Below are 72,089 nucleotides of genomic sequence, written 5' to 3'. Positions count from 1 at the left end.
AAGCTTTTTCTATATGATTTCTGCGAAAAGATAAAATTTTTCTAGATTATTCCAAATTACTAAAAATCATCAATATTCGTCTAAAGCCCTACATCTCAAATTTCGGTATTTTGGTGAGTTTGTGCACGAGTTTCAACGTAATTGGCTGTAATTATACCACACTGTGGTACAGGGTATTATGTCTTTGTGCATATGTTTGTAACAGCAAAATGAAACGAATATGCATAGAATCACTTTCTGAGTCGATTTATGCATGTCCGTCCGTCTGCTTGTCTCTCCATGTTAAATTGTAAACAAAGTACAGGTCGCAATTATGATCCGATTTGGATGAAATTTGGTACAAGTCACTTATTAGGCCCTAGGACGAACCCTATTGAAAATGAAGAAAATCGGGTCAGATTTAGATATAGCTCCCATATATATTTTCGTCCGATTTAATGAAAATGGTGTACCAAAGTCCCCATATATCTTTCGATTTGCACGAAATTAGGTCTAAAATGATGTGTGTTAAGTTTCCTGAAAATCGGTCCAGATTTAGATATAGCTCCCATATATATTTTCGTCCGATTTAATGTAAATGTGGCACCAAAGTCCCTATATATCTTTCTATTTGCACGAAAATTTGCATATCGTACTGAATTGAGTTTCGAGAAAATCGGCTCAGATTTAAATATAGCTCCCATATATATCTTCGTCCGATTTAAGGTAAATGGGGCACCAAAGCCCATATATATATCTTTTCATTGGTATGGTGCACTGAATTAAGTCGAAATTGATGTGTGCTAAGATTCCTGAAAATGGGTTCAGATTCACATATAGCTCCCATATATAGTTTCGTACGATTTTATGTAAATGGTGAGCCAAACTCCCAATATTTGTCCGATTGAGACCAAATTTTGCATTGAATACTGAATTAGGTCTACATTGGTACATGCCAAGTTTTGTTAAAATCGGTTCGGATTTAGATATAGCACACATATATACTTTCGTCCGACTTTATGTAAATGGAACACTATACTGTCAATATTTGTCCGATTGAGACATAATTTTGCATAGAGTATTTAATTAGACCCTAATTGATGTATGCGAAGTTTTTGGAATCGGTTCAGATTTAGATATAGCTTCCACATATAGTTTCGTTCGATTTGATGTAAATGGAGCACCAAAGAGTAAAATCTAGGCCAATTGGTAAAAAAATTTTGCACAGCGTACTGAATTACGACTAAATTTATATATACGAAGTTTTGTTGAAATCTGTTCATATTTATATATTGTTTCCTACGATTTTATGCAAATGGTGCGCCAAACTCCCAATATTTGTCCGATTGAGGCAAAATTTTGCACAGAGAACTGAATTAGGTCTAGATTGATGCATGTCAAGTTATGTATTGAATTTTTTGTCCAGGTAAATTTTGAATTACGCACTGTGTTACAGCATAGTAAATGATGTATGCCATGGTTTCTCAAATACGTCCATTTATATATAGATCTCCTACATATTTTGCTCGAATGGTATGTGTATGGATTGTTTTAATTTATTTTATATGTGTATGCACTTCACGCAGTTAATTTCGTCCGATTCCATTTCAATGGCCCTCCAAAGACGCTATGTCTATTTTATCTAAATGATATTGTACACATGATATTGTACACATAGTCGCCCCCTCCGACATTTGAAATTTTCTTACTGGTTTTCTATTTTGAATTTTCATTGAATATAAAATATCCCTACAAAAGTTATGAATATTGACCATTATGTGTGATAGCCCCCATATAATGGTATCTCCGTTATTCGGTATTTGGGGCGTTTTTCAACCAAATACGCTTTAATTTAATGTTTCAGGTTCTCATGGGTTCTCGTATTCCTACTAAACATCAATTTTTTTTCTTTTTTGTATATTTCCCATATAACGGTACAAACCCATTCGACAAGCATTAGCAACAGTTTCTCACCGGCGCTAATTTGGTGCAAAGCATTATTGTAGGCTGACATGTATAAAGAAAATTATCAGGATAGGTCCATGTTTTGACATAGACCTCATATAAAGGTAGCGCTCCATTGACAGTAGTGCTTTAGTCGGATTCCAACATTTTAGTGGAATAAGCTGGCATTTCAAGTTCAATGTTTTGATAGGGCTCCAAATAGGTGAAGTTTCTTTAATATAGGAATCCGTGTCGTTGGAGAACGAAAACAGAACATATTTTAAGACAATTTTCTATATCAGTCAATGTTAGCCCTTATAGAAAAATCCCACCCCATATTCAGTATTATTAAGGTTTCCAACTAATTTTCTCATCAAAGTGGCTATAATTTGGTTTCTCAGAATCCTGGGGAATAAAAAAACTTCATTCTAAGTGTCTGTAATTTGGAAATATATTTTTTCAGATCATGAACAAACTACTATCACGTAATGCAATAACGTAGTCCTCTTATGAAGGTGTCGACCGATTTAAATACTTTTGCATGCACACCACCTAGTGCAGGGAATAAAAGGTTCCACTCGCCCGAAATTAACGACATTTTTACATTTGTCTCTTAAGGTGTCAGTTACATAAAAAGGCTTCATTTTGATATAATCCTCAGGCCCATTTTGAACAGTCTTCCATATTTGCAATTTTCTACAAGTATAATTATAAAATTTTATTTGCAAATTCTCAAATTACTTTCTCTCTTTGAAATTTAATTTGTTATTTCTTGAATATTACCATATTCCTGTATGCTCTTAAATTCTCACATAGACAAGTTTTACTGAAATAAAAAAATCATTATTGCTTCGTTTTAAAAAGTAAAAAAAAAAACGCTACCATTTCGATATTTTCCCAGGAAACATTCGGAATTCGTTGCATTAGATGTTGATATCATTTGTCAAATATGTGTCCAAATCGGCTCGGTGGTTTTAGATATTTTGCTTGTTCCGATGTGTGAAGTGCAATCAAGTATTTGAACAATGCCCCACCAAATAAAAATCAGCACAGAATCATTGTGCCAATGATATCTAAAATTGTTCAGCATTTTTAAAATCCAACAATGAAACGAAAAAATTCTAAAAATTGGGAGCGTTTTGAAAATATGTTTGTTATTTTCGTCCATTTTTGGCAACAAAACGAAACGACAACAAAAACATACTCATGGAACTCTTTTGGATTATGAGTCATAAGTTTGGCATTGGCCATATAATAATAATGGCAACACATGTAGCAACAACAGAGGCAGTGTGGCAGCCACTTTAGATTATTGTTTGTCCGCCGTCCGCCACTCTTAATGAATGTTGTCATATCTAGGCAGCAGCAGCAGTATAAGCGGTGTGTATTGTTGCACCAACGCCACCACTGCCAATTGCTTGTCATTACAAAATAGTTATTTATTTTCCAACTTTACTTTGATTCAATTCAATTTGTTTTTGCATTCTCCAGAAATGTTTACTTAAAGTGCTTTGCATTCGTTTATTGCTCTACAAATTATGCAATTTCTGAGATTTCGTTTATGGCCTGTCTCGACCATTGAAGCAATGTTCTTTCGGTTCTGCCCTGACATGCGCTCCGCCTCGCCTATTTATTCGCATGTCAGTCTGTTGAATTGTAATTCATAAAGATATTCAGCTTGTTTCAAAGTGTCATTTGGACAATAGAAAATTTAAAGTGTTTTGACACACTATGCCACCAACGTAGCCCCCTTTGGGGGGAGGCAAATGTGATTGAGATTTTTACAAAGTGATAATATGTCGTTATGCGTTCCTTATAATGATGCCCTAATGGTTTTGTCGTCCACTTAAATGAATGTTGCGATATAGGGATTATGTGTATCTATGTGGTAAAAAGTTCTTATGTAAATTTCGTTTTAGTCAATAATTGTTATAACCTACACAACTATGTTGTCAGGGTATTATAGCTTTTTACAGCCCCAAAAGTTTGTAACGCCGCGAAATATTGATCCTATCGTCATATCTCGACTAGGTGAGTCGATCTAGACATGAGTGTCTCTCAGTCCGTCCGTGTGCCCATTATAATTTGTAAACACGATACAGGCCACAGTTATGGACCAATCTACAAGAAGGATGGGTTCTGCCCAATGAAGACTCCTATTGTTTTTGGTAAAGATCGGTTAAGGACCAAATACTTAATTTTTGTCGGTTTTTCTGGTCGCTCCAGATGCCGCAATTATGGCCCAAACATCGCGAATTTTTTCATGGAGAAGGGGATCGGGCCAAAGAATAGGCATTCTAGTTTTGATAGAGATCGGTCAATTTTTAGCGGGTCAAATGGACCCTGACTTTAGCGTGAAAAATGACAAAATTTTTATTCTATAGCGTATATACTTCAGAGTATATCCAAGAGGAGTGGCTGACCTTTAAATTAATACAAATTATATTGTCATATGTACTCGGATGTGGGAGTTACACGAGCTTACACGAGCTTACATATTTAGATATTATTTAGTAAAGCATTACCAAAATGTAGGGCGGAAATATGGCGCTGATCGCTTTGAAATGTTCCATAAGGTTCCAGTTATGGTCAAGGCCAACGCTTATAATTTTCGGTGATGATCAGCTAATTTTGGGATGAAGTGTACCAAAAACTCGAGTTGATCTATAGGGCACAATTATATGTCGAACATCACAATACAACCCATGGAGAAGGCAATCTGAACATGTTATTAGAATAACTGTACTTAATATTAGTACTGAATAATTAGTAATAGAGGTGCTGTTGATCTCTAATCGGGCAAGAGGGTGCAACTATCACGAAATATTTGCCCAGGCTCAGAATAAAAATCCGCAGAAATTTAGAATTCCGTTGTAGTTGTGTAGGGTATCTAATGGTCGGCCCCGTCCGACTATACTGCTCCGCTTACTGGTTTAAAAATCTATTCGTAATCTATTGAATCGAATCAAATAACTTATACATTAACGAGCTGTTACGATATGTATTGTAGGCTACAATTTATGCATATATTTCTTAGCATGTGACTGTATGTGTATGATTTTGAGAATAAAGTTAGGCTTCTCGGCCGATAGGATTTTGCTGTTGCGTAGTTTGCCTCACCTTTGGTATGAAAACTTTCCTAGTTCCCTGCCTGGCATTTGGAGTGTACGCAAGCTGTAAACATGCTATATAGAGTTCAGCTAAGATTTTCTTTGTCGCAGTGGACAACTTTCTCCGAAAGACTTATTATTACATCCGTTAAATTGTTGACATTCCTGTCTATATCGTCAGTTTTTAGACTGTCATAGTTGGAATGTCCTAACCTATATTTGAACAATCTCCGAATTTTACCCAGTTAGTCTTAGATTTGTTTCGGAAGAATATTGGTTTTGGCGGTGGCCGTGAGATTTTAAACCTAATATATATTTAAACCTAATCTTCTGTAAACCTTGTCATCCAGTAAACGGTCCTCTTGAGAGTCGGTTATCTTCTCCTCGGTTCCCTCACTGTTGTCGCTGGGCGTTTTTTTCCTCGCTTCACTTTATGGCATCCTCCTCTACAATCCTTGCCTTACCAATATAGAAGAAGACTGTGTTGGACACGTAGTGCGCCTTGCCCTTTGTCATACGAATATCTGCCTAGACCCACCACAAGTAGAGTACCATCTTATTCACCAGCAGTGTCCAGTTTTGAAGAGCAAAGACTTCGAGCATACGTTCTGTCGGGAACTCGCTGTCATAACCTCTGACGAAGACCGTTGTTTCTTCATAAAGTCTATTAATTTGTAAGTTTTCAAACCATAGTTTTTCGTTTAATGTGTAAAACTATTAATTCACTTCATACAAATTTTGTATTTAAGAAATATCGCATTAAGACATTTTGACCAAATTTTGTTGCAAATCCTTTAATTGATGATAAATTGTTTAAACAATTTAAATTGTAATAATTCCATTAAATAAATGACACATTTTAGTCACACATTTGCCAAAAGATAAAATTGTTGATTTGCATATGGTGTGGCATGCCAAATTAGTACACAGTTTGTTTACTTGCTGTTGTTGTTGTTATTTAGGTTCCGCAAAAACCAAAATATTTCCTCGAATTTATCAAAACCAATTACCACAGCCACCCAAAGATATCAACCAGCCCCGGACAGTCAGAAAAGCTAGAAAAATTGAACATTTTGGGTGCGCGCTTTGCAATCACGTAATTCCCACACTTTAATTGCAATTGAATAATTGTGAACAATTACATTTTAAAGCGATTTACAAAGCTCCATTTTGTTTGTGTGACCAAATAGACGAATGAACGGACGGACATCTTAAAGTACCACCACCATAGTCTCAAGTACTGGCACTCGAACTCTGAAATACGTCAGCCGAAACTAACCGACCGACCCACCAAAGACCAACCAAACAAATCTCTTTGCAATCAAATCAACAACGGTAGTGATGGGTGGCGGCGTTTATTGGCTGCCTAGCCGACCGACTGACTGACGCGGTTCGGTGCGGTTGGTATTCGACATCAAATTTGACAAATTAACACAGATATGGACAAGGTGGCTGGTTGCTGTTGGTAAATATTCCAAATTTAAGTGAGATATGCAACAGCAATTTCGTTCCACTGTCGATTGTTTGGTTGGTTGGTTTCTGTCATGGAATTGAAAGAAATTAAATATTCTATTGCAACAAATTTAAATTCGGCGTGCAGGCTTAATATTACTGATTGCCACACAGTCGACTAATAACCGTGGAGAGTATAATTTCTAAAATAAAATACCTTAAAAGAATGTGAAATGTTTTTATAGGAACATACTACTACAGGGCTGACTGATTAGTTGTAATTGCGAACTGATTTTTTTTTTTGCTGTGGAGCAGCAGAGTTGCTATGCGCCGTTGTAGGTTTTTTGGGCTACCTGCTTCGAGACAGCGTGTTTGGTTTTCACCACACACTCAACAAGGCTCCTATCTAACACATTTCCTCCGAGACTCTCCCCCTGAGCCCGCTGATTGTCCGCGACTGTTTATTTGTTACTCACAGCTACTCACAGGAAGCCCAATTATTGGGCTTCCCACTATCCGAAACCTGAGGACGCGTCCGTTAGCATTCAGCTCTGCCCCCCGAAAACGGAAATATAGTTCGTCATTGGGCTAAACAAATGTGCTACACCAAATTGCATTCGAATCATAAATGCGACATGTATAAACGGATATGTATAGATGGATATGCAGAAATCAACTCTGGAAGTTTTTCTATGTATATCCTCAAAAGTAACAATGGACCTATCTCGTTTCCTTGTGCATGATACACAAATATGGCCTGTATGGCCTATATATTGTTCTAGCTTCCTAAACAGGAAGCTAGGATAATATTTATAACCAAGCTCGGAATGCAAAACCAAATTCTTAAAGGGCAGTCAACCCTACATTAAAGACAAATGTCCCCATGGATACGTTAAAATGTAAACAACATGCGTATGTTATGGGCAGATATGTAGGGCAGACAGATGTAGGACAGACAGACATTCGATCACCACTATTAATAGTTCCGTAAAGAACTTAACCTAGAAGGAATTTGAACTAGTCTGTCTGTTAACGGCGACCAAAAGTAGAAGGAGCTATCGTTGGTGGATGTAATTTTGTACATGTGGTTATTATTGACCTAAGTAGCAAGTGACTGGATAGATCGGACCAAGATTTGGTATACCTCCCATTCAATGGTTCTTAAAGTATTACTTTTTTGGACTATAACATTATTATTGATTAACCAAATGCGATGAAAATTCGCAGTTTTCTTCTAAATAAGACTAACAAGTAAAAATGCCATTAAGTTCGGCCGGGCCAAACTATTTCCTCCACCACGGAGTACGTATGCTTTGTTATGAGATATTAGGTTGTTCATGCTCCGCAAAAATAGTGTTTCAAATTACAGACACTCTAGTTGTAAAACAGAAACTGGACTTTTTATACCCTTCACCACACTGTGGTACAGGGTATTATTTCTTTGTGCATATGTTTGTAACAGGCAAAAAGAATCGAGATAGACCCATGGTTCCTTTTGAGAATATGCATAGAATCGCTTTCTGAGTCGATTTATGCGTCTGTCCGTTTGTCCGTCTGTAGATGTAAAATTGTAAACAAAGTACAGGTCGCATTTTTGATCCGATTTGGATGAAATTTGGCACAAGTCACTTATTTGACCCAAGGACGAACCCACATATATATATATATATATATATTCGTCCGATTTAAGGTAAATGGGGCACCAAAGTCCCTCTATATCTTTCGATTTGCACGAAATTTGGCATAGAGTTTCGTGAAAATCGGTTCAGATTTAGATATAGCTGTTTTGTCCGATTCTATGTAAATGGTGCACCAAAGTTCCTATATACCTTTCGATTTTCATGAAATTTGGCACAACGTACTGAATTAAGTCTAGAATGATGTGTGCTAAGTTTCGTGAAAATCGGTCCAGATTTAGATATAGCTCTCATATATGTATATTTTCGTCCGATTTAAGGTAAATGGGGCACCAAAGTCCCTATATATCTATCGATTTGTAAGTTGAGAGACTTGAATAACGTTATTGCGTTTTGTTGAAGTTGATGTAGATGCTGTCATAGGTAATATGTCCTATTTCGAATGGGTGTCTGAATGAAATTAAAATTTTAACAGTGCGGCGACCGAATAGCGTGTATTAATTTTGCTATTAATCGCTTTTCATAAATTTGTCCCATTGTATGAAGTCGACTCTAAATCTGCCCGAATGAAATTAAATTTATCATAGGTTGTAGAAAGGAATATACGCAAGTATGTTCCTTGGAGGGGATACATATGTAGGGGAGAGGGGAGCACCTTTGAACAGCGCTCTTTAAATTTCGGTTTAACATTTTTCCGACTCGCAACCACATCTTTTATATTGCAATCCTGTTCTCTATCTGCGTAAACCACTTTGGCTAGCTTTTTCAGTTGTCGACAAATTGTGCATGGGTGACCATGTTTTTGCAGTGCAATTGTAAACTTTTAATCTTTTGGTTGTAAGGGCGAAGAAAGTATTCGGTGATCGTTTACTAATGTATTTTCTTTCATATGGGAAATTACAAAATTCTTTTAAAATTCCATAAAAAAATTTTGAAAATTTTTTTTGCGAGCAGATTCATGATTTTTGGTACATAGGTTAAGAAAAATATGGTGATTCGAAATATGTTCGCGTTCACAAATTCGGATGCTGCGCACAAAAGTTATAGCGATTTTAAATCTTGTATTTCAAATATAAATTAAATGAATTCCTATTTGTCGTAATTCGCGAATTTCTTCACAAATTGATAAACACATTAGTTTTCTTTGTACACTAGTCAAATAAATTGAAAAAGCAGCGAAAAACAAATAGAAGCATGAAGATATCTGAAAATAAAATAAATTAATTTTTTAATTAAATCGAAATGTTTTTTGAATTTTCGATTTTTTTAGTATGGTTAAGGGATTTGCCCTAATCATCTAAAATATGCAACTCTTTTTTCTTCAAATTCTTTTAGATGATTGTTAAATATCGGCATATTCATCTGATAACAGTTTCGACTGTAAAAATGACTAAATATATTGCAGTTACTATACATAAAAGTTATCAATATTTAAAGCATGCAATTCACGTATTAGTTGAAATCAATTGATGCGCATGCGGTTTTCGTATAATTATGAATTTTTCGATGTTTAATTTAGCGGTCAAAGTATGCCGCTCGATGCACTTTACAATGCAAAATCCCTAAAAAATGGATAAAAATCACGCAACATGCATACGATTTTTATGCGCATCAGATTTCCGTAATCTCCTATAAAAATACACAAAAGGACACCTATTTTAAAAGGATTGGTTAAGAACCGCGGATGTGCCTCCACAATATTTTTTTGATAAAATACGCATATTATGCGCGTATCGATATATTTTTGACCTATTTTCACACAGATTCGCTAATATCGTAACACAAGAATGAATGTATGTGAAATCAATTCGAAGAAAAACGTGATTATATACGCGGATTTGTCAAAATAAGTTTTTGCGGTTTTTCCCACATTCAAGGTACCTATATCCGTCGTTTTATTGGGCGGAATTGAACACGGATGGGCTCATTAGATCCGGCACGTAAAAAAACTAAAATCACGCGTGGTTCCACGTAATTTGAATGTACCTTCTTAAATTAGGACTTGAAAACAGGTTTTTTATAAAAATTTACGCACCAAATTTTCGTCTTTGTAATCCAATTGCAAAGATGCTACGGTGAGCACATTCAAAAGATATACACTATAATGAGTTTAGTCCATTATCTGGATGCGCATCCTAATTATAAGAAAAATTCAAAAAACACCGAAAATCCGGCTTCAAAATGTCAGCATCTATTTTGGGTGGATGCAGTGATTATATCGAAAAATCATACATTAGAATCATATTGTCCATGGGGTATTCTGCAACTTAGTCACTGATCACATGTGCGTGCGTTGTATAGTTTAGCCACAAATCGGGAACGAACACAAAAAAACTCGTTGGCTTCAACACATTTTCACCCATTTTTTTACATTACCACCATCACAGTTTCCACGCAGCTTATTATTTATTACCAATATTTTAAGATTTTGACAAGTACACTTCATTTTATAGAAATGAATTTAAATTATATGCAATATGTTCATATTTCGCGAGTTATAACCTTGCAAACCTCAGCTTCAAGGAATTTAAAAAATTTTTGTAATTTCCCGTATATATATATATATATATATATTTTTGTAATTATTATAAATTTCCGTAAAATGCCACAGGTGGGGCACTTTTGAACATGTCCAATAAACTCCAGTAAAAAAACGGAGTTTTTAACTTTTGGCTTCGATTTCTCAAAATTTCAAATGGCCTAATAAGATTACGAAATTGACTGTATTTTTCACCATATTAAGTTTTGTTTTTAAGTCATTTTATATTTTAATAAACTTTGATTTGAATTTTTTATTTTCGAAACGTTTTGTATATATTTTTTAATAAATAAATGCATTTCTGATATGTATGAATAACATTTATATTTTAACATAAACACTGTAAAAACCATGTCGTTCAAAAATGTCAACCCTTGTTCAAGGCTGATTTGATTTGGTAAGCAAATATTCTACTCAATGATGGTCCAACATATAAAATTACAGCTAATTTGGTTGAAGTTCGTGTCCAAGCTCCCCGAAAAACAGATATTTGGGGTCTAGCGTTATATTGAAGCTTCCCTAGACGGGTGGACCATAATTTTTAGTAGGACGATTTATTACCACACCAAAAGCCAATATAACAAATAACAACCAATTTCATATAAACTCGTGTCAAAAACCCCCAAAACATCAAATAATAGGCGTTACAATTATTTGACGGCTACCCGGAAACATGAGCCAATGTTGATTTTCTACTCAATGAGAAGCTAAAATTTTAAATTGCTACCGATGGTTGAAACACGTGCTCTAGCTCCCTAAAATACCGATCTTTGGGTTGTAACGTTAACGGTGATAATTTTTCGTAGGCGAATCTGATAGCCGAAATGAATCCATAATTCGAAATTACAGCTGATTCTGTTGAAAAAAGTGTCTAAAAATACCGAATAATGGGGGTACCCTTAAACGGTGCCTACCGCAAAAAGTGGACCTATATTAATAATTTTCGTTAGGAAGATTTGATACACAATGAGAAACAAACCAAGTACAGCCAATTCGATTGAAAATAGTTAAAAAATCCCTATAATACCGAATATTTGAGGGTATATGGGGGCTATATCAAAACTATTGCAATTCCAAACATCCTAAGAGTAATAGCAAAGCCAGTGCAAAATTTCAAGTTTCTATTTAAATATTACGAAATTTATCGAGATTTCAAAAGACGTACGCGCATAAATCGACAGAGAATTTTATTCCGATCAAGAATATGTATACTTTATAGGTCTCCGGTAAATATTTGTTTGAGGAAAAAGGAATTCATTATTTTTTATATGAAGTCCGGACGGGCGGATGTATTAAAACTTCCCAACCAAGCTCCCGAAGCTTCTGGCGAGTCACTGTAGATGTTTGTGGCTTAGCGTTATCCTCTCATGTTGGCCAATTCTGGCCGTTAATGGTCAATTGTAAATGGTTTAAAACAGTTTCTGGGCGATGTAAAGACTGCTAACATTTTATCGACGACCGGCCTATCGGCATTTCGACGACAGTGCGAGGTGCATCTTTAACATCAAAATCCATTTTTAACACCCAGTAACTCACAACTGAATGCACCAAAAAATAACAACAACAACAAAAATTTTTGTACTGCGAAATGTCACCCTTCCAACAAGCATAAATCTGAAATTGTTTGATATATACTTTACGAGAACTCTATCAGTACAGCCGTATGCCGAAAATATAATGGATTTATTTTTCTGACTCTTACCCAATCTTTGCTCATAGGTTTCGGAATTGTCTAAAATATTTACAATAAATAAACATTATTCCAAACACACTAATAACATGTATTCGCCGCAGACATATCTAAATCCCAACATTGCTAGGCCTGTGTATGTAGGTTTTAATTAATGAAACCTATTAAACTTGTAAATTTAAATGCATTTCATTCGAAAGCTAAAAACATTTCTAATTTCATGGTATATACCGACTGCTCAGCAGTTAGCTGGATCCACTGCATAATATTTAAACCGATTCACTATGGCCGAAGAATACATTTTTTTGGCAAAAAGTCAATTTCATGTAGAGCCGAAAAAATTGTTATATATTTGAAATGTGGAGAATTTGAGCTTTCCACCAGTTAAATTTTATAACATTGTGTATAACGATTTACAAATGACATGAGGTCAAAATCAAAATTTCATATTTTGTTAATATAATATTTATTAGCAACATGTTATATAACATTGACATGCATCAATATATTAACTTGAAATGACGGTCAATTAGACAGAAGGGGCTGGTGATTATAGTGGAAATAAAAATTGTCAGTAATTTAAAGATAATAATAAAAAAATATTGACTTAGGTTTCGGTATAGGCCCACTTAAACGAACCCCCATTTTTTGGTAGTTTGGGGATTATGAGCACATATTCCAACATTCGCTATAATTCAAATATAATTAAGATATGACATACTTTTAAGGCCAAATACGATATATTAATTTCATAAGCCCACTGCTCTAATGCGATTATTGTTAGATGTCGTAACATCGAATGATCAACAGATGGTCTTTTTTGTTTGAACGAAATAAAAAAAAAACAAATTAGTGTGACAATTTCGTGGAAACGATAACTTAAATTAATTTGACATAAAACTTTAATTATTTATTCCCACAATCGATTAACGGTAATAAAGAAAATAAATACCCAATACTGATGATATTAACTAAACATTTGAATAAAATTCAAATTCAAATACGATTTGAACAAAAGAGCTTTTTATAACCGTTCGTAATAAAGAAAAAGCTTTCGTTTTTTGTTTGTTTTGTGGTTCCCACTTCCGTTCACAACAACACAAAGCACACATTGTAGTATTTGACTCTTATAACTGTCACTTTATGCTCATGAAACATAGCTCTCAGCCCTTAGTACGACACTTCCACAATTTAATGGTGGATACATCTGACGATGATGGGTACTTTTGTACGAACAGCCAGGCATAATTATTTGTCATCTGGTTTTATGGTTAACCTTTCATGGTTTATGGTTGGTCGTCGTTGTTGTTATTATTGACTAAGGCGTTGACAATAACAATGACAGCGCCGACGCCGTCGTAAACAAATCAGCTGTTTATTGTCTAATTCCGTATTGTTGTTTAGCAGACTGTTCGTCTCATCGGAACAAATTCTTGTTTGTTGTCTTGTGCTGTTGTTGTTGGCGTTCTTGGCATTTGTGTAATACATTAGTATTCTACGGTACATGTTCACAGTGTTGCCACTTGGATTTCTATATTCAGATCAAAACACTTTCATTAAAAACGACCAAAACATGAACAAAAACAAAGTTTGAATAAAACTTCTAAAGCCTTGAACAAAGAGAGGTGTTATTATTTTCTTCAATCATGTAAAATATTCCGTACAAAAATATCGAAAATTAGGGGATCCCTTAATAAGGTTCTAATATGGTTAATTTAATTGTAGGGAAATTATTTAGTATAACTACTATTTATATTTTTGGTCTAATAATAAAAATGTGAATATTCGCCATCAAAATTGTTTTATTAACAATGTAAATTAATGGTTACAAAAAAATGCGAATATTTATCAACAAAATGTGCCAGTCGGAGTTGCCAACAGATTTATACCATTAGTCGGAGGTCTGCGGAACTGTTTAATTTATACACAAATTTTTCAAAATTTTTACATTTTGTGAGGGAGGTACCAGAGATGATGGACCTATATAACCGATAATTGCACTAATTATATATTCAATTGTACTCACCGCCATAAGGTGGAGTGTATATTAAATTTGTCATTCCGTTTGCAACACCTAGAAATATTCACCGGAGACCCCACAAAGTACATATATACTTGATCAGAATAAAATTCTATGCCGATTTACGCATGCGATAAAGAATATTTAAGATAGAGCTCTGAAATTTTGCATAGACAATTCTAGTACACCTAAGATGTTTGGTATTGCAAATCGGATATATCGGTCTATGTTTTGGTGTAGCCCCATATAACGGTACCCCCCAATATTCGGTATTTTGGTTTTTAAGGATACGTCTTCCTACCGAATTAGCTGTAATTTGGGGTACTCGTTGAATAGCTCATATCCGTACCAAAAATTATTAATATTGATCCAAGTTTCAGAGTAGCCAACATATAACGGTACCCCCCATTATTCGGTGTTTTTTTTTTGGGATTTTTGACTGGTTTTCCAAACGAAATGGTTGTAATTTGGTATTTTGGGTTCTCATTGTATAGCACATGTTCGTACCAAAAATTATTAACAATTATCCAAGTTTCAGATTACACAATTTAGTACCAACATTAATTGTACGAAATTTAGTACCATTTAGAACTCATTGGTGCGAATTTTCCAAACTTCCTGCATAACCCTATCCTACACTCCAACTGTAATCTTAATTAAAATTTTAAGATTTCAGATCTAACGGTTCACCCAAATCCAAATTTTGTAAAATTTAGTACACAGTACAAATTTCTAAAACTTACTACATATCCCAATCCTACGCCCCAACAGTGACCCTAAACCAAAATTTCAGAATTATATCTCTATTTATTCACCGAAATTTTAAATTGTACCAAGTTTCCAACATTTCCTACATAGCCTAATGGTACATCCCAATAGTGATCCTGATTCCAAATTTCAGATTCCAGCTCAATCGGTTCATCCAATTTTAGTACCATTTAGTACAAATTAGTACGAATTTCCAAAACTTCCTACATACCCCAATACTACACTCAAACATTGCTCCTATCTTCAGCTTTCATAATTTCCCGGTCTATCGGTTCACCCAAATCCAATTTGTACCAAATTTAGTACACATTAGTACGAATTTCCAAAACTTCCTACATTTTCAAACCTACATCCATATCCCAATCCTATACTGCAACAGTAATCTAATTTCCAAATTTCAGTGTTCCAGCTCTATTGGTTCACCAAAATCCTATATACCCAGCCTTATTTGATACCTTCGCACTAAGAGTGACCCCAAAACTTCACGATTCTAGCTTCAGCCGTTTCTTCTAGGCGTTGATGAATCGTTAAGTCAGTCAGCATGGGTAGTATCAGCGTCTTGTAGAGTGTTGAGTTTGGCCAGGCGAGAGGTGGCCTTGTTCCTGAATTGCTTACTCAGACCGTAGTAGCATCTGTTGGCCAACACTATTCTTCTCCGGACTTCAAAACTGAAGTCATTAGTAATTTTTTATGGCGGTACCGAGGTATATAAAATCTTTGACTACCTAGAAGTTGTAGCTTTCAAGTTTCACCATTGGTCTGGGTCTACTAGACGTCTTGCGCATTAATACCATCATTCTCACCATTTACCGCCAGACCTACTTTGGCAGCTTCCGTATAGTGTACGTTTATGCTAAAATGTGTGAAACTTTCAACTCAAAATGTCTGATGGCCCCATACAACACTTAGTATTTACTCGACCAGAAATATCTATAGCTACCCTCGTACAGAAATTCCATCAATTTTGGTCATTATCGCCAAATCCGGCAACTCTGTTTGTGCGTGAGGAAATACAATTAAGTATGACTGGCTGACTTACAGTCTGTCTGTCCGTCTCTTTGTTCTCTGTCACATAAAAGAGCAGCAAAATGCGAGGGTGGTTGCAAGTGTATGAGTGCGTGTTTGTGTAGGTTTGACAAAAAGCCGAATGTTTACAAATGAGAGTCGTCGGATTTAACTTCTGTAACAATAACACTTTGTAATAGACCTGCGCCTAACCAAAGTGAGAGTTGTTCCCAAGACGTTCAGATATGTTTACCTTGTGAGTGAGAGTTTTCGCGTCGCATGGGTGTAATGCACCCCAAGATACAGCAACAACAACAACAACACTGTGTGGCATGTGGCTATGTCTGTCCGGGCACACAAACATTTCTGATTCTCTATGAATACAAAATTGTAAATAATAACGAGAAGCAGAAGCAGCGTGATAATGGCATCGCCAAAAAGAAAAACAAAACAATAATTTTCTGCTGTTTAAATTTTGTTGTTGTTGTTGCTGCAGTTTGTTGTCTTATTTTGTTTACATGTTTGTTTTACACCGCCTTCCGTTCATCCGCCTTTTATTGTTTGTCGGATTGCCTTGTTTTGTATTTTTTCCTAGAGGAAAATGTTCTCAATTTGTATCGGATGTAGTGGCGGATGACCGAACGTAATGAGCAAATCTCTTTTTTATTTTTTTTGGTGAAAAGAATGAAACTACCAAACAAACATCTGGAGAAATTTAATTAGATAATAAGCATACAATTTTTGGTATGGAAACATCCCAAACACAAAATGATTACGGATGATTTGACATTTTCACCAAACCGTCAAGTGGTGCCATTATTTAATGGCATGCAATGAAACGAAATTACTACTTTTACTGGAAAAATTTTAAATTTGTTTTTCTTCATGGGCAGGCACTTAAGAAGGCAGACGTTACTAGCAACTGGATAAAATTATCTTTATTTGATGTAATCGAGCAAATTATTGTTGAAAATATTGTCATCAGTAGATGAGTAAAATGTCGAAGTAAATTTCATCATATTTGCCAAATTCCGTCATTTATATATCTATATAATAAATTTGAGTGATTAAGATTATAGCTGGTTAAGATATAGGATATGTGATTAAGATAAAATGACTCATGCTAGAATATTGCAATTTTGCTAAGAGTAATTAACATTCAGTAATATGAAAAGATTTATTTAAAAGTTCACAAATTAACAAAAGGAGTACTAAATATTTGGTTTTTGGAAATTAAATATAAATAAATAATTAAAATTTGTACTGCAGTTACATATAGTGTTATGTTTGTAAATCTTGAAGTTAAATAAATTTAGCTACACCGTTGGTATTTTATCCCCTAACCTAGCTATATTGACAGTTCCATGAATTTATGTTTTCAATCCCAGATAGAACTATACTACCGCGAATTATTTTGAAAAGAATGACTACAACATCCGATGTAATAAAAAACGTGGGGGAACTTATCTAGGGGATATAAAAAAGAGGACCGATTTTTACAAGGGTATTTTTTTAACCCATCGGTAACCTGTAAAAAACATTTTTAATTTCCCACTCTCAATAATATTTCGACGTATCTTCCGCAGCCATTTTTGATTTCCCACTGAAAATTATATAATATTATACTGAAGTATCTTCAAATGCAATAAATAAAGAGCGGGAGAATTATGTAGGAGATATGAATAAAATTTTCCTTTGTCGACTATTTTTTCAACGAGGATTTTCTAACATGCACGCACCAAAAATTTTAAAAGTCAGAAAGTTGTGGTTAGTATATTTTCTAAAATCTCAAAGCAAATTGGACGAAACCATATATCATATCATAGGTTAATATTGATTATTTTTATAGAACTACAGTGTAAACTTGCCGAAATCGCAGAGAAATATCTGGAAAAGAAATTTAACCTAGAAACAATTCGAAGAATGTAGAGTGGCACAGAAAAATCAATTCAAAAACCGCCCAAAAAACGGAAAATCCGATTGGATTTGGAGTTGGAGGAAAATAGATTTTACATTTTGGGAATCTGTTATTTTTGCTGATGAAAGCAAATTTAACTTGTTTTTTGTCGGATTTACCAAGCAAGGTATGGCGCTGGGCGAAAAATCCGGTAAATCGCATGCGGCTGTATTAGCGCTGCCGGAACTGGAAATCTCGGTTTATTTAAGGAATTGTGGATAAATTTTATTATTTAAACATTCGAATAGATAATTTAAAATGTAGTACTGAAAAATTTGGATTGGTGATACCATTTCAATTTTGTCAATATAATGACCCCAAACACAAGTCCCAGATCGTTGGAAAATTGATGTTTTATAATTGTCCTAAAGTTGAACCACACACCTCCTCAGTCCCCGAATTTGAATCCTATAGAGAACATATGGAGTATTTTCGAGAAAAATATTACAAGCCATAACATTTCAAAGATACCAAGTCTGAAAAATGATTTACAAGTAAAATGGGGAAAAATTCAGACATCTTACACTGAAAAACTTGGTAAAATCTATGCCGGCAAGGTTGAAAGCTGTAGAAGATAACAAGGGATATCATACTAAGTATTAACCATACAAAAAATCCGTTTGTTAAAAAATAAACTTTCATCTTGCATACTTTTCACTGTGGAATTGCTATTGTTTACAGGGTACAGGGTATTATGTATTTGTGCATGTATTTGTGTTTGTAGCAGACAAAAGGAAGCGAGATAGACCCGTGACTCCTTTTAAGAATATGCATAGAATCACTTTCTGAGTCTATCCGTCCGTCAGTTGATGTTAAATTGTAAACAAAGTCACGGTCGCATTTATGATTTGAATTGGATGAAATTTGGCACAGCTCATTTATTTGCTGATATGAATCTGGAATTATGTGCTCCCTATAGCTCCCTTATATATTATCGATCGATTTTAAGTAAATGACCGAATATATGGTTGATAGGAACAAAACGTACTGAGATTTGTATAAACTAAACTGTGTCAAGTATCGTTGAAAATGGGTCATATTTGGATATAGCTTGTCGGATTGACATGAAATTTTGCACAATGTACAAAATTGAGCATAGAAAACGTAGTTGCGTTTTGTAGAAGTACAGACATAGCCCAATACTTGCTTGAAATCGATTTATATAATTTTGTCCCATTGTAACAAACGAATGACATATTTATGGATTGATCTAAGTCGGTTCACATTTAGATAAAGATCTCATATTTTAGTTCATCCAATTTCATGTTAATTGTCTTTCAAAAATGCGACGTCTGTTAGAATGCATCTTTTTAATATACCCATAGTGGTGAAGGGTATCATATAGTCGGCCCCGTCCGATTTTACTACATTCCTTAATGATGTATATTAAAATAGTTATCTGATTTGTTCATCGTTTTGGGTTTGGTTCTAAGACTCTGTTGTAATCAGTTCACCTGCGGAGGATATCGAGATCAAAACTAGAATGTAAGGTTCGATAATAAACTATATTCATTATCGAACTATAGCCCGCATTTAGGCACAGCCCCCATACAGATTTTCGGTATTTTTAATATTTAGCGTAAAGAAATGTATTCTGATGCAAAAATGTTAGTTTCGAAATAGATAACTACAAATGTTCGGTAATTTCTGTACGATGTAATCAAAATTGGTCCAGTTTAAGGTATAGCCTCCAGGGACGTACTCACACAAATTTGTTTCTATAATACCAATTTTCATATTAAAGCAGCAACTTCCAACCAAACCTCCAAAATAAAACCTGGAGATGGATTCATATAACTTTGCCTTCTAAATTGAAATATTTTGAGTATGTCCCACGCTACCATGCGTCGCCAATATTCTCACTTTTTGGTGTTTTTAAGAAAAGTATCCATTAGAAATTGCTGAAATTTGTATTTAGTGTACATTATTTTCATTTCAGACATCACTCTAAGCTCAATTCAGTACGTTATGCCAAATTTCATGCTAATCGAAGGATATATAGGGACATAATATAATTCCAGATTCATATCAGCAAATAAATGAGCTGTGCCAAATTTCATCCAATTCAAATCATAAATGTGACCGTGACTTTGTTTACAATTTAACATCACCATTTACATGAAATCGGACGAAACTACATATGAGAGCTATATCTAAATCTGGACCGATTTTCAAGAAACAGACATCATTCTAGGATAGGAGAGCAATATCTAAATCTGAACCGATTTTCACGAAACATGACAGGCATAACTCTACGCTCAATTCAATACGTTATGCCAAATTTCGAGCAAATCGAAAGATATATAGGGGCATTGGTACACTATTCACCTTAAACCGAACGAAAATATATATGGGAGCTATATCTAAATCTGGACCGATTTTGACGAATCTTGGCAGACTTCTCAATTCAGTACGTTGTACCAAATTTCGTGCAAATCGACAGATATATAGGGTCTTTAGTGCACCATTTACCTAAAATCGGACGAAACTGTGTCTGGGAGCTATATCTAAATCTGGACCGATTTTCTCGAAACTTGACAGACATCACTCTAGGCTCAATTCAGTACTTTATGCTAAATTTCGTGCAAATCGAACGAGATTTAACTTTGGTGCACCATTTACCTTAAATCGGACGAAAATATATATAATTTTTAATTACTTGAACCGATTTTTTCCAATTTCAAAGGGTTACACTCACTTGGGCCACCAATACGAATAATAAATGCGACCTGTACTTTGATTACAATTTAACATGGACAGATGGACGAACGGACATGTATAAATCGACTTAGAATGTGATTCTATGTTCTCACAGCAAAATTTACAATATTTTTAATGTTTAGAGAATTTTTTAGTAAATTGTAATTTAAAAAAAAACTATTTTTAATTTTTTTCCTAAATTCAATTTAAAAATGTTTCAATGTCAGTCCTAATACTTCGTCTGACGATTGAAATGATAGTTTCAACATGGTGGAAAGACATTTAATAAACCAAATTGCATTACCCCTTCCAGTTAAACTTACTGAACGGCCCACGTATTTTAAGTACAATTTCCTCCAGATGATGATGACACTTCTGACAGCATGCAGTACTCACTTTGGTGGCACGCATTTTCTTTTTATTGTCGCTTACTCTCGCTCGCTTGTACTCCCACAAATTACACCCCCAAAATTTTTCACAAAACTTTCTCTCATTTCTTGCTGCTCTCTGTCTCTCTCTGTTGTAATTGAAATGCGAGCAATTTGCTGGAGAAGACCGAAAGAAAGAAAGAAAAACATGCAGGCATTTTTCTCATGCTAGCTATGCCAGCAGTGAAAGCCAAACAGGGAAATTAGTTTCAATTGGAAAGACGAAAAATGAGCACCAACGTTTGAAGAAGACGAACAAAATAGTAGCACTTGTCTGTCTGTCTGCCTAGTCGGAGCGTTTGTTATTGTCAACGGCAAATCAAGACACACAACAACAAAAAAGAAATATTCAAAACATTTGTTTTTTTGTTAGCAACAAAAACGTTTCTTGGGCCGGGAGTAGCAACAATATCGAACGGTTGTCAATATCTGTTTTTTTTTTTCTTGTTAAATATGGAAACAAAATATTGCGAGTTGAGCGTGTCTGCTACCACCACTTCAGCCACTGGACAGAAGAAATGAGCATAGCAAAGTGTCTTTGGCCTAACTACTGACTGCCAGTCTGCCTGCCCTAACGCCTGCCTGTCTGTCTGTATGTCTCACTTGATTATTAGTTGTGTTAGCTGCTGCTGCTGCCGATGTTGCCTGGGTGCTCTTCTTTTCGACTCCAAGTGCTGCTCTTCAGTTCGTTGCCTGAGTATTGTGGAGCGGAGTTGACTAGCTTCGTCGTCAGTAGCCTTTAGAATTTCAAATAGAATTGCAAACCCGCAGATAGCAAACACAACTCTAAACTGTTATATACCACAATAGCATAGAAGAAGTGTTCAGCATTAAATTAAAATTTCCAATAATAAAAAAAAATTGTGAAGAAAATTATTGAAAAATTTATTTAAAAAAATATTCAAATAACAACAACAAGAATTAACAGTGTTGAAATATGTAAATTGGAATCCAGCTTAAACGAAAGAAAAAAATCTGCAGCCATCAAAAAATTCGTTACAAATGAAAAGGTAAAGAAAAATGCCTAGAGAAGTTTTGCAGGAAAATTCTCCTACTCTATATATATTTCTCCTAGATGGCAAAGTAAACGAAGATACAAAATTTTCCCATTTCATATAGGTGTGTGTGTGTGTGTGCGTTTGTGCTCGCGCCTGTGTGTAAAGCTTGTGAAGTGAAAAGTGAAAAGCCCAAACGAAACAAATGAAAAAAGCAATCCCCAAACGGGGTACACGCCTTTTAAGGTGCATACACAACGAAATCGTCCCGAAAAAGTGTTAGAACGTTTGGTGAATTTCAACGGTGCGTACGGGCCCTGACTACTATTCCGTGGTGTTCGTATATGGAAATATGGCAAAGAAAAAATAAATAACAAAAAAAAATAATCGAAACTTATTGGCAAAATAATCAAATCAAATGGTTAATAAATTTTAAATCAATTTACCAAATATGTAAAGAGTGTGTGTGTCGGTCGGTCGATTAGTCTGTCTGTCTTCGCTGTGTGTGCAAATGATTCATTTCGCATAACGGTTAGTTGTGATGGCATTATTCGAAAAAAATTATTATTGTATATAGAAAATTGTATGTAGAATAAAATGTGGGCCTTTTACCCATAAATGAAACGAAAAAAAAGAAATCATGTTAACAGTTGTCTATAAATGAAAAAATATACAAAAAAAAATATTTAAAAAAGAACACTTTTTTCTAATAAGTGAATAAAATTAACGCCATCAAATTCTAAAATTTATTCAAAATATTGCATGTCATCAATCTTACATTCTATGGCCGTATGTATGTAAACAAACATTTTCGATTTTTTTAAATTAATAACATTTAAATTCTGGTCACGTTTCATTAACAACTTACTTCTCTATTCATTGAATTCCGCATTCGCTATTTATTTTTGTCTCTATTTTTATAAATTTAATCTAAACGAAATCTAATGATTCACTGTAATCCCAAATCAAGTCGTTACAAAATTCCCACAAACCCCAAAACTCAACCTCATTTACAGTTTTGGTTAGATTTGTTTATTCTTTCTGTCTGTCGTAAAAAACGAAATGCGGAACACACCTCTCAAATTAAAGATGTTAAGTAAATATCATAAAAAGTTGGTTAGTTAGTGTGTGTGTATATGCGCTTGTTGTTTGTTTTTGAACTCATAAATATGTCTACATTAAGATGTTTATAAACAAACATATATATACATATCAAACCTACCTGTCTGCCACCTTCATTCTATAGCCCAGGTATGGATGCTAAATGAAACATAGCAAAACAAAAAAACGATTGTTGAAAACTTGAAGACCTAAATAATTATCTTCAAATCTCAATGGGGTTCAGAATAGATAGAAAATAATACAAATCTTTGTCCACAATTTCATGGTGGTATTATTCCAATTTTTTAGTCGATTTATTACAAATACTGAATATATTTATGTACCCTACATAACCATAAATGTAGGGTATTGTACTGTTAAATGGAGTCCAAACTTATGAGGGATACTAAAACAAAATTTGATTGAGAATAGGTGCTCTATATTTTTGGGGACCAAAAAAATTTTAGACATTACACTGTGCAACAAGATTTTGTGTGGTAAGGAATATTCCGTTTTGAATATGAAAGCCTTTGGTGTATTGTTGTAGAAACACAACAAAAGTCATGTTTTTTGTTATTGCGTCATGAATTGGTTGCTAGCAATCCTAAAATTCATGAAGTAACCCCAGGGTTTAAAATGCTAACGCCAAAATAGCAAAAACACAGGTAATTATCGCATTGTTAGCTAAATTCAACCTCAAAATATGCAGCACAGCCAAGCACAACTGCAAAAAATAACAACACATTACAAACCAGTGAGCGGAGCAGTATAGTCGGACGGGGCCGACCATACGATACCCTACACAACTACCACGGAACTCAAATTTTCTGCGGATGTTTATTCCGAGCCTGGGCAATACTTCGTGATATTGGCATCCTCTTGCCCGATTAGAGGTAAACAGCATCTCTTCCTCACACTGACATATTTTCCGAATATTACGAGTATTCAGTACAGCTAATGTCCAGATTCCCTTCACCGTGGGTTGTGTTGTGATGTTCGGCTTTCATTTGTGGTCTATATATCGACTTGAAAATAACACAACAAATTAAGTTTTCGGTCCACTTTATTCGAAAATTATTATCTGATCATCACCGAAAATTATGGGCGTTGTCCTTTACCATAACTGGAACATTATGAAATATTTCAAAGCGATCAGCGCTATAGTTCCGCGCTCTAGATTGATAATGGGTTACTAAATAATATACGGATACGGAGATACCTGTAAATATTTAGGTGTAACTCCCACATTCGAGCACATACAACAATATAATTGGTATTAATTTAAAGGTCAACAACTCCTCTTGGATATAATATCAACTCTCGGGTCTATGTCATTCAGGGGTAAATATGTACGCTATAGAATACAAATTTTGTCATTTTTTCACACAAAAGTCAGGGTCCATTTGACCCGCTAAATATTGACCAATCTTTATCAAGACAGGCATGCTTATTCTTTGGCCCGATCCCCTTCTCCATGCAAAATTTCACGATGTTCGGGCCATTATTGCGGCCTCTGGAGCGACCAGAAAAACCGACAAAATTTAGTATTTGGTCCATTTCATTCCCTAAATATTAACCGATCTTTACCAAAAACAATAGGGGTCTTCATTGGCCAGAACCCATCCTACATGCAAAATTTCGTGAAGATTGGTCCATAACTGTGGCCTGTATCGTGTTTACAAATTATAATGGACAGACGGACGGACGGACGGACACATATGTCTAGATCGACTCAGCTAGTCGAGATATGACGATCGGTATACTTAAAGGTGGGTCTAGGACCAATATTTCGCGGCGTTACAAACTTTTGGGGCTGCACAAAGCTATAATACCCTGACAAAATAGTTGTGTAGGGTGTAAAAATCTTAGCAAGCAAAACTAAAGCTTCTTGATATTGGCAGCTTAGCAATACAATATTGTACAACAAGGTCGCTCATATATTTTTCTATCAGGTCCTACAAGATTTTTTCACCACACTGTGGTACAGTGCATATGTTTATAACACCGAACGTAAGCGAGATAGACACATGGTTCCTTTTGAGAATGTTAAATTGTAAACAAAGTACTGTGCACCTAACTCCTAAAAATGATCCGATTGAGACAAAATTTTAGACAGCATACTGAAATAGATGGAAGCCACGGTTGATCAAATACGTCCAGATTTACATACATAATTTTGCTCGAATTCATACAAATGCCACACTAAAGACTTGGATCTGTCCAGTTGACATTCATGTTTTCATAGATCCTTCCAAAATTGTATGTCTTCTATAGTCAGCTCAGTCCGAAATTTAAAATTTCCTTACTGGTTGACATTCTCACCGAATGTTAAATACTCCTACCAAAAATGATAATATCGGTTTCTAATTATAGCTTGATATTTTGTGTTCTGATTGAATAGCACCTCAACAGCTGGTTTCCAAATTATCTTTGGAGCTTCCACTCTTTACTCTATGATCTCCGTGACTACTTGCCTTCGAAGCACTGGTTTATCGGCTACTGGAGGCGCAGGAAAAGCAGTTGCCCCATTTGAAATTTTTTTAGGGAATGAACATTTGGTAATTGTAGCCTCAGCTTCGTGTTTCTCCTCCGCCATCGGGGTTTCTCCCAAATTTCAGACGGGATGATTTTCTGACTAAGGCAAAAATTATCCAGAAATGTCATTCAAAGCAGCAGTACCATGATTAATGTCCTCTGTGTCCAAATTTACGTGAATTATGCAGGAATTTGGCATTCTGTCCTAAATTGGGTCAGTAGCTCCCATGTATATAGGGGTTTGTCATTTTGCACTGGAATTGCTATCTCTGCTAGGATGATTGGTACTGAAAATGGGTTACACCGGTCCACGATTTAGTATAGCCCCATATAAAGGTGAGCATAGAATAGTATTTGTCCAATTTTTAGGGTAACCCCATATAACGCAACCCCCTTTATTCGGTATTTTGGGGGCTTTGGGAACTTATTTTAACTGGTTCGCCTCAAATATTCCTACTAAAAATGATCAATGTTGGTTCACTTTTAGGGAAATCTCCCATATAGTGATACATCCCAAAGATCAGAATTTTGGGAAGCGTGGACTTGGACCAAATAAAGTGGCACAAGTTTCCTGGTAGTCCCTATATAATGTTGTACCCATTATTAGACATTTCGGAGGTTTTGGGGATGTTTTTCGACCTTTAATTTTAATTTGTATATAAAAAATTATCAATTTCACACTGAATAATATACAAATTTGAGCTGTGGAGATATAGGTCCAGGATTTGATATAACCACACCTAAAAGTTCCGCTTCTTTTTTTGGCAATAATAAATTTTTTAACCGAATTGTCTCATGACATATCGGAATCCTGGTGAATAAAAAATGAATTAAAAATGTCCGGTTTAAGTTTCCAATTAGAGTGTCTGTAATTTGGTATGCTATTTTTTGAGAATGAGTAACCTACTGCCACCTAACACCATAAGATAGTTCCCACATTAATGTCCCGATCGACTTAAGGAAGGGTATAAAAAATTTGGCCCGGCCGAACTTAACGACGTATTAACTTGTTTTCTTATAAACGACGTCCGAAGAACATTAGGTCTGTCCTATTGACACCAAATTCAGCATGACGTACTGAATTGAGAATAGAAAGGCGTGTGTCATTCGTATATAAAATCGGTTTAGGTTTACATATAGCTTCCATACATAGTTTCATCCAATTTCACGACTATTCAATTGACTAAAATTTTCACTTGATTATTATGGCGTTTTTTGTTCCTATTTTTTCAGATGTAGATATAGTTTCTATATATATGTTAGTTACTAACATATATATTTTAAATTTTCAAGATTTTCTTTGGGCTGGTAAATGAATAGCAATGCATGTTATGGTTTGTAACTTTACACATATATATTTGAAGATTTAAAAAAGAAGAAACATAATTTGCAAAATTTGGTTGTTTTGTTGTTTTTGGTGATTAAAGAAAAGTCCTTATTTCTGATGGCAGGCATGATAATTCATCACTGGAACGTCGAAATCTGCAAATTCCAACGGTGTTAGAAAAAGTACATGACTGGCTCTCGTATGAAATACGATTATTGATTTCGCTCAAAAATTAACAAAATGGCGGACCTTTGATTTTTTTTTTTTTTTTTTTTTGGGAAATTCGACTATTTTTGACCACAAACACAAATGTTCAAAAATAAGGAAGCTCTTGATTGACCGATTGACTTTATCCTAGTTCATACGAGAGCTATACACTCCCAGAGAAACGTGTCAACATTTGGAACCGATTGGGTTATTTCTTTTTGAGTTATCGTGCACCTAAAAAACTGTTTCGAGAAAAATTCGTTTAAAGTTTGAGAAGCCCTCTTGCCGTCACTTGATGCTAGCACAATAAATCGGCTACATCTTCAAGAGTTGTTGAGATTTTCACTTGAAATTTTGTAGCGACATTCTAGAATTAAAGTAGATTAAAATGAAATAAAAGTCTATTCAAAGTCTAAATTAAGTCTATTTGTTCTTATATTGAAATATTTAAAATTTTGTGTTTTATTTGCTTCAAAAATATTGTTAAGTAATATTACTTCTGCTTGTGTCCTCTTATGTAGACGTTTTTCCTATTGCTATTAGTTATTTATTTCAACCCTAAAAAGAATTTAGTTTAAATGCAAAATATATTGACTACTAGCATTTGTCGAACTTGGTAGAATTCACCCTATATATACTTTATTTGTGTACTTTAGCCATTGTAAGTGTAACTTTGCTACACCATACAAACAGAAACAATTTCGCGCCTAACTGACCACACCAATAAAAATTCACAATCACCGTACTAAGCATTTTGTTCTCCCAACGAAAAAGCCCCAACATCAAAAACACTTATCAGCAACGCCAAAAATACAAAAAACAATTTGCCAAAATGCCAAAAATACGGAAGGGTTTGACTCCGTTTTATTTGGGTTCATTTTCTTTTCTTTGACAATAATACAAATTTCAATTCGTTCATTCTTTCTACACAAAAGTTCTCTATTAACAAGTGAAACACAAAACAACAAATCGACAAAAGAAAACTGCAAAAGGATGCCAAATAAACTAAAAAGAAATCAAGCGACCCAGCATCTGAGAGAGACACAGAAAATAAGAGAGGACACCAACACACACACACATTCACACAGAATGAGCAAAACAACAAACGGCTAACAGCAAATTTTTACAACCATTTCCTCGGTCAATATCCTTTGACCCAAATTTTGTCAATTTTGCTCTGTTTTTTTGTGTTGTTGCTGCTGCTCTGTTCTGTGCTTTGCTCTTTATTTGTGTTCGTCACACATACGTATGTACATATCGTCGTCGTCGTCGTCACATCACATCGTATCACATCTCATTGCTCGCATCCATTCAAACATTGCCACAATCAGATGAGATTTCATACAAACAGCAGCAGCAACAACAACAAAAACACATCCATACAATACGAACAACGACAACAACAGCACCAGTCAGCCATACAATGTTAGTTCGTTCTACACAATCGTATGTGAGTATTTCCTCCATGGATGCAGAGGCTATGTGAATGCAAGTTTGTGTCCGAGTGTGTGTGTGTTTATGTTTGTGGAACGTTTGTGAATATTTTATAAGCTTAATTTGCTTAGTGTGTTTGCTTACGGTTGGCAAGCTATAGCTATCCATCCACCAGCCAGCCAGTCATCCATTCAACCAGCCATCCAGCATCCAACAGCTGCCACTGCCGAAGTTGATGATACCGATGACGTTGTCATTGTTGCCATTGTTGTTGTTGGTGGTGGTGTAGATATTTTTGTTGTTTATTTGTGACAGCCGCACCCCAACACCCCAATCCCTTAGCAGCCCCATTCGGGCACCATTTAGATTATTGTGCGGTAGCTGGCTGGCTAGCAGCTGATGACGATGGGGCACAGTGTCGTGTGCGTGCGTATAGTCCAGAAATAGATCGACCCAATGTTACACTTTTCCGTCTCTGAGTCTCTTAAATTGAATAATTTAATGGAAACAACATTGCCCAGATATTATCTGGAATTGAATTTATGGCGACTCTAAGTACCCAGGGTGTGACAAGAATAAACAAAATGTGAGAATATATAATGCCACTTAAGCTGGAAGACATTAGGCAAAAAAAAGTGGTTTTCATTTTCTTTAAATCTATTGCCCAGATTTTGGGGTTCGACAGAGTTAATCCATGGCATGTCCCCAATTTTCTATTTGATGATTTGAAGGCACGGGTTGTGATGTTGGTGTTTTTTCGGAAGCAATAATATTAATATTATAATTCCTAATCAAATACGAAATCTTGATTGTGAAATATGTTCGAATGTTGAAGATAAAATATTAAAAGATCACATTCTTGTGGTATAAACTGATATATTTTAATAATAGAGTGGAAATATTGTGCAAGTCTTCTTGTATTGTGAGAAGTTAGAATACTACATTGTGGAACCACACAATTTAACCAGTAAGGAAAGTAGTAAAGTCGGACTGGGCCGACAATATGATACCCTTCACCACTTTGGGTATATTCTACAAAGTCACCTAAAAGACTTTTCGGAAGAACATTGCCACGAAGTTGAACGAAAGTTATATAAGAACTTTGGTGCACAATTTTCCTTAAATCGGACGAAAATATATGGAAGCTATATCTAAATTTGAACCGATTTTCACGAAACTTAGTACATATTATTATAGACTCAATTTAGTACGCTATGCAAAATTTCGTGCACATCGAAAGATATTTAGGGACTTTGGTGCCCCCTTTACCTTAAATCGGACGAAAGTATATATGGGAGCTATAACTAAATCTGAACCGATTTTCAAGAAACTTGGCACATTACTACAGGCTTAATTCAATACGCTGTGTTAAATTTCGTGCAAATCGAATAATATATAGGGGCTTTGGTGCACCATTTACATTAAATCGGACGAAAATATATATGGGAGCTATATCTAAATCTGGACCGATTTTCATGAAACTTGGCAGGCATCATTCTAGGCTCAATTCAGTACGTTGTGTCAAATTTCGTGCAAATCGGAAGATATATAGGGATTTTTGTGCCTATATCGGACGAAAATATATATGGGAGCTATATCTAAATCTGAACCCATTTTTCCCCATTTCAATAGGGTTCGTCCTTGGACCAAATAAGTGACTTGTGACAAATTTCATCTAAATCGGATGATAAATGCGACCTGTACTTTGTTTACAATTTAACATCAACAGACGGACGGACGGAAATGCATAAATCGACTCAGAAAGTGATTCTATGCATATTCTCAAAAGGAACCATGTGTCTATCTCGATTCCTTTTGTCTGTTACAAACATATGCACAAAGACATAATACCCTGTACCACAGTGTGGTGAAGGGTATAAAAATGTCTTACTATCATTTTAACATTTTTATACCCTACACAACTATTTTGTAAGGGCATTATAGCTATGTGCGGCCCAAAAATGTAACGCCGCGAAATAGTGTTCTTAGACCCACCTTTTAGTATACCGATCATATCTCGACTAGCTGAGTCAATATAGACATGTGTGTCCGTAGGTCCGTCTGTCCATAATAATTTGTAAACACAGTTATGGACCAATCGTCTCGAAATTTGGTTTGACCATAGAGCATGATAGTTTTGGAAAAGATTGGTCAATATTTAGCGTGTCAAAACGACCCCGACTTTTGTGTGAAATATGGCAACATTTCTATTCTATGACGTATATATTTACCCCTGAAGAACATAGACCCGAGTAGTTGCTACGATATCCAAAAGAAGTGGTTGGCATTTCAATTAATACCAATTATATTGCTGTATATACTCGGATATGAGAGTTATACTTAGATAATTACAGATTTATATGCATATTGATTTGCTTAGTATTACCATTACCAAACTAGAAGGCGAAAATTTCGCACGGATCGCTATGAAATTATACATCAGGTTCCGGTTATGGTCAGAGACGACACCTACAAATTTCGGTGATAACCAGATTATATAGCATAAGATAGAGGAGTTCGAATAAAAGGGTGCAAATACCGCGAAATATCGCCCATGTACAAGGTAGAGAACTGCAGAAAATTAGAATTCGGTGATGTTCTGTAGGGTACCATATGGTCTGTATTGTATGAACATAGACTGAATACATTGTACCACGGTTTGTAGGGTATAAAAACCCAATACTTTTTTTTCTCAAAATTCAAAAAATCTTCTATCTTGTCCTACAGACCAAAAGACGCGTCTATTCAACTTTTTATCTCAAAAACGATAGCCGAAATCAAATGGAAAATATCGCTTTAGAATGTCAATCTTACAAATAAGATACAGTGGCGATCAAAAGTGAAAAGAAATCCATTATTTTTATATGAAGTATAGGACTTTACTTAATATGTTCCGGAATGTCCGACTTTGGCCAAATATGCCATTTTAAAGGTAACTTCATAATGCCTCTCTCATAGAAGTCCTGTTCTCTATTTGCAAAACACTCTAGTAGTCGATTTTCATCATCATTAAAGAAATTTTGCAATGTACGAAAAACATAATAATCGCTTGTTGCCAAGTCCGAACTGTATGGCTGATGGATTAACACTTCCCAACCAAGCTCCCGAAGTTTCTGTCGAGTCACCGAGATGTGTGTGGCCTAGCGTTGTACTGGTGGAACACGACATCTCTCCTGTTGGTATATTCTGACCGTTTCTGGTCAATTGTAAATGGTTTAAAACTGTTTTATGGTCGGTTTTTTGCTCCGACGGCGGAGGCATTAACACTTCCCAACCAAGCTCCCGAAGTTTCTGTCGAGTCACTGTAGATGTGTGTGGCCTACCGTTGTTCTGGTGGAACACGACAACTCTCCTGTTGGCCAATTCTGACCGTTTCTGTCCATTGTAAATGGTTTAAAACAGCTTTATGGTCGGTTTTTAGCCCCTTAGCTCCGATGTTACGACTGCTAACATGCCGGTCAACTTCGACCATTTCTTCGATTTTATAGACATTTTCGACGACCGGACTACCTGTGCGAGGTGCATCTTTAAAATCAAAAATTTTTGAACGGAATCTACAAATCCAAATTTGCAAATAATTTGTTTTTAAAGTATCGAAACCATAAACACCATTCACAATTTTAGCCGCGTGGCTTGCATTTTCGCTTTTAGCAAAGAAAATCTGAAAAATGTACTGTTCTCTTTGTTCACTTCCATAATGTCCTGTAACTCACAACTGAATGTACCAAACAAAAACCAGTAAGGAAAGTAGTAAAGTCGGACGGGGCCGACTATATGATACCCTTCACCACTTTGGATATATTCAACAAAATAATCCTAACAGACATCGAATTTTTAAAGGATCAGTGAATTGGATCCATAAACATGTAACTCTGCAACCGATACTAATTTTTCATTTGGTCATATATAGAAGCTATATCTAAATCTGAACCAACTTCAGGAAACTTAACACACATCATTCTAGACCTAATTCATTACGCTGTCCCAAATTTCGTGCAAATCGAAAAATATATAGAGACTTTGGTACACCATTTACCTTAAATCGGACGAAAATATATATGGGAGCTATATCTAAATCTGAACCGATTTTCAGGAAATTTAACACACACCATTCTAGACCTAATTCATTACGCTGTGCCAATTTTCGTGCAAATCGAATGATATATAGGGATTTTCGTACACCATTTACATTAAATCGGATGAAAATATATATGGGAGCTATATCTAAATCTGAACCGATTTGCAGGAAATTTAACACACACCAGTCTAGACCTAATTCATAACGCTGTGCCAAATTTCGTGCAAATCGATAGATATATAGGGACTTTCGTACACCATTTACCTTAAATCGGACGAAAATATATATGGGAGCTATATCTAAATCTGAACCGATTTTTCACAATTTCAATAGGGTTCTTCCTTGGGCCAAATTAGTGACCTATGTCAAATTTCATCCAAATCGGATTACAAATGCGACCTGTACTGTATGTTTACAAAAATACATGGACGGACAGACGGACATGCGTAAATCGGCTCAGAAAGTGATTCTATGCATATTCTCAAAAGGAACCATGTGTCTATCTCGTTTCATTTTGCCTGTTACAAACATATGCACAAAGACATAATACCCTGTACTACAGTGTGGTGAAGGGTATAAAAAAAGATTATAAAAATGATTTAAAAAATGTATAGCAACTCATCAATTGAGAACGGTGGGACCGAATTGAATAAAAATATCTTTCTCTTATCTGTAATTGAAATGGGAAGGTTTTTATGAAAGAATTTTTTGAGAGAAATATGCGGAAATCTTGAAAAACATATTTTGAAGGAACGGCTGGACCTTTTTCCCTACCATTATGTGGGGCATATAGCATAAAATACTATACCGACAATTTACAGAGAAGTTCCTTTTCCTACGTGAAATACCGAATTAAAGGCAATTTATAGGCTATTTGTTACTACTTTCAAAGTACCTAAAATCAGACTATGCAAAATATGGACCAATGATAAATATATTTTTCATGGTGTGAAAAATGTTTCCATTGACTTACATAACATTCGATTACTCCAATCTCCGTCTTTTTATTTTTTTCTCAAAATTTCATTGGTAAAATTCTTTCCACTGCAATTAAAAACGACAGTAGGAAAAAGTGACCTCCTGAAAATGTTCGAAATGTTTTCATGAATTCCTTAATTTTTTCCCAAACTTAAATTTATGCAATGCTGATACGGCAAAACAACCTTTGCCGGGTCTGCTAGTATATTATAAAAACTTGTTTTATTTTTTGGATTAGATGATCCGATATGCGAAATATACTAAAATATTTACCATATTTGACATATTCGCAGCCATGGTAAAGCTCCCATATCCCGATATATTTTAGGTAATTTGAATGTCGACCTCAGGGTGGAGGGTATTAAAAAATCGATCTGGTCGAAATTGGTAATATTTGACTCCGGAAATCTAAGATTTTCTTATGTTATAGTTAGTAGATATTTTTCAGTAGATAAGCTTACAACGTTAAATGTTGAATAAACTTTCCCAAAACCAAATTCTTAAATTCCGTACTGTGGAAATAGTTATTTCATAATTTCTTTAAATTAATTTTCCAAATAGCATAATTAGCTTGAAAAAATAAATGACCCACCTAAAAATATTAAATATTAAAGTTCCAGTTCATTCACCTTAATGACCATAATATATTTTATTTAAAGAATCTCCGCATCCACTGTGTGTGTTAGTGCATTTAACCATTACAATCACAATGCTGTTATGCTGCCAAAGATTCTTGAACTTTTGTTACAACGTTCCAACGACAACACACACACACTCACACCCGTTTACAGCGTGGATGCTTCGTTCGTCTGGCATTGTGACAATTTGGCAGTTGATATTGTTGTGGTTGAATGTTGAATGATATGCGCGAGTAGTAACTGAAATTGACACCATTGAGAACCCAACCCAAAAGTCTGGCAAGCGGAAACTCCATAAAAAAAATAATTATGATAACACATTTTTATATGCCTTAGTCCCCAGTCCTCTCCTCGTCCTTCTTGCCCTTCGACCATGGTGGCAGCGACATGCGCACACACATGGACCTAACCATATCCATTTAATTTTGTGTTTGGTATCCCCTGGAGTTGGTTGACATTTCCCATTGCGAAATGTTCAGTGACGCCAGTCGGCCAGAATTTACTAAAGTACACAAACACACGCATATACCAACACATGCTCACACACACACAGATACACAGTAGCTTTGCAAACATAAATATTTACTACACAACAGTAGCTGGCAGGATACATAACTGTGCCTTGGGATACACACAGATAGAAGAACACACAGGCACACATACATACTTACTTTTGTAGCTTTCAATTTTGGGAGTTGTCTCCGTACTCCAAAGGTTGTTCGTTTGTTTGCAGAATACATACACATATTCTACAACTTTTACTCCAACAAAATACTCGCACACACATGCTTACACAGACACACACACATATATATATGTATATCTATTTGTCAATTTGGCTTTGGATCCTGGCAATCACCATCATACACGCTTCATTACGCCCTGTCCTTAGAAAATCTCATTTAAGTTGTGTTGTAGTAAAACGTGCTGCGCGTAAATGGACCCAACAAATCGTATCGAATCCACGTTGTTGTCGTATCCTATACAATATTTATCACCTTGGAGCATTCACATCAACTAGCTCTTTGTCTCTCTCTCTCTTTCTCTCGGTCACGTTCTCTTGCTCATTGTTTGCTGTGAACCAGCCAACCGCTGTTTCCCCTTTGCCCAGAAACTTTCTTTTTGTTTCTATTCGGTGTGTTTGGAGTCTGTCCATTCTTTGTTGTCCTACAGGACATAACCTACCTTTGTTTTTTCTCGAGTATCCTTAAGACGTTTTTGTTTGAGTTCTTTTTTTTGGTTTGGAATTCAAGTTGGTGAGTGGAACTTTTGTGATTTGCCCAGACATTGTGGCTGCTGACTGGCTGCCTCATTGTCTGGTTTGTCTGTGTGGTTTTGTTACGGGTTTTTATCTGTTGCGGTAAAATCAAAAAGTTGTCATTCTTCTCTACAGACGAAGTGTTATTAACGATACTCAGAATTCCATTTATTTGATTTTGTTAACAGGGTTAAAAAATAAAGCGAATAATGGAAGATAGTATCATTCAAGTGCACAGTGTTCTAGTGGCAAGAATTTATTGCGGTTATCTTTAAATAGGTGGAAATTTTTCAAGTTTGATGTTGTAGAGAGGTTGGTTAAAATTGCAAATTGGGCTTAAGACGAAAATCGTTACAGAAAAATGCGTTATAAAGAAACAAATTTTAATGCAGCGTAAAACATCTATTTCGAAAATATCTGGAATTGGAGTATTGTAATTAAAACTCAGCATGGCGCCATTCTAGCCTCACGTCAGTAGCCCCTATATTCGGCATTTCGGACACATTTTCAACCCAACTGACTGTAAATTCGAATTTTGTATTCTCATTGGGTGTCAAATCTACTACCAAAAATTATAAAATTGACCCATATTATGGTAACCCCAATATTGGATATTTTTGTGATTATGAGCACGTTTCTCAACCGAATTGGCTGTAATTTGGTATGTTGGATTCTCATTTTATAATACATTTCCGTACCAGTAAAAAGTAATATTGATCCAATTTTGAGGATTTTGGAAACAATTTTCAATCCAATTTGGTGTAATTTGGTATTTTGGGTTAATATTGACCCAAGTTTATGGATAGCCCCCATATAACGGTACCCCCATATCTCCGTACTTAATTACTTACTTAGCTGGCTTGAAAAATTCAAATGTTATGTATTTGTTCTATAAGTCGAGCTTAAAAAAGATTTTCAACCGCATCAGTCTTGTGCACAGATTTTTATATTTGAAAGGCCATGTTTCAAAATGCTCTTTATCTTTCCATCGAATTCGTGGCCTTACACTTCTGCGTGAACCATCAGTTGGCTCGCTTTTATATGCCTTTTGAGTGGGGGAATCCTTATCCATTCTCACAACATGACCTAGACCTCGTAGTCGCTGCAGTTCGGTACGTCTTATTATGTTGATGTCCGACAATAGATGGTACAGCTCATGGTTCGTTCGACGGCAATATTCACCATCGACTCAGATTGGTCCATAGATCTTTCGCGGAATTTTTCTCTCGAACACACCAGAACTACCTCATCGCCTTGCGCAAGTACTCATGCTTCAGATCCCTACACCAACACGGGTAGTATCAGCGTCTTGTGGAGTGTGAGTTTGCTCTGGGGAGAGGTGGCCTTGTTTTAAAATTGCTTACTTAGACCATAGTAGCATCTGTTGGTCAACACTATTCTCCTCCGGATTTCAAAACGGAAGTCATTAGTTTTGTTTATGGCGGTACCGAGGCATACAAAATCGTTCACTACCTCGAAGCTGTAGCTTTCAAGTTCCACAGTTGGTCCGAGTCTGCTGGACGTCTTGCGAGTTGATACCATCAGCTTTGTCTTCTCGCCATTTACTACCAGTCCCACTTTGACAGACTCTTTTTCAATTCTTTCAAAGGTGGCTGTTACCGCTCACAATGTTCATTTTTGTCCACATTTGCATGATGGCCTTTTCCAGCAGAATGTATAGTTGGCACACATCGTCTTGTCCCCTTATTTGTGTACGGGACACAGGATGCAGGTTCAAATCATTGGGCATGCATTACTCAAGCCAAATTTTTCTCTCTCCTTTTCTCTTGATAATTCTCTCTCGCAATTCCTGTTGCTACTGCTTGCATGGTTGCCCTATACGCTGCGTTTTTCCACTCAATAGCATTACGACACTCATGATCTTACCACGAGTTTCTTGATAGTGCTCTTTGGTACCCAAGTGTTGCTTTAGAATGCCTTCCGTCTATTGCCATGGACAGACGAGCGTTGTTCGCTCTCTCATTCGTTGTTCGACCCTTAATTATGAAGTAATTACTTAGTTCCCTATACAAAAATTTCTGATCGAACACTGACTTTTGTACATTGTTCAATTCGAATCACTCTCTGAATAACCAAGAAATTTGTCCCATCCCTAACAATTGAGAGCATTTATCGAAAATAAATTAATTTTGTCAGCTTGAAAATATTTATAAATTTTCAAACTTTTTTAGTAAAATTGAAAATTATGAACGAAACGTTTTTATACCCTACACAACTATGATGTCAGGGTATTATAGATTTGTGCAGCCCCAAAAGTTTGTAACGCCGCGAAATATTGGTCCTAGACCCACCTTTAAGTATACCGATCGTCATATCTCGACTAGCTGAGTCGATCTAGACAAGTGTGTCCGTCCGTCCATTATAATTTGTAAACACGATACAGGCCACAGTTATGGACCAATCTTCACGAAATTTTGCATGTAGAATGGGTTCTGGCCAATTAATATTTAGGAGATGAAATGGACCGAATAATTGATTTTTGTCGGTGTTTCTGGTCACTCTAGAGGCCGCAATTATGGTCCGAACATCGCGATATTTTACATGGAGAAGGGAATCAGGCCAAAGAATAAGAGTGCCTGTTTTCATAAAGGTCGGTCAACATTTAGCGGGTTAAATGGACCCCGACTTTTGTGTGAAAAATGACAGAATTTGTATTCTATAGGTTATATGTTTACTCCTGAAGGACATAGACCCGAGAAGTTGATAGTATATCCAAGAGGAGTGGTTGACCTTTAAATTGATACCAATTATATTGTCGTATGTACTCAGATGTGGGAGTTGCACTTAAATACTTACAGGTGCTTACGTATTCAGATATTATTTCGTAACCCATTACCACACTAGAGGGCGTAAATATAGCGCTGATCGCTTTGAAATTTTCCATGAGGATTAAGGTCAAGGACAACGCTTATAATTTGCAATGATAATCAGATAATAATTTTGGGATGAAGTGGACCGAAAACTTAATTTTTTGTGTTTTTCAAGTCGATCTATAGCCACAATTGAAAGCTGAACGTCACAAAACAACCCACGGTGAAGGGAATCTGCACAAGTAATTAGAAGGGCTGTACTGAATATTAGTAATATTTGTTGACCTCTACGGTCAAGAGGGTGCAAATATCGCGAAATAATGTCCAAGATCAGAATATAGAACCACAGAATGTTATATTTTCTTGGAAGTTGTGTATGGTATCATATGGTCGGCCCCGTCCGACTATACTGCTCCGCTCACTGGTTTTCTCGTGTTTTAGTTTGTTCGACTGACACTACAGTTTGCACAGCATACTGCTTAGTTTATATGGTTTAACTTTATTTTGTTCTGTGGTTAGACGTATCAACAGTAATTTTTTACTACTTTGCCAGGTGATGAACGTTTTTCGGAATTTTACTGTTGCAGTCAATATTTGTCGTATTTTGTAGGTTTTGAGAAATTTTGTCTGCAGTTTTTGTCGCCATTTATAGTGGATGGATGGCGAATAGAAGCAAGATATGGAAAATTTACGCTTCTCTATTATTTGTGGAACTGAAATGCTTTATTTATCGCGTAACTTACAACCCTCCACGTCCTTACAACACCCTAAATCTCATAAAACTAGCAACTAATTTTAATTTCCCTCTTGGTTATGTCTCGTTAATGGAAATGATGCCGTCAACATTATTTCGCATTAAATTGTTACCAGAGATGAATTCGCAATTGTTTATCTGTGCTACAATTTCTCTTTTTATTCCAAAGCATTACCTTTGACGTATTATTTCCCCCACATCCATTCGTTATTATTGCGATTATGATTTGCAAACAAAACAGAAAAAAAACAAAGTCTCTTTTTGATAATTCACCTGTGAACTAAACAAAAAAACAACTACAACAGATACTGCAGAGATTATGATGGCAATTAATTTCTTACAATAGCCAAGGGTGGGGGCCAACAACATAAATCTGATATATTGTCAGCCAGTCAGTCGTAGTAGTTATCTCGCAAAAAACGAAAAAGAAGAAGACACAGATTAGAAACTATGTAGATAATATCGCTAGCCATGGTGTGGCGTGTGAAAAGCCAGCCGTAAATGAATGCAACCAACTACCCTCTCGTTTTAATCGCGTGCTGTGTCGGTTAGTTATGTGGCTTACCTCTAAACAAAGTTGAAAGAAAATGAAAAGACCAAGACCGCCAAAGAGGACGACAACGGTGGAGACAATCTATTCACCATTTCCACACCCACACACAGACATACAAAGATGCACTTGATAGTTAATGAATGCACTTGAGGGAGAGTGAGTGTCATAAATCAACTTTAAGTCACTTCAAGATACGGAACAAAGTACTTGTGGCCAAGGGCAAGGTATTTAGTAAAACTTGATGGCGATGAAAGGAAACTGTTGTTGCTTTTTTGTGTTTTGTGTGGAATTTTCAATGAAAATATTCATGCAAGGAAAATTTTGGGCATAATGGATTTCTTTTGTCTTTAAAAATTGCATATTTTAGGTGGGGAAATTTAATGACATTTCCAAAATATTTAAAAATATACGAATTAAGATTTCTCACATTTTACTGATATAAATGTGAGGAATATGTTTGTCTGATACGTTAAACTTCCGTCAACTCTCTGTAGGGTTTGTTTGGTACCCTTTTCCAAAGTTATTGAAAACCCATATAAAACAGGGCAATAGCAGGTCAGAATATTCTACAAAACGTTCGCCATAAAGTTTTCTATGAGTCTCAGAATAGAACAAAACTCAAAAATCAGTTTAAACGTCAAAAGTCGCTTTTATTCCGAATTTGACCAACATCTCCTCTAGATGTCGTTGTAGAAGGATGGTATAAACTATTTTCCATAAAATTTTAATATAGATCATGTAACAGGCAAAAGGAATCGAGATAGACCCATGGTTCCTTTTGAGAATATGCATAGAATCACTTTCTGAGTCGATTTATGCAAGTCCATCCGTCCGTCTGTTGATGTTAAATTGCAAACAAAGTATAGGTCGCATTTATGATCCGATTTGGATGAAATTTGGCACAGCTCACTTATTTGGCCCAAGGACGAACCCTATTGAAATTGGAAAAAATGGGTTCAAATTTGGATATAGCTCCCATACATATTTTCGTCCGATTTAAGGTAAATGGTGTTCCAAAGTCCTTATATATCTTTCAATTTGCACTAAATTTGATATAACCTACTGAATTAAGTCCAGAATGATGTGTGCTAAGTTTCGCGGAGATCGGGTTAGATTTAGATATAGCACCCATATATGTTTTCGTCGGATTTAAGGTAATTGGTGCACCAAAGACCATATATATCTTTCGATTTGTACGAATTTTGGTATAGCGTAATAATTTAACTTGAGAATGATATGTATTAAGTTTCGTGAAAATTGGTTCAGATTTACATACACCTCCGATATATATTTACATACACCTCCTATATATATTCGTCTGTTAGGATACATATAAAAATCCCAAAAAAAGGGTATCAATATAGGTCGGCATATCGAATATTTCCTTACTGGTTTTAAAACAAGATATTCAAAAACAAGTAAAAACTATGTTAAGTTCAATCCGGCCGAACTTTTTATACCCTTTTATACCTAGGAGAAAACCCATGTTATTATAGGACCTTAAACATACCGAAAAATACAAGAAAAAAGTATTTATTGAAATACTCAAAATATCTAATTATGGGGCTACCGTTATATGGGGCTGTAATAAAACGGAGATTAATATTGATATTTTTTGGTAGTGAGATTTGACAGCCAATGAGAATGAAGAATTCAGTTCGAAAACGTGTCCAAAATCTCTAACAAGTGCGGTTACCTTCAGTTGAGGGGACTACTTTTTACAAGGCCTATATACTTGTTGTCAGTAATCCTCCTTGAAATCGCACCTGGACAGATCTATAACTTCCTCTATAACTTGCAAGAGGTGATCCAAGATATTGTTATTGACTACATTCAATAACTTTTTGTGGATCTCATTGCTAAGTTCGCTGGACGTGCTATTCTCGTAGATTATTGTATAGCAGAGCTCGTCTTCTGGCTACCTTGGCGTAAAATGGCTCCACTTTGTAATTTGTGCAGTTCCGTTAATCCATTTGGGATTCCCACTATTTACAGAAGATTCCATTGCAGAGCTCTGTATACGAAAGTCAGTATCAGATAACAGAGCCAATTTTGTCACCCTCTGTCCACGGATTCCCATGGCTGCCTCTTTTGACTTCGAGTTGGCTCAAAAGGATATCTAATTTCCTTTTCCGAAAAAGTGGTGAGAGTAGCCTTAGAGCCCAAAATAATAGTTTTTCTTCGCAAATAATACTAGATAATAGCTTTTCATTACTCACTTCTTCCACCATCTTACCTTACCTGCAAATTTGCATTAGTATTTGACTCGGAATTAGAGTTCGAGTCCCTAGATGTCTCGAAAGATTAAGTCGAGATTATTCTTCACAGTTGGTTCTTTTGTCTGCTAGTTGCATATTAAAATAGGAATCTTGGGAGCCCCTCCTGTATCTACCCATAGTGATGGAGGGAATCATATAGTCGGCCAGTCCGACTTTCGATCTTTTCTTGCTGGTTTCGAACTTGCTCTATCAAATCCTTAAAATTGTTGAATAACGCGATGGCATAGTCGCTGGTACTATTAATCATCAACCATATGCACCCTAAATACAGACAATTTTGGAGCTTCTGCGAAAAATTCCTCGGAGAGGAAATATAATTTTTTTGGTTGCCTAAGATCCTAGTTTTAAAAATGGTTTTTAGAAAATTTCCTTCTTATAAACTTTGCCATGTAGAAATAAACCTTTTTCGTCTCATTAGTGTAGTCGTGAATCTAGGTCTTTGGAATACTCTTAACTGAATTTTGAATTCAATACAAATTTGTTTCTTACAGATAACCATTAACGACATTTAACTCGACATCACTGAAACGCTCACAACTTACATTCCACAATTATCTCCGCCCCCATCCCCCACAAAACATTAGCGGCTCTAACATTCACCAACCAGCAACAACATGGGAAAGGATCAGGAATTCTTAGAAGCGGCGCGTAATGGCAATATCTCGTATATTGAAAAAGTACTTAACCAAAAGGCCAAACGAGCGGGACCATTGGCCAGTTTAAGGCGAGGCACAGGAGTAAATGTACAAGATAGCGGTGGCTATTCAGCTCTGCATCATGCCTGCCTAAATGGACATACAGATATTGTACGTCTGCTGCTAAATCATGAAGCATCACCAAATTTACCCGACATGAGAGGTTCGTCGCCGCTCCACCTGGCAGCATGGGCGGGCGAAGAAGAAATTGTAAAAATGCTGCTAACACATCCATATCGGCCTGCAAATCCTGACTTGCAAACTATCGAAAAGGAAACACCATTGCATTGCGCGGCCCAACACGGACACACAGGTGCATTGTCAATACTCCTGGCCCACGAAGCTGATCCTAATATGAGAAATACCCGGGGCGAAACACCACTAGATTTGGCCTGTCAATATGGCCGACTGCAAGCAGTACAAATTTTGATAAGGGCTCACCCCGAGCTATTGGCACCCTACACCATACAGGCCACCGAAAATCAAAGTAACAATCGGTCAAGACATTCGTCACCTCTGCCACATTCAGGTTCAATGTCAACACCCTCACCCTCGTCACCAGCCACCCCCAATCGATGTGTGTTTTCTCATACCTGTCTGCATTTGGCTAGTCGAAATGGTCACAAGGCCATTGTTGAGGTGTTATTAGGTTCGGGAGTCAATGTTAACCTGCTCACACCATCTGGATCGGCATTGCATGAAGCTGCTTTGTGTGGCAAGGAATCAGTGGTGAGAACTCTGCTGAAGTCTGGAATTGATTTAAATGCCACCGATGCTGAAGATCGAACGGTATTGGATATTTTAAAGGAATTTCCACCGCATGTTACCAAACACATTATCGATGTTATAAATAGTAAGTGGAGGGGAAGGAGAAGTACGATAGGGAAGCAAGGGGGATATGGAATAATTTTCTGTCTTTGACTTTTTAGATTTCCGCAATCAAATGGATACCGACGATGGAGACGAAGTGATATATCGTCATCAGCAGCAATCGAATTCAACGACACGGAATCATGCTGGTGGCACCACGGGCAGCCACCATCAAAAGCAACAACACAACAATCACTACCACTTCAATTCGAATAATCATCTTCTGAATCATTCCCTATCGATGCAACAGTCTTCGTATAGCAAACAACGATTTAGTTCCGGTGCCACCTTTAATGGTGGTGGTAAGTCATTGGATAGTGGTCTGCAGCTGGATGAGACGTCAAGTAGTACCGGAACTGGTGGAGGTGGTGGTCAAAGTGGGGGAGGAAATCGTTTCTATCATGACACGTTGAATTCGCCAGTACGCAGTCAATCGAATACATCACAAAAGTAAGGCGAAGTAGAAATATATATGTGATAAGGAGTAATAATTTTTCCTTTTTGGATTTCAGTGAAATGGGTGTCAGTCCTTCGTCTTCAATGAGCAGTTTTGAACCTTCATCGGTTTCACCTAGATCAAGATGTTCCACAGGTATTTACAGACATTTATTGGGAATATTACTTGTGTTCCATATATTTATTTACTTTGTTTCTTTCTAGGTGGTGTTTCCAGCTTTGTTGGTAATCCACCAGCACTGAGTAGCTTCGGTCCAGCGGCACCACCTAAAAAACCACCACGCCGCAATCTTTCGGTATCGCCGACAAACAGTGGCCAACCCTTTAGCTACACTTCACCCAACCATCAGCAGCAGCAACAACAGCAAAACAATTTTAGTCGCAGCCAAACACGTAGTCCCTCCAATGACAGCCCCTTCTCGCATGGCAGTGTTAGTGGTATGAGTTTTGATGAATCTCAACTATGTGATCGCCAAAGAGGCAGCCGTTTGTTTGCCAGTGCGCGGGAAACCACAAGATCCTCAGCCGGAATATCATTAAGTTCAAGTAGTAAGTCGAAGTGAATCTTCTAATACGAATCTTATTAATTGATCCTCTATTCTTTTTTTTCTAGCCGACATGTTAGAGAAACGTCATCACATGGGTGATATAGAAAATCTTGTGCCAAATTCTAATCAGGACATCAGCAATTCAATGAAGAGACCAAAACCAGCACCAAGAAATTTAAATAATATTTCAACGGAGACGGGAAGTAGTGACAATTCCACATTGAAATCATATAATCCCAATCGAAAATTGAAAAGGAATCGTAATAGCTAGTAAGTACAATTGTTTTTTTATTAGATGTTCTAGTCGCTCGGAATTTGGAGATGGATAGTGTGGCGGGATGTTTATGAAATGGTTTGGATATTAGAAATTGCTATGAGATATTTGAAGCATAGGGAATTGAAATTTATGAAAGGGCATTATTCTATTGTGCCTAGATTCCTCCCTAACGGGTTTTGAGAATATGGTTTCTTGCTTATGCTCCAGGGGCAGTTGCGAAAAAAACTGTTGCCCTGATGACAATATAAATAATTCGTCTAATTTAAATATTGACCATTATTTAAAAAATTATTATTTTTTGAGTATAATAATTAAAATTTTCCGTCTTTTTGTAGGTCTTTGGGAGAACTACAACAAAAACTGTCACTCAAAACATTTGCATAGAAGTTAGAAGATTGTAGAAGATTTTGCAAAACTTTTCCAACCGGTTTGAGTAGGTAGAACATGTCCTTGCAAAATTTAGCCGTACCTATGCTTATAAACAGGTGTTTGAGGTTCAAAATAATTTTATGAGGATTTAAATAATAATATCTAAATATTTTTAAGCTTGATTATTAATTCAATCCCTCCAGAATACCGAATAATGGGTGCTTTCCGTAATCTTATGCCAATATTGATAATTTTTAGTGGGAATATATTCTACCTAATAAGAATATTAAATAAACAAGTAAAAAAGTGTCAGTCGGTGTTACCGACAGATACTTACTCTCAGCCTATGATTTGCGGAGGAGTTCTTCGGAGTTACATACAGGTTTTATTATTTGTTTTATTTAAGTTATTTTTTTGACTTATGTTTTTATTTCTCTACAAAATTTCAAGTGAAAATCTCAAGAACTCTTGAAGATATAGCCGATTTATTGTGTCAGCATCAAGTGACGGCTAAAGGGCTTCTCAAATTTTAAACGCGTTTTTTCTAAACATTATTTGGCGAATGGCGGGCACGATAACTCAAAAACTAATAACCCAATCGATTTCAAATTTTTATACGTTTCTCTGTGACTTCGTATCTAGGCCAATTGGTAAAGGTTTTTGTGGCGATTTTCCAAAAATATTTTTTCAAAGGTCCGCCATTTTGTTAATTTTAGAGCGAAGTCAATAATCCTAGTTCATAAGAGAGCCAGACATGTACTCTTTCTAACACCGTTGGAATTTTCGCAATGTTCCAGAGGAGTTATCATGCCCGCCATCAAAAATAAGGCAATAACAAAAAATTTTTGTAAATTATTTTTCTTCTCTTTTAAATCTATTAAATATATATGTGCAAAGTTACAAACCTTAACAAGCATTGGTATCTTTAGAAAATCTTGCGAGAATGGGTGTGGTTCCCTTAAGGTATATGTTTTTATCAAAGACGTTTCGAATTTAATGTTGATCAGACGGGTCCCAACTTCGGACTTAATCTGGGCTTGGCAAAGATAATAGGTTGTATATAGTTGGTTCAAATCGGACATTCCTTTCTCCTAATATTGAACATTTTTACCATTTGTGAGGGAGGTACCAGAAGCAATGTTGTGAAATGTTTTGTTCAAATCGGACATTCTATTCTTTTGATATTGGATTTATAAATATTTGACTTTTGACCTTTTGTGGGGGAGGCGCCAGAAGGAGTTGACCAAAGGAGGCTATAAAAATATTGGTTTAAATCGGATTATCCATTCGCATGATATTATAAAATTAATTTTTAGCACAATTTTGACCAATTTTGTAGGGGTGGTGCCAGATGGAGTGGACCGATACTCCCCATAATCGAACTTGAACTAAGTTTGGTAGAAATATTAGCACGAAATATTAGCAATTTGGATGAAATCGGTTAATCCCTTCGAGAGGATGGACATTTGTAAATGGTCTGAAACGGATTTGGCCCATAGAAACATGGTTTAGGCCCCATGTTTCTTTGGCGAGGCACATTTTTGCCGTATCAAAGTGTAGGCTGAGGGTATAAAGATTATAGCCAAATTGGTTGAAAATACGTATCTACACTAGCTATATTATTATTCGGCTCCTATTGTGTTTTCAGATCTTGTTATATATCAAGACATTCCCCTATATTGAAAATCTTCAACGTATGAGTTCCCACAAATAATGCCAAGTTTGTATGCAAATGCAGTTAAAGCATTCATCTATTATTTCCAAAATAATATATATATATATATATAGATCTGTTTTTAGAATAGCGGATTAATTGAAAATCCGGATATTTCGATTTTTAGGATTTTGACAAATATTGGGAATAAGTTTTATACTTATTTAGATCTTGTATAATGTCGATATTTCTATGTTCACAATATGGAAAAAAATATTTTTTTTATTTCCCTAATGGACTTTGGCAAGGGATAAGTATACTTATTTTTGACGCCATGTCATTATTTATATATATATATATATATGTTCCAATATGTCACCCTTAAAATTTCTGATACGACCTTCAAAGACAAGAAATTGATATTCGAATGTTGCCATCATACTTTCCATTTTTACACGAAACTTCCTTGTATACTAAAAAAGAAATATAAATTCAAAATTTATGAAGACAATTCTGGATCACTAAATCATTGAATTGAATTTTCGATTTTTATATCAGTTTAAAGAGACCGATTAAACTTTTATGCCTTTAATTTAAAAGTTCCAATAAAGTAACATTCTTGCCATATTTCCATATCAAGTTTAGATTTCTGAACCACACCTGTTAATATTTTTAAATTCAATTTAGAATACTACTTCATTATCCTTTTCCCTCTTGCTATCCTTTCAGTTCGATAACGCTGGGCGATAATAGTGAAAACGATCCGAATAAACCTCAAATACCACAAAGTCCAACAAATTACAGACAACCACCGACTCCTGATCATCCGCCACCATCATCCAGTCACGCTGAGAAAGTCATACATGAACGCATACGACCATTGAGCCAAGAATATAAACGACGTTCAGCATTGTTGCAATTACAAAAGCAACAACAACAATTACTCATTGACATCGGCACATCGCCCCTCAAACAATTGAACTCCAACTCGAATACGAACACAAATCCCAAGCCAACATCTAATTACGATTACGCTTATATTCAGACAACAGCTGCCAACATGGATACACTTTCATCGAATATTTACTCCACAATTGGTTCGGGTCCCGTTCGAGGTTCCATGGGTTCGTTGAGTTCTAGTATCTCACTATCCGATCATAGTGGTTCCACCGATAATGTTGAAGAGTTCGTTGGCGATCAACCATTGGCTGGATTACTTAAAGGCTCGACGGCGGCCATGAATAATGGCAATAAGAAAATTGAACCTGCCTATGCAACGGTTAATAAAAGCGCCAAAATGCAACCACCTCAAGTTCAACTACCACCACCAAGACCACAACAACAATTGCCACCAAATACCCAGGTGCCGGTCTATGCGACCATTCATAAGAAACGTGGCATCTCGACGACGGCCCACTGTGGTAATGAACCAAATGTGGCGGCCAAGGCCAGACCACCAATACCCGCCAAACCAATTATACCCGAGAGACGTTTATTTAAGGCGTCGGCACCCCAAGTACCCAACATGGAGGGCCAGGAGACATCGGCAACGACTGAGTTAAACAACGATTTAGATTTAGATCAAGAAATGACAAATGATTCGGATGACCTCTATGAAGAATTGAATGAACCCAAAACTGTGGTAGAAAATAACATTCCAAAAGTTAATGAAACGAAAGGGGAAACTAAGGAGGGGGCTAAGTCGGATGCCAATGATACCCTACTGAGTCATCAGAGTTCGGTGAATAGTTCATCGATTGAAGATCAATCGCAGACAACACAAACTACTTCGTCTCAACCGACAACAACCACCACTGAGAGTTCAAATGAGGATAGTTCGTTGACCAACAACAACACCACCATCTCGTCAACCTCGCACGAAAGCAGCATTCTAAGTCCCTTCAATGCCGAGGAGGCGCGCAAAAAGATTTCGGAAATTTTGGAATCATTTGGTAGCAGTATTTTGAATTCGGATATTTCGCCTACCAATGATTTGGATTTCGATGATATTGAAGTTCCTGTTGAGCGTCAGGAGTTGACAAGTCGTTTGAGGAAGGCTGGACTGGGTCAGCTGGAAAAGAAGCTACTCGAACATGGTTATGATAATTATAAGTATATGGTAAGAGAAGTGATTAAACCTACACCTTTGCGATATTCACTGGTTGTTTCCATTTTCAGAATGGTGTTTTAGAGGAGGGGGATCTGGAGACCATGCAAATTAGCAAACAGGATGGTGCCAAGTTACTAAGATTTGTGGCAACACTACCCAAGGCGGCATTTCCGTCACAAGTTCCATTACGTTCACAGCAGGAAAATAAAACAAGTAACGAGGTGAAGGGTGTGGGTTCCCTTAATCAGTGGCTGAATGCCATACAACTACCCCAGTATATCGATTCTTTCAAGTAAGTGTTGTCAAGGAAGATATTTTTCCCATTTTTATACCCTTCACCACACTGTGGTACAGGCAAAAGGAAACGAGATAGACACATGGTTCCTTTTTAGAATATGCATAGAATCACTTTTTAAGTCGATTTATGCATGTCCGTCCGTCTGTCTGTCCATGTATTTTTGTGAACAAAGTACAGGTCGCATTTATGATCCGATTTGGATGAAATTTGGCACAGGTCACTTACTTGGCCCAAATTTAATGTAAATGGTGTACCAATGTCCCTCTATATCGTTCGATTTGCACGAAATATGGCACAGCGTACTAAATTATGTCTAGAATGAGGTGTTTTAAGTTTCCTGGAAATCGGTCCAGATTTAGATATAGCTCCCATATATATTTCGTCAGATTTAAGGTAAATCGTGTACCAATGTCACTACATATCTTTCGATTGCACTAAATTTGACATGGCGTAATGAATTATGACTAGAATAATGTGTGTTATGTTTCCTGGAAATCGGTCCAGATTTGGATATAGCTCCCATATAAATTTTCGTCCGATTTAAGGTAAATGGTGCGTCAAAGTCCCTAAATATCTTTCGATCTGCACAAAATTTGGCACAGCGTAATTAATTAGGTCTAGAATGATGTGTGTTAAGTTTCCTGAAAATCGGTTCAGATTTAGATATAGCTCTCATATATATTTTCGTCTGATTTCGTCTGATGGTGCACCAAAGTACCTATATATGTTTCGATTTGCACGAAATTTGGCATAGCGTACTGAATCAAGTCTAGAACGATGTGTTTAAAATTTCTTGAAAATCGGTTCAAATTTAGATATAGGTCCCATATATATTTTCGTCCGATTTTATGTAAATGGTGCACCAAAGTCTCTATATATCCTTCGATTTGCACGAAATTTGACATAGCGTACTGAATTAATACTAGAATGATGTGTGCAAAGTTTCGTGACAATCGGTTCAGATTTAGATATAGCTCCCATATATATCTTCGTTCGATTTAATGTAAATGGTACACCAACGCCCATATTTATTTGATTTGCACGAAATTTGGCATAGCGTACTGAATTAAGTATAGAATGATGTGTGCAAAGTTTCGTGAAAATCGGTTCAGATTTAGATATAGCTCTCATATATGTTTTCACCCGATTTAAGGTAATTGGTTCATCAAAGACCCTATATCGTTCCATTTGCACGAATTTTGGTATAGGGTACTGACTTAAGTCTAGAATGATGTTGCTAAGCTTCATGAAAAGATCCATAGCTAGGCCGATTGACACATCGCACTGAAGTAATATAAATTAGTCTCTGACGAGTTTCCCTGAAATCGGTTCAGATATAGATATATAACAAAAACGCGACGTCTATTAGGATACATATGTAGAATATACCCAAAGTGGTGAAGGGTATCATATAGTCGGCTCAGTCCGACTTTACTACTTTCCTTACTGGTTTAATTTCTCTACTATTTGTAGTAAGCACCTCTACAATACCCTGGATAGTGTCTGTGGCGTTTGGGATGTAGAATTGCAAACGGTATTGGAAATTAATAAACTGGGTCACCGCAGACGTATTTTGCAATCGATTGCCTTTATTAAACAAATGCGTGAACCGAAATCTGCAAAAACCCCACTGGGAGAAAATAACGAGACCAATAAAATTCCTACATCTGGCGGTGGTGCTCAACGACAATCGGCAACAGGATATCGGAAGAATAGGTAAATCCGAAAATGTTTTTTTTAATATTGTATTAATTGATGTTTTGTTTTAGACCTGCACCACCACCCCCTACCCAAAAGGCCACCCAACAAACTCCTACTTCAGCCCAATCGCTGGAGATACGTGCACCCTCGGAATTGCTATTGGGACTACCCGATAATTTACGCACAAAATGGCGTCATTCAGCAAATGATTTGCTCAATGATCAAATAAAATATGAAGTTTATGTAAGTAGAATTGTCGTTGATTCCCTCCCAATTTGAATATATAAATTATGGTGATATGTATATTAAATACATTTGTACATATGTATATAACAATACGTTCGCAATTAATTTTATGTTGAGTAATAACCGATACAACCCTGAAATCCATAAAAAATCCCTAGTTGTTTGTATATCTTCTCCATTAATGCCAAATTACCCACATACATACAGTGAGTGTAATAAGTATTTTGCCTCGATACAAATTTGAAAATTTTCTGATAAATACGCCTAAAGCCAGCGTACCAAAGATGTAAAATGAATTATGTATGATAGGATATGTTTGTGGACATATTTAGATCTTATTTCTGCAAGAATCACTGCGAAAGGCCTATTGGCCTGGAAGATATCGGCCAAAATCTATACCAACCCAAAAATGATTATCACAAAAAAGTATTTTGCTTTTTATTATTATTTTTGAAAACAACTTTATATAACACACGCTTTGCTTTTTTATAGTTACTATTGCGGGTATCCACATACTAGAAGCGGTTTGGCGTCGATTCCAATAAACCACGGCATTTTTTCCGCGAATATTTTCTCACATTTACGTTCAATACATTCTCCAGCAATATTTCATTTAATATTTGGTAATTTATCGTCCTCAACTCAAAATGAGAGTATTAAATATAGTCGTCGCGGCTTCAGAACATCCCAAATAAGTTTAGAATAACAAAAAGGAGGTTTTGCAAAATATATCGCAAGGACAGGACATTAAAAACTATTAAAACAAAAATCCGACAAACAAATTATTTAAAAAAATATCGCGAAACCCCATTTTTCTGACTTTGAAAACTTTATGGTCCATTAATATTGATCTAGGAACCAATATATGCGATGGAAATAGCAATATGGAGGTCAGATTCAAAGATATGAACGGTTTTGTGGCAATAGAAATACATCTTATTTCGAAAATAAATATATCGACCAGTTTATTTACTGCTGCATTTTATTTGCAACTGACGGTGTTAAACGGATGTAAAATATTGAATGCGTCTTCGTCACCTGCTACCACAGGTTTTCAAAACGCAATAGTATCTGACGAAGAATGATGTTTTCTCCCAAATTCATGTACTGCTTTGTAGTTTCTGTTGTTTTAGAACTGTCCATATCTTTGAATCTGACCTCCATATTGCTATTTCCATCGCATATATTGGTTCCTAGATAAATATTAATGGACCATAAAGTTTTCAAAGTCAGAAAAATGGGATTTCGCGGTATTTTTTTAATAATTTGTTTGTCGGATTTTGGTTTTAATAGTTTTTAAGGTCCTGTCCTCGCGATATATTTTGCAAAACCTCCTTTTTATTATTCTAAACTTATTTGGGATGTTTTGAAGCCGCGACGACTATATTTAATACTCTCATTTTGAGATTAGCACGAAAAATTACCAACTATTAAATGAAATATTGCTGGAGAATGTATTGAACGTAAATGTGAGAAAATATTCGCAAAAAATGCCGTGGTTTTTCGGAATCGTCGCCAATTCGCTTATAGTATGTGGATACCCGCAATGGTAACTATAAAAAGACAAAGAGTGTGTTATATACTGATTTTTTCAAAAATGATAATAAAAAGCAAAATACTTTTTTGTGATAATCGTTTTTGGGTTATTATAGATTTTGGCCGATATCTTCTAGATCAATAGGTCTTTCGCAGTGAGTCTTGCAGAAATAAGACCTAAATATGTCCACAAACATATCCCATCATACATAATTCATTTTACATCTTTGGTACGCTGGCTTTAGGCGTATATATTGGAATTTTGAGAAATTTGTATTGAGGCAAAATACTTATTACACTCACTGTATGTATATTTTTTTATAAAAACAACTTGACCCCAATCCTTGACATGGATTATGGGTTCCTCGAAAATGCAAAATATACGACTTTCACCCAAATGTCTAAATAACCAAAAAAGAATGAAAAGAAATGCCGTCATTTCTTTTCGATTTTTAAGAAATTCCAATAATCTAATAAGTTCGGCAATTAATCATTATTTTAAGTCATTTAACACCAATAATGCCGCAACGCAAAAAAAAAACAAAAACTTCAAAATGTCATTCATTGTTTCATCCTTTGTTTGTTTGTGTTTATCTTTGGCACAGTATTTAGGCTCAACGGTTGTGAAGGAGCTGCGCGGTACCGAATCGACCCGCAAATCCATACAAAAACTAAAACAAGACGCCCAACATACGACTGCTACCAACATGTTAATGTCTTCCCAGTCAGAAACCAATGCTGCCCGTAATCAATCATTTAACAAACAGAAACGCATTCTTGTGACACTGGCCATCTCGCATCATGGTGTTGAATTTTTGGATGTGAATACTAAGGTAAGGAGTGGGAGGGGAACAGACGCACGCACTCTCTTCTTTTTTGAATATCTCAACTGAGTGACATATGAATTTGTATCATTTGTTTTGTTTCTGTTGCAGAATACAATTTGTGAACACGAGATACAGAATATAAATTGTGCATGTCAAGATGCGGATGATTTAAGACATTTCGCCTACATAACCAAGGAAAATGAAATACACTATTGTCACGTGTTCTATGTGGAGAGTCAGGTAAGTGACAATGGGAGGCAAGTTTCTGACTTAAAAAAAATATTTTTTTGGAAAATACCCAGATGCGTAGATATGAAATATTTGTAAAAAAATTTTAAAATATATATTTTTGATGAATACCACAGGAGTAGAATTTTTAAAAAAATATATTTTATGAAGGCGTAGATTTTTTAAAAATTATTTTTTAAGGCGAAGTTTTAAAAAATAGTTTCTTGAAGGCGTAGATTTTGTAAAAAATATTTCTTTGAAGGCGTAAATTTTTTAAAAAATTTTTTCTTGAAGGCTTAGATTTTTTAAAAAATATTTTTTGAAGGCGTTCATTTTAAGAAAAAAAATTTTGAAGGCGTAAATTTTTAAAATATATTTTGTTGAAGGCGTTGGTTTTAAAAAAAAATATTTTTAAGGCTTAGGTTTTTCAAAAAATATTTTTTGAAGCTTATTTTGATGTCGTAGATTTTTAAAAAAATATTTTTTTGAAGTCGTAGATTTTTTTAAAAAAAATATTTATTTGAAAGGCGTAGATTTTTTAGAAATAGTTTTTTAAAAAGTTTTTAAAAAATTTTTATTTGAAAGCCTATATTTTTTAAAAAATATTTTTTGAAAGGCGTAGATTTTTTAAAAAATATTTTTTTGAAGGCGTAGATTTTTTAAAAAATGTTTTTTTGAAGGCGTAGATTTTTTAAAAAAAATATTTTCTTGAAAAAAAAAAATGTTTTTTTGAAGTCGTATTTTTAAAAAAAAATATTTTTTTGAAGGCGTTTTTTTAAAAAATTTTTCTTGAAGGTGTGGATTTTTTAAAAAATATTTTTTTTAGGCGTGGATTTTTAAAAAATATTTTTTTGAAGTCGTAGATTTTTTTAAAATATATTATTTTGAAGTCGAGATTTTTTTTAAATATTTTTTGAAGCTTATATTTTTAAAAAAAATTTTTGGAGCTTATATTTTTTAAAAAAAATATTTTTTTGAAGGCGTAGATTTTTTAATAAATAGTTTTTTGAAGGCGTAGGTTTTTTAAAAAATATTTTTTGAAGGCCTATATTTTTTTAAAAATATTTTTTTGAAGGCGTAGATTTAAAAAAAAAATATTTTTTTGAAGGCGTAGATTTTTTAAAATTATTTTTTTGATGGCGTAGATTTTTTAAAAATTATTTTTTTGAAGGCGTAGATTTTTTAAAAAATATTTTTTGAAGAATACGAAAAGCTTAGATTTTTTAAAAAAAAAGCTTTTTTCCTAAAAAAATTTGAAGAAAAGCGTAGATTTTTTAAAAAAATATTTTTTAAAAAAATTTGAAGAATACGAAAAGCTTAGATTTTCCTAAAAAAATTGTGAAGAATGCGAAAAGCGAAGATTTAATTAAAAATAAAGTATACAAAGAACGTACATTAAAAAAAAATAAAGAACAAGAAAGGCGTAAATTTTTTAAAAAATATTTTTTTTAATAATTTTTTCATATTTTTAAATGTTTTTAATAATTTGTTTAATTATATTTTTAAATCATATTTTTAAATACACCACTATGTTTTAATATCTTTTTTAATCATATTTTTAAATCATATTCTTAAGTCTATCCGTCCGTCTGCCCATTATAATTTTAATGCCACAGTTTAAAAAAATTTTGCATGTAGCATGGGTTCTGGCCAATGAAGACCCCTATTGTTTTTGGAAAAGATAGGTTAATATTTAGGGGATGAAATGGACCAAAAACTTTATGTTTATCGGTTTTACTGGTCGCTCCAGAGGCCGCAATTATGGCCCAAACACCGCGAATTTTTGCATGGAGAAGGGGATCGTAAGCATTGTTTTGATAAAAAATATATTTTTTGTGTGAAAAATGACAAAATTTGTATTCCATGGCATATATATTTACACCTGAAGAACATAGACCCGAGAAGTTGATAGCATATCCAAGAGGAGTGGTTGACCTTTAAATGGATACCTATTATATTGTCGTATGTACTCGGATGTGGGAGTTACATTTAAATATTTACAGGTACTTACGTACTGAGATATTATTTAGTAACCCATTACCACACTAGAAGGCGGAAATATAGCGCTGATCGCTTTTAAAGTTTCCATGAGGTTCCGGTTATGGTAAAGGACAACGTCTATAATTTGCGGTGATGATCATGTCGATCTATATGCCACAATTATAAGCAGAATGTTACACTGGAGAATGAATCTGGCCAACTAATTTGATGGGCTTTTGTAATGATCTGTCACTATTCAGCGGGTCAAGTCAACCAAGACTTTTCTGTGTAAAATAAAAAAAATGGATATTATCGAAAAAGGTGTCATGGCAAGAAATAGGAGCTATTGACCTCTAATCGGTTAAGAGGGTGCAAATAGATATAGATCTGCAATAAGTTAGAGTTCCGTGGTAGTTGTGTAGGGTCCGCCCCGTCCGAATATACTGCTCCGCTCACTGGTTTTTAAATAATTTCAAATTTTTTTTAAAATGCTATTTAAAAAATATTTTCTAAAGAAAATCCAAAGCGTAAATTAAAAAAAAAAATTAAAGAATTTTAAAGTAAATTTTAAAGGAAATAAAAGGGGTCGAGTTGTGTAAGAATACCAAAAGCGTAGAATTTATATATATATATATATATATATATATTTACTAAACTATTTTTCAGGAAGCAAAAACGTAGAGTATTTGCGTAGATTTTGGTAAAAATATCATATTAACAATAATTTGTTCTTCCGCCACAGGACTTAGCCTCCGATATAATATTAACATTGGGACAAGCATTTGAGGTGGCATATCAATTGGCCCTGCGAGATGGTATAACCTCAACACCACTCTCCACACTCAATCACAGCATACTACAGGGCTTGGATTATTCCAAGCCGAAGGCTTCGGCTAGCAGCAGTAAAACTCAAGAAGCGTAAGATGACCAAACCCCCAATAACTTTCAAAGACTTTTAAAAAGAATTTGATTTTTTATTTATTTTTTTATTTTTAATATTATTAAAGAATATACATATATTAATGACAACTATGATAACATAGATTTAAGGCAATAGACCAAGACAAATTTAATTTATTATTAGCTACCAAAAATACTATAACGACAAAGCAAAAAAATAGTCAAAGAAAATATGAAATGAAATGACAAAAAAGTTAAACGATTCTAGTCTCTGTAGAAGCATGGGGCGAAGAGACCCCATGTATTTTTGTGTACGATTACAAAACAGAAAAACACAAACAACAACAAATTTTGAAACATTTTGCACAAAATGACAACTCTATACAATAATTATTATAATGAAGATATTTGTAAAGAACTTTTTTTCTACCTAAGGAATCTTTAGCACAAATTTTTTAAGTGTTTTTTCCAAATCGCACAATGTTAACAAAAACCGACAACCATAATGGAATGAATTATGTATTATATATACAAATGCTATTACATCTATACATAAATATTATTTACTTTTTTTAATTGAGCTTAAAACAATCAAATTTAATTCACAATTTTTTTGTATGTTTTTATTGCCTGTAGAAGAGAAATGCATGATTTTGTTTTTTTGGTTTTGAAAATAAAATGATTATTTTTCCATCAACTCCATCCACATCCCAGTCAACTCATCAAACTTTCTTCCTTTCTTTCTCTCTGTCTCTCCCCATATGTCTTTATGCCTTCCCAATATTCAGTAGTACATCCATAAATATCGATATATTTAAAACATCATTCATTAGCTTGTGGATCATATTGAGGAAAATTTTATCCATACCCCCTAATTGGTGTTCGCGGACATTTACATAATTAATTATCTAAGTTTAATTATTTGAAAAAAAAAATAGGTAAGAAGGTATTTTATATTCATTAAAATTGAAGGATTGTACAAAAATTATGTTTGTAATAGAAATTTCTAAATTTTTGCGTAAGGAAACATTTTGAACAACATACTGAATTGAGTACAAAAATGGCGTTTGTTAAGTTTTGTTTAATTCGGTTCAAACTTCGATATAACTCCTACATATTTTTTCAACCGAACATCATATTAATTTGAGCATAAAATAACCTGTTTGTGTAACCACAGTCTAGTGTGGAGATAGAGAAACATTTTATTAAGATTAAAATGTTTAAAATTGTGACAGTGTGTGGGGGAAGTATTTGCGATGATGAATATTATAGCCGATAGTTACACTAAATCTATAATTAGTATAAAATAAAGTTCTGCCAAGTTTAGACCCCACAAAATTCCTCATTCGCTTTACACTTGAATGGACCCACTGTCAGGCGTACCAGAAGAAGAAGCCTTGTAGACCCCATTCAAATTCATTACGATGTGCAAAGTGTGGATCAATTCGGATACCCCATTGATATGTTTTTAAACATTTTTTAGATTAATGGGTCCCCTATTATGATTGAATGAAATTAGAAATGGATTATACATTCTATTATAAAATAATTTTTGCAAAATGTTGACCATTTTCTGTGTGAGGTATCAGAAGTAGTGGGCATATATTCGAACGTGATTTAGGTTAGGTTCATCATTTGTAAGTCCACTCCAAATTTCTGGAACGGCATTCGTCCAAAGGAACTTGGGACCTAACCAAATATATCGATAAGGCATCATTAACCCTAAATAAGTTAACACGATGTTAATTTCGGAACGGCTGAACTTTTTATACGTGATCATTTTAGACAGTGACATTTGAGAGTCAATGAGAATTCAAATTTCAGCCAAAATGGTTGGAAAATATGCAAAACCTAATATTGGGAGGTATCGTTATATGTGGACTACGCCAAAATGTGGACCGATGTATCCCATTTGCAATACCAAACATCCTAGGAGTATTATCAATGATGTGTAAACTTTCAGAGCTCTGTCATAGATGTTGCAAAAGGAATGACAATTCTAATATACACTCCATTTTGTGGTGGAGGGTAGAAATATAAAGGTCTGTCAAGTTTGGATCAAATCGGACACTCCATACGCTTGATATTGCAAATTATTTTTTTTTTCAAAATTTGAACCACTTTTGGAGAGGCACCAAAAGGATTACTCCTCTGATAGGTCCCCTATTATGATTGAATGAAATTGGATGATCCGTTGTTTTTCTGTGGGAGGCTTCAGAAGGAGTGCACCGATATTCGAACGTGATTTAAGTTGGGAAAAAATATTACGATGTGACGGAAATTTTCAACATCAAATTTCTGAAACAGATTTCTTCCAAAAGAACTCGGAACCTAACCCAATATTTCGATAAGACATATTATTTTTTTTGCAATTTTGCAATGAAAAAAAATATGATAATCGCTTGGTGCCAAGTACGGACTGTATGGATGCATTGAATGCGGATGCACTAAAACTTTCCAACCAAGCTACCGAAGTTTCTGGCTAGTCACTGTATATGTGTGTGGCCTAGCATTGTCCTGGTGGAACAGGACACCTCTCCTGTTGGCCAATTCTGGCCGTTTCTGGTCAATTGCTATCTGCAAACGGTCCAGTTGTTGACAGTAGAGATCAGAATTTAGCGTTTGACCATATGGAAGCAACTTATAATAAATAATCTCCTTCCAGTCCCACCAAATGCACAGAAGAACCTTCCTGGTTTGGCCACCTTCACCGCTCTTTGACCACGATCGTTTTCGCACAGGGTTATCGTATGTGCTCCATTTCTCATCTCCAGTCACCATCCTTTTATGAAATGAGTCTATCTCATTCCGTTTGATCAAGGCTTTGCTGATAAAAATTCGATCCATCCTATTTTTTCTGTTAATTGGTGTGGAACCCAAACATGCCGTTCAACTTCGATCATTTCTCCGATAAAATAATGGATTTCTTTTTCCCTAACCTAATATTAAATATGTCTGCCCGTGCTACACTAACAAGGGTTCTCATGTGTTGAAATGTATTATACTGTGCATATTTTCTTGACATCTTGAATAATGAAAACTTTTACACAGAAATATACATAATTATAGTCCATTTGTGAACAAAATCCTTATATAAAGTTCGCACCTTTTGGGCATTTCGCATTTTTTTAAATTATTTGACTGTATTCTGCTGTAATAAAATTACCTCCCCATTATAGGTGGTCTGATAGTTCTATGGACATTTTCAAAACGAAGTGACTATGAAAATCATTTTCGAAGAATATTTGGAAATGTATTTTCATGTGTTGACATAGACCTCATATAAAGGTCCCCCTATCAATCCCACTGAAGAATTTTGTAAACCAATATAGGGTTCATGTTTTTATAAAGGCTCCATATAATAATACCGTCAAATTTTCGGTATTGTGAACATTGTTTTTTTTTTTTTTTTTTGATTTTACAAACAAAGAGGCTGTAATTTATTATTTCGGGTTCTCGAAAGATGAAAAACATTTATCCAGAAAGTGTTCTATATAGATCCATGTTTTGGCATACCCCCATTCGAGTTAATATTATTTAATACGTTTAAAAATGACTAACATATATATTTTATTTCGAAGCTACTCCACAATATGTATCTCAGATATACACATATTCGATGATATAAAAAAGGCAAAGTGTGATCTATCCGCAAGTGATATCAGATAATAACACCTATATATCGATGTCGATCATCTAATAGTCTTGTTCATTCTCATATACACATAACATATGCTAAGAGAAGAAAATATTTGTTCAATTCGAAGATATGACAGTAATTCAAATCAATAGAATTTTCCAATAATTTTCCAATCTATTATTATTCATCTGCCAATTGTTCATGTCCTTGATTACAAATTGACCTAGAAATTACAAATAGGAACTTGGTTTTGAATGAGCAAAATATTCATATTTATTGAAGTTCGCACGCCAACTATAACGTCTGAAGAGGGTAGGATTAAAAATTACAAAAAAAAAAAATGTTCAATATTACTAAAGGCATTGCAAATAAGACCCACCTAAATGGCAAAATATACCACAAATGAATGCATTTCTCTAGAAAATAAAGAAAGAAATAACCAAACACAAAGAAAATCATAGAATTTTACAGCAAATTTTTGTAACAAAAGCATTTACTAAAAAACCGGTATTAAAACAAGAACAACAACAACTAATATTAACAATATTGAAAAATAATCTTTAATGCTAATAAAAATTAAAAACAAAATTAACAACTAAAATTAAAAGTAATTTATTAAAAAAAAACATAAACATTCCTTAACAAAACAAAAATAATACTATATCTAAAACTATAAACGATTCAGTGTATAATAACTATAGAACTAAAAATGAAAAACAAATAAAACTCTGATACAAACAAACAAAAAAACACATAATAATTATAAAAAAACTGTTTACTAAACACAATTGTTGTTACCAAATCAAGATTATTACACCAATAAAGATAACAAAAATATTTATAAACTTTATTACTATATATAAATAATACCATATAGATAAATCTAACAAACAAACAAATATTCAAATTACCGTTTCATTTCTCTAAAAAAAGCGAAAACAAAGCGAACAAACAAATCATTAAAACCCTTTAGCAATTAGTTATCATATCTGAAAATTATAACAACAACAAGAAAAATTATATCAAAAACAAAATTGGAAATTGAAATCTATTATCATTATACTATATATACGCTACTCCTATCCCCCTTTAAATTATATTTATTAAATAAATTGGCTTTAGAGAAAATTTAAAAAGCAACCAAAAAATATCTATATTAAACAAATAAATACTATAAAATAATTAATGTTATATTCAAATTGGACAAACAAACAAAGAACAAATATTTAAACAAATAATAATCAAAGTTATAAGCCGTTAATGCTTACAAAATCGAAATGAGAAAAAATCCCTATATATATAAACGAATTGTAAATTGTTTTAGTGTTATATCGTATATATTAAGAAATAATTTTTATTATTATTATAATTATTTATTATTTAATTTAATTTGTTATTCAATATTATTATATTTAAGTGTAATATTTATTGGTTTCAAAAAACACAACAACAAAAAAAAAAACAAAAAGAAAGCTAGTCTGATTTTTTTATTCTTTGTACAAAATTTAATGTATAATTCTCGAATTTGTTATAATAAATTGTGGCAATTTTAAAATTCAATGATTTTTTTTATTTGTGAATGATGAGCAGGTAGGTTTAGCATAAATACCATGTTACCGTTCCGACCGATTTTTGTAATTTTTAAAGAATTCTTCGCAAAGAATTTTCCTTTTACGGCTGGGATATTTTCACGTAGTCAGAGTTCGCCACATGATTATAACTATCACAAAACACGTCTTCGGCGAATGCTTCACCTTGTTCCGAGTATGAGCTCCTTATATAAAACGTTTCTACCCAGCTCCGATCTTACAATGCCCAAGTCTTGAGTTGTGTCTGATGAGCTCAACGGTCTTGGCTAAATTCTATTAAAATAAGTTAGGGGTAGTTTGTGAATTTCGGTCTCCTACAACGATATTTTATATCTTCCTTATGAATATGTTCTTAAATATATAAGATTCCAATACTTCAAAACACGACTTCAGCTTCGTCATTTAATTCGGGCTTCCATTACATCTAAATTTGAGTTTCATCTTCCCACACGTTCCGTACCAGCTCCGATCAAACAAGTCTAATGTCTTTATTTGTGCGCCTATCTGAACGTTGAACGGTCATGGATGGATTATGTTAAATTATGAGGGTAGATCGATGATGACTAACCCTAAATTGGGACTCAACGATCCTCTGTAATCGTAGAAATTCCACGCAAGGCGCCTATCGTCACTCTGCGTGACTAAGACTCAAGAGCCTTCTGTTAAGTTTCACAAAAATACAATCCAAGAGACCTGTCCTGTCGCAATCTTGACGACTAACCACTACATGTTTGGGTCGTATTTTTTTTTTAATGGGAGAGACATTATATTCCGGGCTGCTTGCTCCGAGCACTTCTTGTCCGGTATAGAAGAAAACTCCGGACCTTGGTTCTGTTCCGTTTGTTCGAACCGCATCCACCACAGTTCAATGTCGGTAGATGCTTGTGATCGTATCACCCAATGCTTTCTAATCGACTTTTCCATCAACGTTATCGTCGCCAACGTCATAGTCGGAATATTAGACACCCCCACAGTCTACTCTACAGTTTAACAGCGATGCCCATCATGAGCTTTGGTATTCCACCCTAGGAAATGGGCAGAGGGGTACAGCGCTGGCGGAGCAAATTGACAGATCAACGTTTTGCATATAAATGGGGAGTTCGCCAAACATCGCACTTGTGGCACCGGATCTGATAAATGACGTAGTTTGGCAACCCGTCACCTCTCTTGGTTCAGACCACCTACCCGTTATCGTTTTCGATTTCACCCGATTTCATTACGTTTAAACGCCGAACTTTCCTGAATCATGGTAAAGCTGATTGGCAAGGTTTCACAGATTTTACCAATCTTCGTATAGCTGAGAGGAATTTCCGAGATATCATCACAGCTGCAGCCGCCCGCCATATGCCTGCTGCTCGTGAGAAGTGAGACGGTGCTTGAAGACCCAAGAATGAAAGATCTCATCTTTGAAGTCAACAGATTAGTATGCGAGCATAAGCGGAAAATGTGGCTAGACCACCTGAAGCTTTGCAACATTGGATCCGCAACAAGTAAATTGTGGGCAACATTTACGTCGCTATCGAATCCCGGAAGGAAGGATGATGAAACGGCTGTCATGTTTAACGACGTAACGGTAACTGATCCCAAGAGCTGCGCAAGTTTTTTAACCGGCAGTTCCCAATGCACCCGGAGAGTGACAAGGCGAAAAGGGATGTGCTTCGTTGTATTATATTAGAGCCCTACGAGCCAAAGAGGTACCACAACAATTTAAGAAGGATGTGTCACTCGTTGTTGCGCCCGGAAGGAATATCAACGGTAATGCTGAAGCAAGTGGATAAACCTGTAGTAGAGTAGGTACTTAACTGATCAATCTAATCAATTATATGTGTGGTCGCCAGTCATTTGTGGAATTAAGAAACAAGAAGTCTAAATCCCAAGGTGGGGACATATCTCCAGAACTGTTTAACCTCTACCTTTCTGAAATTCCACAACCAGCCATCACCTTATGGATAGAATTCCATCATACAGGCATGTAAGGAGTGACCTTTATGATCTAGAGAGAGTGGTCCAATGGTAAAAGAGAGAACCCCTAAATCAACAGGCTTATCGAGCAGGAATTACCAGCATTCACCCCGAAGCAAACAGGAACCTATATCAAAATAGTTTTACAAACAATCCAAGAACCCGAAATGCCACACTGCAGTGGGAAACCCCTTTAAAATGCTGAAAAGAGACCGGTACTTTATGAGCCAAAATACGGGTTGATAATTTTTTGCAAAAATTATTTCCATTTCGATTTTGATTTAATTCATTTCCGATATAATGTTTATTTCCCTTTATGGATATTTCTTAACATTACGTTTCTGGCTCAAAAAAAAAACTTCTTCATTCTTCCACCTTCCACCAGATATTACGAACTTCACTTCTTCCAATAAATAACTGCACACTGACAAAGTAATTTAAAAACAATTACCAACGCACGTTCGCATAAATCTATAATTTTGACCATAAATTTATACAAAATATCTCTATTGGCGTATATTTTACCACAACCCAAAAAGAAATAATGCATCGAACGGCTATAACAAACCTGTAACTATCTATCTATTGATTATGCGAGCGAAGGAAAACTCCACAAGGAGTATTTTTTTGTTGCATAGCTTCATACCAAACATTGGAACAACAAAAGAGCTACACATCGCTTAGACTAGCAATTTATATGCATTGCTAAACAATTATGCAGCATTTTGTTGTAAATTTTCTCACCATGCCCTGCAGCGGGTTTTTATGTTTTCTAGCTGGAAACGAAGACCGAAGACGACGAAATAGCAAAGCGAATTTGCAAATGATACGACTAATGATATTGCAATTTATTTGAATTTTGTGTTACAAATAAAGCTACACAACTGTGCCACCACACAGCCACACCACAACAGGGAGTTGTTAAACAACAAATAAAAATAATTCAAATAATTGCAAAAAAACTTTGCGAGGAAATTATATTCCTCTAAGGAATATCGAAATATAGTAGACATTAAAAATAGGTTAGTATTAACGAATTTTTGGATAACTATATAAATCATTGATATAAGAAGATAATGATATCTAAGAGGGTTATAGTCCGCATCCTGCTACGGTAAACCACTTTTTATACCCTATACAACTATGTTGTCAGGGTATTATAGCTTTGTGCAGCCACAAAAGTTTGTAACGCCGCGAAATATTGGTCCTAGGCCCAACTTTAAGTATACCGATCGTCATATCTCGACTAGCTGAGTCGATCTAGACATGTGTGTCCGTCCGTCCGTCCGTCCGTCCGTCCGTCCGTCCGTCTGTCCATTATAATTTGTAAACACGATACAGGCCACAGTTATGGAACAATTTTCACGAAATTTTGCATATAGGATGGGTTCTGGCCAATGAAGACCCCTATTGATTTTGGGAAAGATCGGTTAATATTTAGGGGATGAAATGGACCAAATACTAAATTTTTGTCGGTTTTTCTAGTCGCTCCAGAGGCCGCAATAATGGCCCGAACATGGAGAAGGGGATCGGGCCAAAGAATAAGCATGCCTGTTTTCATAAAGATCGGTCAATATTTAGCGGGTCAAATGGACCCTGACTTTTGTGTGAAAAATGACAAAATTTGTATTCTATAGCGTATATATTTACCCCTGATGGACATAGACCCGAGATGTTGGTAGTATATCTAAGAGGAGTGGTTGACCTTTAAATTGATACCAATTATTTTGCCGTATGTTCCCGGATGTGGGTGTTACACGTAAATATTTACAGGTGCTTACGTGTTCAGATATTATTTAGTAACCCATTACCACACTAGAGGCCGAAAATATAGCGCTGATCGCTTTGAAATTTTCCATGAGGTTCCAGTTATGGTCAAGGACAACGCCTTAAATTTTCGGTGATGATCAGATAATAATATTGGGATAATTTTTTGTGTTATTTTCGAGTCGATCTATAGACCACAAATGAAAGCCGAACATCACAACACAACCCACAGTGAAGGGAATCTGGACAATAGCTGTACTGAATACTCGTAATATTCGGAAAATATGTCAGTGTGAGGAAGAGGTGCCATTTTCTAATCGGGCAAGAGGGTGCAAATATCCCTAAATATTGCCCAGGCTCGGAATAAACATTTGCAAAAAATTTGAGTTCCGTGGTAGTTGTGTATGGTATCGTATGGTCGGTCCCGTCCGACTATACTGCTCCGCTCACTAGGTGCCAAGTCCGGGCAGTATGGAGGATACATTAAAACTTCCGAACCAAGCTCCCGAAGTTTCTGCCGAGTCACAGTAGATGCATGTGGGCTAGCGTTGTCCTGGTGGAACACGACACCTCTCCTGTTGGCCAATTCTGGCCGTTTATGGTCAATTGCTATCTTCAAACGGCCAAGCAACTCATTATAGCAGAACCCTCGTCGTCGTTAGTTCTGGTTTGGCCACCGTTTGAGGTGCTTCACCGCTCTTTGACCACAGTCTTATCGTATGTGATCCATTTCTCATCTCCAGTCACCATCCGTTTAAGAAATGGGTCTATTTCATTCCGTTTGGCCAAGGCTTCGCAGATGGAAATTCGATCCATCCTATTTATATCCTTTACCACACTGTGGTACAGAGTATTATGTCTTTGTGCATATGTTTGTAACGAGATATACCTATGGTTCCTTTTGATAATATTGCATAGAATCACTTTCAGAGTCGATTTATGCATGTCCGTCTATCCGTCCGTCTGTCCATGTTAAATTGTAAACAAAGTGCAGGTCGCATTTATCATTTATTTTCGTCCGATTTTAACAAATGTTGCACCAAAGAGTCACATTTAGTCCGATTGGCTCAAACTATTGCACAACGTACTGAAGTTTTTGTAGCCTAACGTGTGTCAAGTTTCATTGATTTAGATATAGGCCCATATATATTTTCGTCCGATTTTTAGCAAATTGTAGAGGTTGCACTAAATAATGAACTGATGATTGTGGATGAACTGGATATTACATCTTCAACAACGCTCTGTGTTGTAACATCATGAATAGTTTGATTTAAAACGATTTACATAATTTTCTGAACGAATCTAAATATGCCCTAATTACATGTACTTTGGCATATCTTACAGAGAACATTTGTGTGGATTGATGTACCAAAAAAAAAGCCATTGTACCAAATTTTCCGAAAAGCACGCTCGAGAACCCCCTTTGATACCCAATAAGAACCTATTGTACCAAATGAAAGCGACATTTAAGAACACAACACAAGTTGGTACCCTTTATCATATAGACGGGCCCGACTTTACTAGTTTCCATACTGTTTTTTATACCCTTCACCACACTATGCTACAGGGTATTATGTCTCTGGGCATATGTTTGTAACAGTCAAAAGGAATCGAGATAGACCCATGGTTCCTTCTGAGAATATGCATAGAATCACTTTCTGAGTCGATTTACGCATGTCCGTCTGTCCGTCTGTCCGTCCGTTCATGTATTTTTGTGGACAAAGTATAGCTCGCATTTATGATCCGATTTGGATGAAATTTGGCACAGCTCATTTAGTTGGCCCTATTGAAATTGGAAAAAATCGGTTCAGATTTAGATATAGCTCCGATTTAAGGTATATGGTGGACCAAATTCCCTAAACTTCTTTCTATTTGCACGAAATTTGGCACAGCGTACTGATTTAAGCATAGAATGATGTGTGCTAAGTTTCGAGAAAACCGGTTTGCCAAATTTCGGTTCGATTTGCACGAAATTTGACATAATGTACTGAATTAAGCCTAGAGTGATGTCTGCGAAGTTTCGAGAAAATCGGTCCAGATTTAGATATAGCTCCCATATATATTTTCGTCCGATATAATGTAAATGGTGCACCAAAGTCCACATATATCTTTCGATTTGCACGAAATTTGGCATAGCGTACTGAATTTAGTCCAGAATGATGTGTGCCAAGATTCGTGAAAATCGGATTAGATTTAGATATAGCTCCCTTATATTATAGATTGATTTTAAGAAATTGAACAAAACTTACTGAAATTAGTATAACCTAACCTGTGACTAGTTTCATTGAAATCGATTCATATTTGCATATAGCTTCAATATATATTTTCGCCCGATTTTAAGTAAATTGGGCATCAAACTCCTCATGTTAGTCAGATTGACATCAAATTTTGCACAACATACAAAATTGAGCATAGAATTACGTAGTTTCGTTTTCTAGAAGTACAGACATAGCCCAACGGATGACCTATTGATATTTGTTTGAAGTCGATTTACATACTTTTGTCCCATTGTAACAAACGTATGACATGTTTATGGATAGATCTATGTCGATTCACAATTAGATACATATCACATATTTTATTTTATCCAATTTCATGTTAATAGTACTGTTTAATATACCCATAGTGGTGAAGGGTATCATATAGTCGTCCCCGTCCGACTTTACTAATTTCCTTACTGTTTTTTTTTTTTTTTGTCGCACCCAAACGTTGAGCTTCTTTTTGAATCAAGTTTTGAGTAAATGATTTGAAACAGTTTTATGGTCGGCTCCTATGCGATGTTACGACTGCTAACATGCCGGTCAACTTCGATGATTTCTTCGATTTTACCGATGTTATTGACATCGGATATTATTGAAACCACATATTCTGCAAGTCGTATTCTTCAATAGCAGACGAAAAATCACCATATGACAATAATGCTCCAAAATGATAGGTGACAGTGGTTCCCTCGTCGTTTTCGAAGAAGTAATGTCCAATCGCACCTTCGGACCAAAAGAGCGGGTGTTATGGCCTCTCTTCGGGTGTTATGGCCTCTCTTCATTTACTTGAGAATTCTCAGAACGCTAAATACGCAAATTATACCTACGATTTTTGGTATTTTTTCCAGTTAGAGTGAAGTAAAGCATTGTAATACTAAACTAAACTATTCGGTTCGAAATTGAGCTATTCATAAAATGATAACCTCATATATTCGCATACAAGATACAATCAATGATGGTCCCGCTTTAGGATGATGGTCCCGCTCTAAATTACAGTATTTTCAGCATTTTATACACAATGCGTTATCAATATCGGGCCACAATCTCATAGTTTTAATGTGCGGTGTGTATTTGACTTCAATTTATTCAGATAAATTTTGAAGACACTATCTGTACCCCTACTAAACACTTTTGCAGAGAAAGTATACTGTATTTCATGATCATTTCTGATGCTATAATTCCGCTTCGATGCGGAATTTAATTCATATAACTCTGTTTTTTTGTTAATAAAAAAATGTTGGAAAAATTCCTATTTTGTCAACCCATATTAAGAACTTTGCATACCGATCTAGACATGTATTTACATTTTGTGTGGAGAGCCTACTACAACCCTCTTTAATGATCTTTTAATTTCAACGAATTTACAAACTACAACAAATTACCTCAAAATAGAAAACAACAAATTTCACTATTGATATAGAAGAGAAGAAGAAGAACCATGTGGTCCACTGATACAAACGATGGTATCTATAGCATCGATGACGGCTTTGCGATACTTAACTGAACATAGATAAACAAAAATTTGGGTTGCTCAATAAGGACCTACTTTCGGTATAATTGTGCATACATCACCAACTGCGGCAGCGGAGCACAATCAACACCACCATCCACCGCCAAGTCAAACAGCGAAATTGTCAAAGTAGCTGTTCGATGCTGCAATAACACAAAAACAATTGCATTTTATTACCGCTTTTGAGTCTGATTGCCTGTGGCTTCAGTCGCTATATAATAAAAACCGTTTTTGTTTTAATGGTAACACATTTCATTTAAATGCCTATCGATGGCCGAACGTCCAGTCTGCGCCCGCCAGAGTGGATGGCTGGCTGCTGCCGATGTTGTTGTTGGTCGATTTATTGTTGTTGCCTCTTGATGCTATTTTCCATTTGGCTGATTTGACCAATTGCCAAAAGTTTGTGGTATATACAGGAAGGGGGGGTTAGGATGAGATGAAGTCTCCGACAACACTGTTGAAGGAATAGAAATAATAGAAAATTTATGCGCTGGACCAAATACCGCCAACATAAGCAATAAATCTCATTTTATGCACCATCAGGCAAATAGTAAGAGCGTATTGAACATTTCTGGTCACCTATGTAAGTATAACAGAAGCAGCAACAACATCAATTGTAATAAGACGAAATTCATCGAACAAACGACAGACCGGCAAGCTAGCAGGCCGGCCGTTCGGGCATACCATGCATCTGGTAACATTGACCATTTTTAGTTTGTCCAAAAACCCTTTTATAGTTAACGCTAATGTGGCCAAAATGAACTTGACACTTGAATGGCCAATTAACAGTTGAGCTTTTCCTGTTTCCTTCCATTTCTTCCTTTCGCATCGAAGCGCTTCGTTTCAATTTGACTTGGTTTCGTTTATTTTGGTTTGGTTATTGTAATTTTGGTTTCTTCGTCCATGGCTGGTCAAAAGAAAACGAATTTCTCGGCTCCTTTTGGGCCACACAAAGTAAAACAAAACAAAAAAAGTAACAACAAAAGAATTTTTTATAAGTTTAAAAAAATAAAACAAAATCACTTTTTTAGAGAAACTCACTGACCACTACAAACTCTACTAATGGTGTAGGGGATCTACTAAGTTTGATGTTATTTTTGTAACGGATTTCTTGTGAGGAAGAATAACACAACACTTCATATCTACAAAGTTGCAATGTATGTGGAAAATAACAACTCGAAGTACCAAAAACTATATCGGTATAGAAAATTAATCGAGGATGAATTCTACCATTTAAAAATGTGGAGAGAAGGTTCCCTACAAGTGTTAATTATTCCCCAGAAACTCGAGTTATAACCTTAACAAGTGAAAAAACCTTAAGTTCGGCCGGCCGAACTTTGGATACCCTCCACCATAGATATACTGGCAGGTACTTGAAATGAAAATATAGGGAACATACCAGAAAGTGACCTTTCTACAAACTGAATATGTAAACCATAATGTATACCAAATAAAAATTTCAGCAATTTTTAATGGATATTTATACCCTCAGCCTTGTGGCTAATGAAGGTGTATACACTTTGATACAGTGAAAAAGTGCCTCATCGAAATATTGTTTCTAGAACCCAAGTTTCTTTGGACCAAATACATTTCAGAACATTTTGATTTCATCAGATAACTATTTTAATATAAACAAGTGAAAAAGCGTTAATTTCGGCCGGGCCGAACTTTGGATACCCTCCACCATAGATATATAGTGACAGGTACTTGAAAAAAAATATAGGGAGCATACCAAAAAGTGTACCTATACCGGCATTTCTACAAACCGATTATGGTTCTAAATATTGGTCCTAGTTTCTTTGGACCAAATTTGTTTCAAAAAATTTTGATTTCATCCAAACTTTGCCCATTTTCTTATTTCTTCCAAAATTAGTTCAAGTTCGGTCAAAATACTAAATACTAATTACAGCTAATAAAACCCCCAAAATACTGAAAATTAGGAGGTACCGTTATATGGGGGCTACCAGAAAAAGTGGACCTATATTCATAATTTTTTGTGGAGACATTTAGTACCCAATAAGAACTCAATGTACCAAATTTCAGCGTATTCGGTTAAAAAACGTGCTCAAGAACCCCAAAATACCGAAAATTGGGGGGTAGTGTTATATGGGAGCTATGCCTAAACGTGGACAAATTCCCTTATATGGGAGCTATGCCTAAACGTGGACTGATAAAGCCCATCTTCGAACTTGACCTGCCAGGAGACAAAAGACTACTCTATGCAAAATTTTGGCGATCTATCTCAATTCGTTTAGACGTTAAAGTGATTACAACAGACAGACGGAGATGGCTATATCGTCATAGAAGTTTACGCTGACGGAAATATATATGCGAGCTGTATCTATATCTGAACAGATTTCAACAAAACTTCGTAGACTTGAGTCTGTACTTAATTCAGTGCGCTTTGCAAAATTTTGTTGCACCTTTTCAACGGAACTACACATTCGCCAACCTGTACCTAATTCAGA

The 72,089-nt window shown here is 35.4% G+C and overlaps 1 protein-coding gene across 1 annotated transcript; it reads left to right on the top strand.

Moving 5' to 3' along the window:
* The first annotated feature begins 42,810 nt into the window (after positions 1-42,810).
* On the top strand, positions 42,811-56,952 carry LOC133321976 (ankyrin repeat and sterile alpha motif domain-containing protein 1B). Its single transcript, XM_061531042.1, has 12 exons — positions 42,811-43,745; positions 43,822-44,212; positions 44,275-44,354; positions 44,423-44,767; positions 44,832-45,036; positions 47,796-49,185; positions 49,245-49,468; positions 50,948-51,190; positions 51,244-51,418; positions 53,563-53,790; positions 53,893-54,024; positions 56,735-56,952. Exons 1-12 carry the CDS (start codon positions 42,812-42,814, stop codon positions 56,912-56,914), a joined length of 4,527 nt encoding a protein of 1,508 aa, XP_061387026.1. The 5' UTR covers position 42,811; the 3' UTR covers positions 56,915-56,952.
* Positions 56,953-72,089: the final 15,137 nt, after the last annotated feature.

This window comes from Musca vetustissima, unplaced genomic scaffold (genome assembly GCF_032173495.1).
Source record: "Musca vetustissima isolate MV318-11 ecotype Yass unplaced genomic scaffold, APGP_CSIRO_Mvet_v1 utg3605, whole genome shotgun sequence".
In the NCBI taxonomy this organism is placed as follows: domain Eukaryota; kingdom Metazoa; phylum Arthropoda; class Insecta; order Diptera; family Muscidae; genus Musca; species Musca vetustissima.
This window is presented reverse-complemented; position numbering and strand designations above follow the sequence as displayed.

Bases quoted from the DNA above. Each gene is read 5' to 3' on its own strand.
- LOC133321976 (XM_061531042.1), top strand. From the start codon at position 42,812: ATGGGAAAGGATCAGGAATTCTTAGAAGCGGCGCGTAATGGCAATATC. The intron at 43,746-43,821 runs GTAAGTGGAGGG...TTGACTTTTTAG, and splicing joins CATTATCGATGTTATAAATA to ATTTCCGCAATCAAATGGAT. The intron at 51,419-53,562 runs GTAAGTAGAATT...TCTTTGGCACAG, and splicing joins AAATAAAATATGAAGTTTAT to TATTTAGGCTCAACGGTTGT.